This window comes from Prionailurus bengalensis, chromosome E4 (genome assembly GCF_016509475.1).
Source record: "Prionailurus bengalensis isolate Pbe53 chromosome E4, Fcat_Pben_1.1_paternal_pri, whole genome shotgun sequence".
NCBI lineage: Eukaryota > Metazoa > Chordata > Mammalia > Carnivora > Felidae > Prionailurus > Prionailurus bengalensis.
Window position 1 is genome coordinate 1,853,898 of NC_057360.1, and position 67,647 is coordinate 1,921,544.

A 67,647-nucleotide genomic window follows, 5' to 3' on the forward strand; every position below is an offset into this window, starting at 1 on the left:
TTTGTTTTGTTTTGTTTTGTTTTCCACAGGTGGAATTAGGCAGTCAGTGTCAGTCCGGAGAAGCCAGGGGATTTCCCTGAAACAAAGGGAGTTTAAGCAGCTGCTTGGGAATATTCCTTGAAGTCCCCGTTCTGAGGTAGAGTAACCAGAGACAGTTGGCTCTAATCGTCACAGTCATTGACCCAGCAAATGAGGGAGAGACAAGTCCCCGCACAGTCACACGGCGACTCCAACCCACCGCCGAGCACCCAGCGCCTTAGACTTCGTTCCTCATCCCTTGTGGAACAGCTAGGGCAGCTCCGGGAGGTGATCAGGCTCCCCTTCTGCCTCTCAGGGGCAGGTCTGCCGAAACAAACCTGGGTTCTTACCAGTCTGACGGGCGGCAATCCCTGTGCTGGTTCCTGGGCCTCACGGGTTCCGCTGGCACACATGCGCTCCTCGCCCCGGCCAGAGGGCTAGTCTCGCGAAGACCAAGCGATCCCCTGGTGCCAGGTGAGCCTCCTCTCCCTGCGCCCCGGGGTTCTCATCCCTGGTGACAAAGGAGGTGGAAACGCACCGTCTCTGAATCCCGGACGAGCCCCCAAGTCATGCAGCAGGATTCTCACACAGAGTCATGACTCAAGGCTTTTCTTTCCTGGAAGCAACTTTATTCCTGCCAGCACCGCTCAGTTGGGTTCCTACCCAAAGAACTGAGTCCCGAACACCACGTGGTGTAGTTTTTTAAATATATTTTCTACTTCCTTGTCTCCCATATATGGTAACATGCAAACATGCAGTCTGATTCAGTGGTCTTGTGTTACAAGGTCGTGAGGGATGCTGTCACATAGGCGTTTGGCCAGGTTGCCTTGAGGTTTCTTTTGTTTTGTTTTTTTCTTTCCTTAGGGAGGGGACTCTACCACAAAACAGGGTTCCTGTTTTTAAAAAAAAGTGGTGGGTCAGATTTGGCCCGTGGGCTGTAGTTTGCTGATGCCCCACAGGTCTAGAGCAAGAATCTGCTTGCTTCGGGTTGAAGAAAGGTTTTCAGCTTTGTCTTGCTAACTCAGTCACCCTGCTTTCCACCTTACAAAAACTCGTTGACATTTCTCCTCCGCTGCTCTCTTTTCTCCCACTCACTTTATCCCTGTGGAATTTACAGCTGTTTTCCCCTCTGTAGTTATTTTCACGTTGTTTTCAGTAGCGGAGACAAATGCATATGTTTGTTAGGTCCACAAGTTTTTAAGCTTTTTCTTTCAAAATAATTCCAAACTTAAAAGTTGCTGCAAGAATGGTACAAAGAGCTACCATACACCCTTTACCCAGTTACAAATTGTTAATACTTTACAGCATTTCCTTTATAATTTCCCCCTCCCTCCTTCTATAGATAGATAGATAGACAGATAGATACAACCATTTCAGACCTGGTGTTCTATTCACTACTCCTTAAATACTTAAGTGTAGTTTAAAAAAATTTTTTAATGTTTATTTATTTTTGAGAGAGAGACAGGCAGACAGACAGAGTGTGAGCAGGGGAGGGGCTGAGAGAGAGGGAGACACAGAATCCGAAGCAGGCTCCAGGCTCTGAGCTATCAGCACAGAACCCGACGCAGGGCTCGAACCCACAGACCTTGAGATCGTGACCTGAGCTGAAGTCAGATGCTCAACCAACTGAGCCACCCAGGTGCCCCTTCAGTGTATATTTTCTAAGAGCACAGATATTCACTCAGAAAAGAACTCAATTTTCCAAGATTTATAATGCCGTTGTTGAATCTACAGACCTTTCTCAGATGTCCCCTGTAAGTCCTTTCTAGAACTGTTCTCAGCCCAGGGCCGGGTCCAGGTACAACACTGCGGTTGGTTTTCAGGACTCTATAGCCTCCTTTAATGGGGAAAAGCCTGTCAGCCTTGTTTTGTGTTTCATGACGCTGATGTTGTTTTGTTTGACATTGCCATTTTTGGAGATACAGGCTGTTAGTTTGTGGAACGTTACTTAATTTGGGTTTTGGGTGATTTTTCTCATGTGTTCATTTTTGACATAAAGAATGCTGTTTCCTTTGTGGTGAATCCGGAACTGATCTACAATTTTTATTTAAGATTGCCCCCCACCCCCACCCCCCGGAAATCATTTTTCAGTCTACTCGAGGTTCCTGGAAACTTTCCAGATGTTACAAGCACAGAACAGTCTTTGTTCTGATTTTTTTTTTTTAATCTAATGTATTCTAGAGGTCCCATTATGTCCACTCTTTTGCTTCATAAACCTTTTCGGTGGCTTTTGACACATGACAGTGAATACATGACTGTCTAAACTTTGCCCTGTTGTCTGGGACTCTGCCTTATTTATTTATGGACTGCATATACACAGTCTGCGATTGGAAATGCCTTGCACTATCATAGATTTCATATTCCAGTGCTGGGCGGATGATGTAACCAAGGAGGAGGGTGTCAGGACACCCTTGGTTTTATTTTACTTGGTTTTATTTTTTTAATCTTTTATTTTTAGTTTATTTATTTATTTAGAGAGAGAGAGAGAGAGCACAAGCAGGGGAAGGGCAGAGAGAGGGAGAAAGAGAAGCCCAAGTGGGCTCCAGCACCATCAGCCCAGAACCTGATGTGGGGGTTGGAACTCAAGAACCTTGAGATCCTGACCTGAGCTGAGATCAAGAGTCAGATGCTTAACCCACTGAGCCCCCCAGGCATCCCCACTGTAGTTCGTATAAAAACAGTTACTGAAATGTAATTCACACACTATGAAATCCACCCTCCTAAAGTGTACCGTTCAATGGGGCGTGCAGCCATCACCAGGACCTAATTTTAGGGTTAGAAGGCGATTGCCACCGTCACGCCAGTTGCACGATGATTTGTTACAGCAAATTTGAGTCCCTTGGTGAACCGGCCAGAACTTCTACATGAAAGATTGGGGGGAAGATTGGCGTGTGTGTGTGTGCGCGCGCGCGCGCGCGTGTGTGTGTGTGTGTGTGTAAGGGTTAGATTGTAGTGTAGGGCTAATGCTTAGCTTGAAAAATAACAGCTTTGTGTTGACACTGAAGGTTAAGAGATAACAGCCTTGCTTTGCTCTGGTAAACTGCCTCATACGCTTGTAAATTAGGCTTCACCAATGAAGGAAACAAAAGTTCAAAGAAAAGAGCGTCAGAGGCAGGGTCAAGGAGATCCACTGGTTGCAACTTAGAGGCAGAAAGTCTAAAGTAAACACCTCATTAGGCAACTGTTTCTAACTCATCTGGAACCTGTTTCTTCGTTCTGTTCCCAGGTGATGATAAAACGATGTGATCGGTTATAAAAACTGTACCCCGGCTGTTCGGGCCCACTCTTATCAAGAGTGTTGGTCCCTATCGGTGGGCCTTGCCTCTCATTGTAATAAACTTTGTTGTGACTGTCACTGGTGCCCGTAGCATTCTGTTTCAGGAGTCGTGTGGATGCAACATGTGTAACAGACGGCGAATTTCGGAAGAGTACAGAGATGCCAGGGCCCGCAGGGTGACAGAAGGCTCCTGCAGGAGGGCACCACTTCCGGGTGCGGCGCGAGCAAAGGCCTGGAGGCAGCGACGGTCCCGTGTACCCACTGGCCCGAAGCAGCCTCTCTGGATGCAGGGGAGAGTCCGGGGCGGAGGTGAGCGGCCAGGCAGGAGGCCGAGGGTAAGTCAGTCCGCAGCACCCCGCCCCCGCGACAGGCCATCCGCCGGCTGAGGCTTGAGGGTGCCCGGCGTGGGGACAGTCGCCTGCGGAGCCGGGAGCGAGGCGCCGCGGGGGCGCGAGCAGGTTACCGTCCCTGGGCCGTCCCAGGGCCAAGGTCCGGGGATCGGTGCCTGCGGGAGCACTCAGCCCAGCACCCGCCGCTCCCGAGTCGGCGCCGCAGACCCGGGTCCTCACCGGGAGGACCGCGAACGGGCCCCGCTTTGGTGCACACCGCGTGGAAGTGTGCCAGCGCGTGGCCGCGCGCGTGGGCGAGGTGCAGGGGCGGCGCGGTCCGCGGGGAAGAAGCGGGAAGGACACGCGGCGTGCGAGCCCCCCCCCCCCCCCCCCCCCCCCCCCCCCGACAGCCCGCCGAGGGGCCGCACTCGGACGCGCCTCTGCGCGAGCAGGTGCGCGGCGGCGCGCAGGTGACGCGCCCTTCCCGGGTCGCCCGGGTAACCCGGCCGGGTCGTCCCCAGGCCGTGGGCCCCGCCCCCGACCGCCCCTCGGGGCCGAGCCTGGGCGGGATCAGCGCGGGGGCGCCGGGGGCGGCGGAGCCACAGTCCCAGCGAGCGCGCGCCGGAGCCTGGGGCCTGGAGCCGACGACCGTAAGGGGCGCGGGCTGGGGGCGGACGCGTCGGGGGGTGACTGGGGGCGCGCGCTGGGGGGACGGGTGTCGGGGCGCGGTCCCGGGGGGAAGAGTGGGTGTGGGGGCGCGGTTCCGCGGGGGGCGGGCTCGGGGTGGGGGGGGCAGTGTGACTTACTCTCGCTTCGGGGACCCGCGTCTGCACCCGACGGAGGGCCTGGCGCGCCCATGCCTGCCCCCTCCGTGCCCCCGGGGCTGAAGGGGCGCGGCGGCCCTCCCCCCCCCTCACTCACTCCCCGAGAGTTCTGCTAACAGGGTGCGTCGCGCCCCGCGGTGAAAAGCACGTGTTTGTCTCTGGACCCCTAAACCCTGCTTGGATCTTGAGTTTGGAAGGCGCTTTCTTGCCTTCGCTGTCCGCCGCCCCCGCCCCCGGGGGGAAAGGGGTGCCTACAGCCACCTGAGGGGACCCGGGCCTGGGCCCCAGTTCGCCGTGGGGCCCTGAGTTGCACCCGCCCCTTTCTGAAGCCTAGGCGAGGCGGGATCGTGGGGGCAGCGGCTCTAGCAGTGGTCAGGCCCAGTTTGACTTTTTTCTCCACCTGCTCCCTCTCGCCCCCATCCCCCACCCCATAAGCCTCGGGGTCCGCAAAGCCTGGATGTGCCCTGCGCCCGCGTGGGCAGACACCCCTCCCCCTTTCTAGACTTCCCTCTCCCTGCCCGGGCAGCACCCCGGCTGGGGGGCGGGGAGGCCTGTGCATTCGGGGTCCCTGCTGTCCGTTCAGCGCCTTTGCTCGGATTTGTGAGCTCCGGTGGGAAATTGCTGAGGACACTGGCAAACGCTGTTTCTGTGCCCCTCCGCGGCATCGCCGAGAGCAACCGTTCTCAGGAGGCCTCGGGGGCTCCAGAAAGTAACACTGGCCTCTGCCCCGATGGCTGGAGGTTGTTGCCTGAGCGAGTAGGGGCTGGAGGGCAGAGCCCCACTGGGCCTGGCTTAGTAACAAGTTCTGGGATTGTTCAGCATTTTTCCCAAACGTCCGCACTTGGAGGGCCATGTGAGGACACTCTTGTTTCCCTGAGGAAGCGTGGACTGTGCTCAGGGGCGCCTTCTGCCCTGGGCGGGGGGCTCAGCAGGGAATGTGGACTCACTGGGCTCCCAGGTTTGCTGGGGAGAGGTGGACAATAAAATAAACTTGTAAAATGTAGAGTACGTGTGCCGTCGGGTGTAGAGCCCTGGAAGAGGGAAGGAGGGTGTCCGATGAAAGGGATGCCTCGTCTGAGAGATGGTGGTTGAATGACCCCGAGGAGTTGGGAGTGGCCGGTTGCTGTCGGGGGTGACAGTGCACCAGGCTGAGGGAAGAGCAGGAGCAAAGGCCCCGTGGCAGGAGCAGTCCTGGCATGGATGAGCAAACAGACTCTGTTTGCTGCGTGCGGGCGGGCCTGGCTGCCAGCAGTGTCCTTTGGTGTGAATGACCTCTTGCATAAACTGAACCAGCTTGGGAGCGAGAGGACTCAAACTTCTGAACCTATGCTGCCTCTCCCCGACCCCCCAGTTCCAGGAACGGGAGGAGCTCCACGGCCAGTAACTGCTCAGCAGGGCGGCCGAGGTGAACCTCGACACCGTCTGCTCCGACCCGCGTGGTCCCCTGTGCCTTAGGCACTCTGGCCAGACCGGCTTTGGGGAGCGGGGTGCCTGCCGGAAGTGACCGGATGCCCTTGGGCAGGGGGGCCTTTCGAGAAGGAGCACTGGCCATTGCAGGAAGCAGAGCACCTCCCCCAGGAGTCTCCCGCTCACGTCCGGGCATCAGCTGGAGTTCGCAGGGAGCCCCTGCCGTTGATCCGAGAGCCCAGCTTGCACAGGCTTGGTAATCGCTCACCCGACAGCTTTGACTTCCCTCCCGGGCTCCTGGCCCAGGCCCAGGCCCCACTTCTCCACCCTTGAGCCGATGACACAGAGCTGGGCTTAGGGGAGAAGCGAGGGCCGGGGGCGTCCAGCCAGCTCAGTCCGTAGAGCGTGTGAGTGTTGATCTCGGGGCTGTGAGTTTGAGCCCCAAGTTGGGTGTGGAGGTTACTTACAAATAAAATCTTAAAAATAAATGAACAAGGGAGATCTAAGCATGAGCGGGTTGCCACCGCCGAGGGAGGAGCCCAGAAGATACCCACCCGGGGCTGGGTGTGAAGAAAGAGCAGGTGCGTGTTGGTTTCGGGGGGGGGGGGCCCTGGATCTCATGCTCAAAACCCACCTCTGCAAGGGCCCTAGAGCCCATCACTAGTGATTCGAGGGAACGCAGCGATGTGGACAGAGAACTGGTGTGGAGAGAAGAACGGGGTCATGCACTGGCCGGGCTGAGACGTCCCCTGCCCAGGCCTGGTCCGGGGACGCAGGAGGCCGGGCCAATCTATCTGCAAGGCCCCTCGTGGCTCCAGCGGGTGGTGACTGTGTGGTTAAGTCCAAACTGATCTTCAGGGAAGGAAATTTGTAGGCGGGGTGCGGTCGGTTCAGATGGGCCAGGGTGGGCTTGAAGCCCGTGCCAGGCCCGCTGAGGGCAGCTTCAAGGACAGTGAGGGCTCCGGCCCCAGGGTGCAGGGCAAACCCTGGGACAGAGGGCAGGGACTTCGGATCGACGCAGAAGGGTCACTGCCCAGCCCAGCGGGCCTCCTGGGGACAGCGGGGGACTGCCGGTGGGTGTTCTTGGCCTGGGCCTGGCCCTTTAGGAGCAGATGCTCCCGGGTGCCATGGGGACAAGGTGGGGTGCAGCAGGGAGAAGGCCTCCCCCCGCACAGATCCCCCAGAGCACCCAGCCACCCGCTGCCCTGAGGAGGGAGGAGTGGTTGGTGCTCCAGGAAATCCTCCCTGGCGCCCGGGAGAGGACCTCGCAATCCCATCCCTGCTTACATAACGTAACACAGCTGAGCCAGCCAAGTTCAAACTGGTGTTTTTGCTTTCGCTGAGGTGTGTTTACCTTGCCAAGGGAGGTCCTAGTTCATCGTCCCTTGACTCCTGAAGGCCTGGCCGAGGCCCCTCCCCCTAGCGGGGCTCACAGACCTGAAGTGGCCCCCCCATCGTCCGTGTCCGGCGGTTGGGGACATGGTCCTGCTGCAGCTGAGCCTCCCCCTCTGAGGCCTCACTGGAGGTGCTTGCATTTCGGGAACAAAAGGGCTCTTCTGTCTGAGGAGCTCAGAGATGTTCCAGAAGATTCCATAGGAGGAACAGGCGGTCAGGTCAGGAACAGGGGTTTCTGCTGCCTTTGGGGAGGCCGGGTAAACTGTGTTCAGGGGTCTTCTTGGGGCTTCTGAGCCGGTGGGCTCAAGACAACGGCTTCACCCGAGCTTCGTTTTTGTGAGTCTCTTTAAAGCAGAAGGAACCAGCCCTCACTTGTCGCCGTTAGTGGGTGTTCGAAGAGCCTTCCCTCCCAGGGCTTCTCCCCGCCTCCTCGCAGAAGGCCGTGGTGCCCAGATGGACCGTCCCCGCCAGGGGCCCACGGGCGGCCTTCAGCCGGCTGTGTCCTGCCCCCGGAGCCCGGGAGGGCGCAGGAAACCGGGGGACTTGGCTTTTCCCTAGGGGACGGGCACCCTTGGCCTCACCGAGTGGTCATCCTCCCATGTGTTCCCCTTCTTCTCGGGACTGGACAGACGGGGCCTTCTGGAAAGTAAGAGAAGTGCTTTGGTTCCGGGGCCAGGATCAGTCCGGCCTGTGACCAGCACAGCTCGGGGAAGTCTGAGTCTCTTACCAGGTTTTTGGGGGGTCGGGGGGGCAAACGGATGTACTTTCCGGCTTTCCAGGGTTTTTTTGCCTGTGGGAGGACCTGCTTGCTAGGCCGCCTTGTCCCCGCAGGAGCTGACGGGCCCCGCCACCAGGTGCGGGAGGGTGACCTCGTCCCCCTCACCCGGCTCCGGTCCCCGCCCTCCCACGGAGGCAGGGCTGTTCTGTCCACCAGGATCTTCGATGGAGTTCCAGAAGTCGTTTTTGGCTTCTGCGACTTTTATTCCTTTTTGCTGCCCAGACTTTGCCGCAAGCAAACTAACCCCAGGCCCAGAACATTCCCGGACACCGGACCCCAGGCCCCGGGCCCGAGGGGCCGCCCTACGGGAAGCACAGAGGCCCTTTCGCTGCCGTCCAGACGGGAAGGCGGCTTAGGTTCCTCAGCCAGGCCCCAGCCAGCGGCGCTCTCCGGTTACACAGCCCTGAGGAGGCGTCCTGAGCCCGGAGCACATTGGTCGAGGGCTGGCTGAGCTGGGGGGCGAGGGCGGCAGAGCGAGGGACGGAGATCCGGGGTGCTCGGCCGGGCGCCACCTGGCCCGCCACCTTTATCCTCGGGAATCGGAGTCTTTTCTGTGCTCAGAGACGCCAAGTGCCGAAACCCCAGGGAGCACAGCACTCTTTCCTCGAGGCGGCCGGCGAGCTGTGGTCCGCTCGGGCTCCTTCTCTTGTCACTTAAAACCGATGGAAAGCTGAGCCAGGAGACAGAACAGGGTCTCAAGTGACCCTCCCTGGGCGCGAGCCCCCAAGCCCCTCCTCGCATCGTTCAGCTTCGGGCCTGCGTGGAAGGCTGTGTAGACGAGCCTGGGGAGGGCTCGACTCCAGCCGGCCGAGTCCCCCCAGAGGTGCCGGGGGCCTCTAGCCCAGCCGGGTGGCCTCCCTCCTCCCACCGAGGCCCCTGCGGCAGGTGCTGGGCGCCCCTCGCTTTCTGCCTTCCACCACCCTGGGCTTCGGGGCTCATGTTCCCCGGGTCCCGCCTGCTCTTTCCTCTACAGAGACCACCAAGCTACCTGTCGTGGTCCCAGCAGCACATGTCTCCAGGGAAGGTTCCCTCGGCCTCCGCCCCCTCTCGCCCACCTGTCGCGTTCTCGGGATTTAAGTGCAAAAGTGAATGCCCAGGGCGCCCGGGGGGCTCAGTCGGTTGGGCGTCCGACTTCGGCTCAGGTCATGATCTCATGGCTCGTGGGTTCGAGCCCCGCGTCAGGCTCCGTGCTGACAGCTCGGAGCCCGGAGCCTGCTTCGGATGCTGTGTCTCCTTCTCCCTCTGCCCCTCCCCTGCTGGCACTCTCTCTCTCTCAAAAGTAAATATTAAAAAAAAAAAAAACCCTTTTTTAGCGAGTGCCCATGTGGGGGCACCACACCTTGACCGAGGTAACTCCTTGAATCCCCAGCTCAGCAAGGCCTGGACAAGTGGGGCTACCAGCCTGAAGTCACGTGGCTGGCGAGTGGCAGAAGCACAATTGGAGGCCGGAGGTTGGTGGCTAAACACCGGCCGGCTGACCCCTGGCTCCCTGGACGCCCCTGTAACACCAGCAACACAAGTCCTGTCTGTCTGTCTGTCCACGCAGGCGCAATTGGAGAGTCGGGTTGGGGGGCGAGGGGTCCGCCGGAGCGTCCCCTCCAAGGCAGCTGGATGTCCCTTCACTGCGGCCCAGAGCAGGGCCCCCCCCCCACCAGGAAGCCTGCACCACCCCCACCCCCCAACCCCCCCCTGTTTTTACTTCTCTATTATTCTGCTTTGTGGTTGCCTGCAAACTGCATTTTCCCTTCCCTAGGGGCTTGGCTCTGGGCTGTTCTTTCTCCCAGGGCTTGGCTCCCGGCCTGGAGGAGGTAAACAAGGCCCTGGTCGCGGGCAGGGGTGCAGGGCCCATCCCGCCTCGCCCATCTTGAGTCCCCATCCTCGTCTGGCCACTGGGGTTCTGGGGAAAAGGCTGTGGGGGCACAGGGGGCGCAGTCCGGACGTCCTCTCCCCCTCCTCTCTCTCCTCTTCCCCCCATCCCTCCCCCTCCCCCCCTCCCCAGGCTTTCCCGCTCTGTCTGGGCCAGCTGCCACCAGACCCAACAGCGAGCAGGGATGGCGTCGCAGGGATGGCGTCGGGGAGCCCCTGGGAGCCGTGCGTTGGCGGCAGGAGGGCGGGAGGCTCCCTGCTCCGCCGCCTTGGCAGGCCCGCCCCGGCTCCGAAGGGAAACCATCTGCTTTTTCCTTTCCACTGGATGTTCCTTTGCCTTCCTCCAGAGAGGTGTGGGGAGGGCGGCGCGGGGCCCGGGGAGGCATGCACACCCCTGCGCCCCACTTTCTGTCTGGCTCGCCTCCCCCGTTCTCGCTCTGCCCCGCAGTGTGCCGTCCAGACAGACCTCCCCCAGAAGGAGCCGAGGCCCTCGCTCTCATGTGAGTCTGAGTCACTGGCAGGAAACCCTCAGGAAGCGGGGCAGAGGGCGGAGGCCTCCTGTGCACAGAGCTGGGCCCTCCCGGCCTCTTTTCTCGAAGAAGAGCCCGGGATGCCCGGCCCCCACCCCGGCCCGTACAGGTGCGCTCAGAGCTGGGCTTAGCTGGTCTGAGGGTTCTTGCACCTGCCTGGGTGTGAGGCCGGGGGAGGGGGGGGTCTCTGAGGACAGGCTGGCAGGACTCCCCACTAGTGTTCAGCAAGGTCCAGAGTCTGAGCCTCATCTTCTGGATCCCAAATCCTGATATCTGCAGGCCACCGGGCACCCTGGCTCTCCAGTCTTCCTTCAGGGGGAATTTGCCAGAACACCACCTCCCACCTACTCAGCCTTCTCCCTGCATCCCACGGCCCGTGTCTCAGAATAGCCTAAGAAGTAGATGATATATATAACTCCTCAAGGAGAATTCAGCCATCTTTCTGGGCACGAGCTCTGGAAATTTTCAACATTGTCAGTGAAAAATTTTTTATTTTGATTTATTTTTTGATGTTTATTTATTTTGAGAGAGAGCGCGGGCAGGTGCGGATGTGTGGCCAGGGGAGAGGCAGAGAGAGAGGGAGACAGAGAATCCCAAGCGGCCCCCGCGCCGTCAGCACAGAGGACGCGGGGATCGAACTCATGAACCGCAAGATCGTGACCTGAGCTGAGATGAAGAGTTGAGACGCGCAAGCCACTGAGCCACCCCAGGCGCCCCTCGAAGAATTTTTAAATTCATTCATTCAGCAGAGATTTTCTGAGCATCCAATACGTGCCAGGTGCCGGGGACCAGCGGGGAGCCAGAGAAGACATGGCCTCTACTACCCTCGGGGAGCTTACTTCCGGGGTGCGGTGGGAGGGTGGGGGCGATATTGCCGCAGGACCTTGAACAGATGTGACCGTGACTCGAGCTAGGGGTGGGAGGCGCACAGAGCTGAACTAGGTCACGGGAGGCTGCCGGGAGGAGGGACGCTGGATTTGAAATCTGAAGGATGAGCAGGGGTTCAGGAGCTGAGGGGAGAGGGTGCTCCCCCACCGCAGGAGGGCGAGGAGGGGAGGGGTGGGCGGGTCAGAGAGCACAGGCCCTGAAGGGTTAGCCAGCATCTAGCTGTTGCAGGGACAGCTTGCTGTTGCAAGGACAGCAGGAAGCTGTCCCGGGGGTTACACCAGGGATGTGCAAGGTCAGGTTCGTATCTGCAGAAAGTCACTCTGGCCGCAGGGCATGCTGGGGGCGGGGACAGGGAGGCAGAGCACGTGTGAGGGGACCGGACAGGGCCTTTGCTCTGCTCCAGGGGAGGTGGCCGTGCAGGTGGATTGAGATCGACTTTGGAACTTGCCTATTGATTGGATCCACGGGGGTGGGACGAAGGAGGGGGTTTCAAAGACGACGCCTGGGCTCTTGGCTTGCCATTCGGGGGGTGGGTAGTGCCCGCGACAGCGAGGGAACCCCGAAGGAGACAAATTCAGGGGCACAAGGTCACGGTGTGATCGCAGACGCGCGAGGAGGGAATGTTGAGATGCTCACCAGCAGGGGAGGCGGCAGGGGGCTGCTGGGGTCTTGGTGGGAAACACGTACCTGTCTGTCTGTGCAGGGGTGACAGCGGGAGCCACGTTCGCGGGAAGGGTGGCCCCATTCGGACACAGGTTCTCTGGCGCCCCAGCCAGCTTCGTTGTTGACCCACTGGTTTCCGGAGGCCTGTGGGTTTCCAGATCGTCCTTTTTACCCCCCCCCCCCCCCCCCCCCCCGCCACGGGTCCTTGGCCGCTAGAAAGTCACCCAGCAGGATCCCAGCCACAGCTGCTCAATTGGTCTTGTGTGGAGAGGGCGTCTGACGCACTGTGGAAGTGGGACCGCAGGAAGGCCGTCACCCTTCTGGTCTTTCCCCTTTAAAAAATAAAATTTAAAAAAAAACAACCATAAAATAATCACTCTGCCGAAGGGGCACAGATTCGTTCTGTGACTCAGTCACAGTGCATTTCATCCCCAACTGGTGGACCCTCCGGTTGTGGCCAGTCTTACCCTTCTACAGAGAGAACAGGGAGGCCACATTGTATGTAAACAGAGGTCAATGTTCCGCAGAGAGAGGCCCCCCTCCCTGCCCCCAGAAGCAGCCTGAGGGGCGCCTGGGGGGCTCAGTGGGTGGAGCCTGCAACTCTGGATCCCGGGGTTGTGAGGTCGCCCCACGTTGGTTACTTAAAAATAAAATCTGTAAGAACCAAAAGGACAACTTTGAAGGCTGAGCATTTGTTGTTGAGAGTTTGTCCACAGGGAACTGGATATATTATCTCCCTCTCCCCTGACTTTTTTCAGTTAGTGAGGATGATGTTAAGGTTTATATAATAGAAAACTCAAAGCAGCAGTGGCTTAAACAAGGTAGAAATGTGTTTCCCTGTCACACAAAGGAAGTTTAGGAGTAAGTAGTCCCGCCGTTAGCAGGAACCCATTTTCCGTCATTGTCCTGGTGCTGACCTCTTTCCTCAAGAAAACCTCATGGCCCAAAATGGCTACCAGAGTCCAGGCATCACACCTATGCCCCAGGAAGCGTGAAGGGGGAAGGGCAAAAGGTACGGGCTTCCCAGCCGACTCCAGGCTCTTTCCAGTCTTCCACACACGGGCAGGACCCATGCACCGTTGTGCACGTTGTGCACTGCACAAATCTTAGAGGCTGCCACGCACGTCATCCTCTAGATGTATGTAGATCTTACGTACAAGTGCTTTCTGGCAGATGGCAATGAGGCATCCTATGACAAAAGCAGCAGATTAGGTTAATTTTCTGGCAGCGTTTTGAAGAATGGGGTCTTTTCCTAATTCACACGGAGGTACTGTCTGGGCCACAAGCGGGGCGGAGGGGGGGGCTCCGCCCCAAATACACCTACAGCTCTTTGTCAGCACCTAATCGCTCCCTTAAATCCTCAGCTCGCTGCTAAGCTGCAGGGAGCACCAGGAAATGCAGTGTTTAGCTGAGCTTTGCCAACAACAACAACAACAACAACAACGATTCCCTCGATTCGATTCCATCTCGAGGAAGGAAGGGGCGAATTTAGCCGCCAGGCTCAGCCACCCCGTGTCTCAACCCGCGGGCGCGTTTGCGGAGCGGCCGGGGTTAGGGTGCCGAGTTTTGAGGAACTTGCCCAGGCCCCCGTTTTCCCACACAACCATGCCGTGCTCCCCTCCCCAAGTGCCCGTCCTCGCCTCGCTCCGGAGTCTTGGCTTGTAACTTACAGGAGCGCCATCCGAATGGCAAACCCGATTTCTGAGTTAAAACTCCGGGCTTCCTCATGCAAAAGGAACCGCGTACACAGGAGGCGAGGTAGAGACCCGTCTCGGCCGGTGCAGGTAGAAATGGAAAGAGTGCGCCCCGGAGGTCCCAAGTGTCCACACCTGCGCCGAACCCGGATGTAGATCCTAGAGGCTCCTTGCTTACACGGCGCACTGTCTCTCGGCCTCGTAAATTCCTGTTTGTCCTTCAAACCTCTGCTTCGCTCCCCCCTCGTCCGTGCAGCCTTTGTGGCCGACTTAACCACTGCTGCATTTGCACGCTTCTCCTCGTCTGCGTAGACGGCTGTCATCACTTGTTCGTCTGTCTGCCTGTCCTGCCAGAGCATGAGCTCCGGCGGCACAGGGCTGTGACCCACCTCCTGTGCCTGCAAAGGGCCGGGCTCACGGTCACAGCCACGCGGTGACCGCCGAACCCGCCTGTGGTCCCACGAGCCAGCTTGCGTTTCCCCTCCCGGGGCCCCGATCCGAATCTCTTACCTGAAAAGAACGAGAATCTCTTACCTGAAAAGAACGGTCTGGTGCCTTCCAGACCGCATTCAACTTACAACAGTTGACTTCGGCTTTTAGGACCAAGCCTCAAATGACTCGTACGTACGGTTTTGAAGCTTGTATTTTTGCCCCGAGCCTAACAGAAACACGGCCTTCGGTGAAACTCCGAGGCCGACGTTCCGTTTACCGGCGACAGGAAGCACCTGCCTGGCTTGACCTCCTGCGTTTAGAGCCGTTTACCTTGCGGGAGTCAGGCTCCGAATCCTCAGATCTCGCCGAGTAAAGAGTCAGAACTTTACTGCGGGGGGCCGCAGTCGAGGGCCGGCGTGCAGGCTCGGGAGGCCCGTGACCACGGCCACCCCAGGCTCCCCGCGGCGGTGACCCCGTGCACCCCTGAGTTGTGTCCCGCACCTGCCCGAGCTTGGCTCCTCGGGTGTCTCTGGCCCAGGCGACACACGGGCCTGTGCCCCCTGCACACTGTCATCGCGGTGAGTGCCGGGCCAGGCCCCACCACCAGAGGAAACTCCACGCTGCCGTCCCGTGGCCCTGACAGTGGCCTTCCTTTAGGACCAGTCTGCGGGACGTGCAGTTTTGTGTCTGGCCCGTTCGGTGCGGACCGTTGGGGGCCCCCCCCGCGTGGACGGATGGCGTCGGGGACATTTCTAGGTGTGGGGCTCCCCACCTACAGCTGCTCGGTGTGGCTCACCCTCGGGCTGCGTCTGTGCCTCGGGGCGAATCGCAGAGTCCTCGCGTTTGTGAATGTCCAGTTCTAGTAGATTCCGCCAGTGCTCCAGAGAGGTGGTGGGAAAGTCTGCTGCTAGATGTTGACTTCTAGCTTCTCTCTAGGAGTGACCGCCACTATGGTTCCGACGGTGCCCTCCACGTGCCCTCGCCTCCTTAAAGGGAAAGGTCTCACTTGAGTCTCCTGGTGGCAGGTCTGAGGCCTCCCCAGCCTCCCCGCCTCCCCGCGTCAAGCTGGGGTGATGGCCACACTGTCTGTCATACACAAAAAATCACCAGATTGAACACTCTAAGTGGGCGAATTATATGGCCCGCGAATTATGCCTCGATAGAGCTGTTTTAAAAAAAAACCTGAGGGCTCCTGGGGGGCTCAGTGGGTTAAGGGTCCGCTCAGGGCATGATCTCAGGGGCGTGGAGCCTGCTTTAAAAAAATACAGCTGAGCCGCGTGGCCGAGTTCGGGCCCCCAACACTCGCCGGGCCCAAACCGGGTGCGCCCGGCCCCTGATGGGCACCCTGGGGACAGGCCCCTCCCAGAGACAGCCAGGGGCGGAGCCTCAGGAGCCCAGGATTCCTGGGGATGGGGGCACACACACACACACACACACACACACACACACACACACGAGGGTGGAGAGAAGCTTCCAGAAGCATCGAGCAGAAGGCCCCTTAGAGAAACAAGAGGCCTCAGAAGTGCAGCCCCTGCATCCAGGGCCGCGAGAGGCCACCCTGTGTTGGTGTTTTCCCAATTCGGTGGATGAATTTCACAGCTCTTGTCTTTTTCCTGCTGATTTCTGTTTTTTCCACGTGCTCAGACTCTTCTTTCACAAGTTCCCGCGGTCGGGGGCTGGGTGGGAGGGAGGGTGGGGGTCGGGGTCTCGGCCGGGGGTGGGGGGTGGGGTCTCTGCACTGACGGGCCCTCCTCGCTCCTGCAGGAATCATGTGGCTGGAAATTCTCCTCGCCTCAGTGCTGGCCTTTGTCGTCTACTGGTTTGTTTCCCGGGACAAGGAGGAAACACTGCCACTGGAAGATGGGTGGTGGGGCCCCGGGGCGAGGCCCACGGCCCCAGAGGACGAGAGCATCCGCCCTTTCAAGGTGGAGACTTCAGACGAGGAGATCAAGGTGAGGCCCCTTCCCCAGGCGGGGCTGAGCCCAGGGGAGGGCGGGGACGCCTGGCTGTGTTCCCCGGGAGGCTGGGAGTGGGGTGCCCTCCGCTGTTCTCACACCGGCCAGGGGCAGATCCTACGGAGACATGCCCAGCCCGCCCCATGCCCACCCCGTCCCCCTCTGCCCACCCGCCCCTCTGTTCCTCCCTCCCCTGCCCAGAGCCCAGCAGCACCAGGTGATGGGCAGGGGGTGCCAGCTGGCCCTGGGCGCGGGCATCGCGGGTCACAGACAGCAGCTGCTCTCCCCTCCTCCGCGCCCTCCTGCCACCCTGGGGGTGAGTTTAGCCAGAGAAAGCGAGCGGGTTGTCATCAGGGCCTGGGCGGGGGTCCTGAGTGAGACGCAGGGCCGTGGTGACATCAGACGCTGGGGTCCAGAGAGGCCGCCGCAGGGCCGGCACTGGTGACGCACCTGCTCTCTGACAGCTGTTCGAGGCCCCATTCAGTCCCCGTAGGAGGCAGGACCGTCGTTCCCTCTGCATGTGCAGGAATTGAAGCTTTTTACCCAAGGTGACCGAGGGATGAGCAGGATTTGAACCCAGGTCTGTCAGCCCCAGAGCCCAGCCCCCACCCCGCACGCTGGAGTCAGCTGGGACGTGACCAGGGGGGTGTGCTGCCGTGGGAGCTGGGCCAGGAGGGTGACCCGGACGTCCCCTCCCGTTCTGAGCTCGTCGGAGCACGTGTGCGTGCAGGCGCGGGCTGGGTGCTCGGAGAAGAGAGGGGCCGTCCCTCCAATAGCTCCTAGTCCCGTGGCTGAGAAAGGAAGGTGCACAGAGAAAAGGTAGCTGAGAGATGAACAGGGGGTACGTGCTTTCACAAGTGCCCAAGTCGTGAGATTTCCGAGGAGGAAAAGAGTACAGAGCAGAAACTGGGCTGCGCCCAAGAGAAACCAGGCTGAGGATAACGCCTTTCGTGGGTTCCTAGACTTGGAGTCTAAAACGTCCGGAATCTGGGAGCCCGGGGTGCTATGGAGGACACCGAGGGGGCCCAGGCTGGTCCCCTGGCCTCGCCTGCTAGGCTCGCGCCTTCCGTCTCTCCCGGTCTGTCATTTTATCCCAGCCGAGTTACGGCGTACCGTTCAGTGCTGTGTACCCGCGTCCGCAAACCACAGCCCTGGGACAGATCTGTCTGCCCCCCGGGTTATACAGCCCCCGTGTTGAGAATAGCCTTTACATCTTTAAAATGGCTGAGGACATGACAAGAATAATGTCTCGTGACCCGTGAGAATCACCTGGCCTTCAGACGTCAGTGTCTGCGAACAAAGTTTTACGGGAACACGGCCGTGTGCATTGGTCCGCGCCGTGTCTGTGGCTGCGTCTGCGCTGCGAGGACAGAGTGGGCCAGCTGCAGCTGGAAAGGGCCTAGAACGTTCATAGTGCCTGGCCTCTTACAAAAAAGTGTGCCGCTCCCCGCCAGAGGTCAGCCTAGGTCCGTTAAAGATGCGTGCAGCGGTGATGCGCTTAAAAACAAAGAGGAGATATACGGGTGACGTGGAGGGTGAAGGACACAGCTTCGGGAACAGCTGCGGTCATGGGAAACGAGGTGCCTTCTGGGGAAAGCGGACAACCCCGAGGGCACCTGTGCGGACCCGGGGGACCTCACCCTCCCCGAGGGACTTGGCTTCGCCTCCCCGGTCGCAGTATCTGGCCGTTGCGGGTGTGCTCGCCTTCTGGAAACAAACCTTCTGTGCTCTGCCCCACCCACCCCTCTCTCCCTGGGGTCCTGCGTTTCGCTCCAGGACTTACACCGCAGGATCGACGGGACCCGTTTAACCCCACCTTTGGAGGACAGCCGCTTCCATTATGGCTTCAACTCCAACTACCTGAAGAAGATCCTCTCCTACTGGCGGAATGAATTTGACTGGAGGAAGCAGGTGGAGATGCTCAACAGGTACCCTCACTTCAAGACCAGGATCGAAGGTACGTTCCCCAGACGCCAGCGGGAGAGGGGTGTGTGTCTCAGGAGCGGCCTCGTAGCTGCCGGAGGGGACCCGGACCCGACTTAGGATCCAGTTACTGGTCCTTGGGGTCTGTTTACAGGCTGACCTCACTGGGGCAAAAAGAATGCAGAGTCCCCACAAATCCGGTGCGCTTTAGAGCGAGGCAGGAAGACACGTCAGTAATTTGAAAGCCAGAGATACGCAGAATCTGGTCCGCCGCTCTGTGAGGGTTTGGAGTCCGTGACGCCGTGACTGCTCAAGGGCGCTCAGCCCGGCGGTCAAGGTCCTGAGAACGATTGCCCTCCCTGTCTGCGGCTCGAGACCTGGCGTCCTGCCGCTGTGGGACGCCGCTGTCCCTCGGCATCACCTGGGAGGTCCCTTCCCGCCCAAAACTGTCTTGGCAAGTTGACCTCAAGATCATTTGGGGTGAGGGAATAGTTTCCTGGGTGGAAAAGCATTTTCCCCCAGTTCTGCTGAGAAGTAACTGACGCCCGTCAGCGGGTAAGTGTGAGGCGTGGGGCATGATGGTTTGATTGACATCTGCTGTGAAGTGATCGCCTGGGTGGGGGGAGAGGGGATGTGGGGGGGTCTTCAGCTCACATCCAGCTTCTCCTGCAGAGACGATACAAGGAGAGAACAAACTTCTCTCCCCCTGCTGAGCTCTCAGGACTTACTCTGAACCTCCCTACGTACCCACAGCGGCGCCAGCTCCCATCACCAGGCTGGACGGACGCCCCCCCAGGGCTCACCTCGACCTGGGGTGTGCACCTTCTGACCCCTCCCTCCGGCTCCCCCGCCCCCACCCCTCCTCTGGTCTCTGTTTTCTACGATTTCGGCTTTCGTTTCGTTTTAGATCCCACATATAAATGAGATCACGCGGTATTTGTCTTTTTTCTCTCTCTGGCGTGTTTCACTTAGCTCAGTGCCTTCAAGGTCCACCCATGTTGTCATAAATGGTAAGGCTTCCTTGGGGCGCCTGGGTGGCTCAGTCGGTTGGGCGTCCGACTTCAGCTCAGGTCACGATCTCAGAGTCCGTGGGTTTGAGCCCCGCGTCGGGCTCTGTGCTGACAGCTCGGAGCCTGGAGCCTGTTTCGGATTCTGTGTCTCCCTCTTTCTCTGACCCTCCCCTATTCATGCTCATTCTCTGTCTCAAAAATAAATAAATAAATGTTAAAAAAATTAAAAAAAAAATAAATGGTAAGGCTTCCTCATTTTTTTTTAACTTTATTTATTTATTTTATTTGCTTGAGAGGGAGAGAGAAAATGCCAAGCAGGCTCCATGCTGTCAGCGCAGAGCCTGACTCAGGGCTCGAACTCATGAAACTCAAGGTCAGGACCTGAACCTGAAATCAAGAGTCAGACACTAACTCGCTGAGCCACCCAGGCGCCCCCAAGGCTTCTTCGTTTTTAAAGGCTGAATAGTATTCCATTTATATTTATAGAGAAAGACCACATCTTCGTTATCTGTTCATCTACTGATGGATACTTAGGTGGCTTCCTTGTCTCGCCTACTGTAAATAACGCTACAGTGAACAGGGGTGCATTATCATCATCATCATCATTATTTTTAGAGAGAGAGGGAACCTGTGAGTGAGGGAGAGGGGCACTTTAAAAAAAAAGCTTATTTATTTATTTTGAGAGAGAGCAGGGGTGCCCCTTTTTTGATCATGGCCGTTCGACAGGTGTGAAGTGGTATCTCATTGTGGTTTTAATTTGCATTTCCCTGATGATGAGTGATGGTGAGCATCTTTTCATGTGTCTGTTAGTTGTTGCCTGTCTTCTTTGGAGAAATGTCTATTCAGGTCCTTTGCCCATTGTTTTAATTGAGTTATTTGTTTTTCTACTATTGAGTCGTTAGGAGTTCTTTATGTATAGTAGATACTAATCCCTTATCAAATGTATGGTCTGCAATTAGTTTCTCCCGTTCCCCAGATGGTCTTTTCGCTTTGTTGATGGTTTTCTTTGCTGTGCAGAAGCCTTTTAATTGGATGTAGCCTCCAAGAAACTGTCATCAAGACCCACGTCAGAGAGCTCTGTGTCTGTTTCCTTCTGGAAGTTTCATGGTTTCAGGTCTTACATTTAAGTCTTTGATCCATTTTCAATTTCATCTTTGTGAGTGGTGTGAGGTAGGGGTCCAGTCTCATTATTTTCCATGTGACCATCCAATTATCTCAGCGCCATTTACTGAAGAGACCATCTCCTCTCCATCGGGTGTTCTTGGCTCCCTTGTCAAAGCTTAGTTGACTGCATATGCCCAGGTTTCTTGTGATTCTGTTCCATTCATCTGTTGGAAACACTTATTTTAACCCCAGAACGATTGATTGATTAATTGATTGATTGATTTAGAATGCTTATTTACTTATGTTGAGAGAAGGAGAGAGCAAGCAGGGGAGGGCCAGAGAGAGAAGAAGAGAGAGAATCCCAAGCAGGCTCCACACTCAGTGGGGAGCCTGACGTGGAGCTCTAACCCATGAACCGTGAGATCACGACCTGAGCCAAAATCAAGAGTCAGACACTCAGCTGACTGAGCCCCCCAGGCGCTCCTTGGAACAATTTCAAATTTACAGAAAAATAGTGAGGACGGTACGGGAAGTTCCCCTGTACCCACTCCCAGTTTCCCCTTACCGCTAACCTTAGTCTGGTACATTTGCTACAAGGAATGAACCAGTACTGATATGTTAGTACTTCCACTAAAGTCCATACTTTATTCAGATTCCCTTAGTGTTAAAAACATCTTTACTTTTTTTTTTTTTTTTAATTTTTTTTTCAACGTTTATTTATTTTTGGGACAGAGAGAGACAGAGCATGAACGGGGGAGGGGCAGAGAGAGAGGGAGACACAGAATCGGAAACAGGCTCCAGGCTCTGAGCGGTCAGCCCAGAGCCCGACGCGGGGCTCGAACTCGTGGACCGCGAGATCGTGACCTGGCTGAAGTCGGACGCTTAACCGACTGCGCCACCCAGGCGCCCCAAAAACATCTTTACTTTTTAAAAAAATTTTTATGTTAATTTATTTTGGGGGATGGGGGTGGGGCAGAGAGAGAGGGAGACACAGAATCCCAAGCGGGCTCCAGGCTCTGGGCTGTCAGCACAGAGCCCGGCGCGGGGCTCGAACTCACAGACCACGAGATCATAACCTGAGCCGAAGTTGGATGCTCAACCGACTGAGCCACCCAGGTGCCTCAAAAACATCTTTATTTTTAAAATTCTATGGTTGTGGGGCACCTGGGTGGCTCAGTCGGTTGGGCGTCCAGCTTCGGCTCAGGTCATGATCTCACGGTCCGTGGGTTCGAGCCCCGCGCCGGGCTCTGTGCTGACAGCTCGGAGCCTGGAGCCCGCTTGGGATTCTGTGTCTCCCTCTCTCTCTGCCCCTCCCCGCTCATGCTCTGTCCCTCTGTCTCTCAAAAATAAATAAACATTAAAAAATAATAATAATAAAATAAAGACTGAACAATACAGTGTCCACAGACAATGGGATATGGCTCAGATTTCCTCAGTCTTCACCTAATGTTGTATTTCTTTCCTGGAACCCCATCCCGGACACCCCATTATGCTTTGTTTCCATGTCTCCCTAGGCTCCTCTGGGCTGTGACAGTGCAGACTTTTTACAAAAGGCTCACAGATCCTAACTTGCCTTGAGCAAAAATAGAACCCTACGTACATTCTATTTTGGAACGTGGTTTTCCACTTGACAACATATCCCGGGGTCCTTCCGCGTTGCTGAATGCACTCCTATTCGGGGGCGCCTGGGTGGCTCAGTCGGCTAAGCGGCCGACTTCGGCTCAGGTCATGATCTCGCGGTCCGTGAGTTCGAGCCCCGCGTCGCGTCGGGCTCTGTGCTGACAGCTCAGAGCCTGGAGCCTGTTTCAGATTCTGTGTCTCCCTCTCTCTCTGACCCTCCCCGTTCATGCTCTGTCTCTCTCTGTCTCAAAAATAAATAAACGTTAAAAAAAAAATTTTTTTTTTAAAGAAAAAAAAAAAGAATGGACTCCTATTCATAGGAGACCTTACCTCCTTTGGAACACACTGCACGGAGTGCAGTTATTTCGAATTCAGATTGTCACCTTTTCATCTGAGTGTAAAGTTAGGGAACACCCACTCATTCGCGCCCGTGCTGGTGTGCGCACGGCGGTCCTTGGAAGCTGTCCCCCGGGAGGGGACTGGTGGCTGGGGGAAGGGCCGAGGCCAAGGCTGACTGTTCACTGTTCCCCTGTATCCTTTTTGAATTTTAAATATTTGAGTTTTATTTTATTGCTTTTTATGTTTATTTTAGTTTTGAGAGAGACAGAGCACGAGCAGGGGAGGGACAAAGAGAGAGGGAGACCCAGAATCCGAAGCAGGCTCCAGGCTCCGAGCTGTCAGCACAGAGCCGGACGTGGGGCTCAAGCCCACAGACCGCAAGATCATGACCTGAGCCGAAGTCGGACGCTTAACTGACTGAGCGGCCCCAGCGCCCCTAAATGTTTGAATTTTAAAAGCAAAGGGGTGCCTGGGCGGCTCAGTGGGTTGAGTGTTCAACTCTAGGTCACGATCTCACAGTTTGTGGGTTCGAGCCCTGAGTCGGGTTCTGTGCTGACGACACAGAGCCTGCTTGGGATTCTCTCTCTCCCTCTCCCTGTCTCTCCCCTGCTCACACGTGCTATCTCTCAAAAATAAATAAATGAACTTTAAAAAAAAAAATGAAGACAGACGTTAAAAATCAAAGAGGAAGCCCTCCCTGTTTCCCGGCAGGTCTATGGAGCCCCAGGCACCCCAGACCCAGGCTACGGGCTCAGAACCCGGGAGCAGAGCTGGGCCCGGGCCTGGCAGGTGGCGAGGGGCCTGGAGGGGGGTGTCCTGGCCCAGCGCCCGCCGGGACAGAGGCTGGAGGCGAAGGGACAAGGCCCTGAACCTCAGCCTCCCTGTGATCAGCAATGCCGTTGTCTCTGGAGGCCCTGCCTCACCCCCCGAGGGAGGCCCAGGCCTCCTTGCAGAACAGGGAAGCCGGCACAGAGGCTGGAGCCCGGGGGTAGGGGCAGAGAGGACCCCAGAAAGTTCGGGGCGTGAGGGTCGAGGACGGCAGGCAATGGAGAGGAGGGAGGCCCTCTGAGACCACCCGGGCCGGGGAGCCAGGGGAAGACTCTCGAAGGCTCTCTGGGCCCGGGCCAGGCCACCAGCGCGGGGACGAGGCTGACGGCACCTGGGTGCAGCCACCGCAGGCCGCTGTCCGGACGACTCAGGGCCGGGAGTCACCCCACCTTGTGGCGCTTACTGTGTTTCTGTGCTGTGACGTCCTGGGGAACCCCGAGGTGGTCCCGGTGTCAGGCAGTTTCCGGGAAGGGAACAGCCCTTTAATAGCTCTCGCCTCTGGGTTTTTGAACATCCAGGCACCCCTTAACTTTTTTTTTTAAGTTCATTTATTCATCTTAAGAAAGAGTGTGAGCAGGAGAGAGGCAGAGAGAGGGAGACACATAGAGATGACTTACAAAAATAAAATCTTGGGGCGTCTGGGTGGCTCAGTCGGTTAAGCATCCGACTTCAGCTCAGGTCATGATCTCGCAGTCCGTGAGTCCGAGCCCCGCGTCAGGCTCTGTGCTGACAGCTAGGAGCCTGGAACCGGGTTCAGATTCTGTGTCTCCCTCCCTCCCTGCCCCTCCCAGGCTCGCACGCTGTCTCTGCCTCTCGAAAATAAATAAACTTTAAAAAATAAAGACAGACAGTATCTCCGATGCCCGCCGACCTGACTGTGCTCGTCTCCCCAGGGCTGGACATCCACTTCGTCCATGTGAAGCCGCCCCAGCTGCCGCCCGGCCGCACCCCCAAGCCCCTGCTCGTGGTACACGGCTGGCCTGGCTCCTTCTACGAGTTTTATAAGATCATCCCCCTCCTGACTGACCCCGCGAACCACGGCCTGAGCGAGGAGCACGTGTTCGAAGTCATCTGCCCTTCCATTCCTGGCTACGCCTTCTCGGAGGCAGCCTCCAAAAAGGGTACAGGGGCTGCGGGGGGCGGTGTGGACCAGGCCTGCCCGCCAGGCGGGGAGCCAGCACACCCTCTCAGGCTCTGAGGCGGGCGAAGGGCGGTGGTGACCGACGCTGGCCCTGGGGCCCCGACTCCCGTGCCCTCGGGAACTCCCCGCATCTGGGCCCCGGGTTGTCCCGGGCCGGCGAAGCTGACCGAGCCCCACAGGAGCACACTGGTGGCTGGCCTGAGCCCATCGCGCCCTCGCTGCTTGGCTGTCCCCTCGCTGTCCCTCCCTGCCACGCGGACGCCAGGCTCGCTCCCCGCGGGGCACTGGCCGCGGCCTCGCCACCACCGTTGGGGCCCGGGACGCCTCCTCCCCTCCTGTGAGCTGCTGTCACCCCAGCGGGGGGGCGAGAGGGGTGTGAGGAATTTCACAGGAGCCCAAGAGGACCCCACGAGTGACTTCCTGTGACTCTGTTCTCCTTCCCTCCCAACCAGGCTTGAATTCAGTGGCCACCGCCAGGATCTTTTACAAACTGATGCTGCGGCTGGGCTTCCAGGAGTTCTACATTCAGGGCGGGGACTGGGGGGCCCTGATCTGCACCCACATGGCCCAGATGGTGCCCAGGTGAGTGTGCGTGTGCACAGCCCCCGCGAGGTCGCCGTGTGCGCGGGGACGGCGGGATCTGCCTGCGGGGGGCCACCGGGCGGGGTGTCTGTGGGCCCAGGGGGAGAGCACGGAGGGTCCCCTGTCACCCAGCCGCGCCCGGAGCTCTTTGGTGTGGATCCTCTCCGTTCGGTATCACACGGGGTTGGTGACGCTGGGCCCGGTGCCCAGGCAGAGAGGGACAGATAGAGGAGGGGAACGTCAGAGTGGACCCTTCTGGCGGCCTGAGCCCTGGGAGAAGCCAGAACTTTCTGGAAACTCTGGATTTCCCCCCACCCCCACGCCTCCCTCCTCCTGCCGGCCTCCCCCCACCCTTGCCCTGTCCCTGGCCCTGACGCCAGCCTCACCGGGGCCCGCTCTCTGCCCTCACAGCCATGTGAAAGGCCTGCACTTGAACATGGCTTTCATTTTAAATGGCCGCATCCTGACCCTCTTCCTGGCTCGGCATTGCCCGAGGCTCTTCGGTTTCACCCAGAGGGATATGGAGCTGATGTTGCCCTTCAAGGAGAAGATTTTCTACAGACCGCTGCGGGAGAGCGGCTACATGCACATCCAGAGCACCAAGCCCGACACCGTGGGTGAGCCCGCGCTCGGGACACGGCGGCCAGGGCGGGGGTCACGCCCCTTCCATCCAGCCGGGCGCTGTGGGGGGGGCGGGGGGGGGGGGCTCACCCGCCCCAGAAGCCGCGCTCCAGGGATGCACACCTCCTGGGAGGGACCTGAGCTCTTTCTTAGGCTGCGTGTCTCCGCTGAGGTCAGTTGAGGTCAGTTGTCCCAGACGACAGCTTGAGCTGATGCCGCGTGCACTGGCTTTGACCCCTGACCCCCGGACTCTATGAGCCTGAATGGAGCAGGAAGCCTGGGGGCCCGGCAGCCCCAGGACCGTGGGGGGTGGAGGGGGTCGTGTCCATTTGTAACGGATCCCCTATTTTGGACGTTTAGGCTGCTTCTTACTTTTCACTGATCAGAGCGTATAAACCAAAAGCCCCACCTTTTCTTTTTAAATGTTTATTTACCGTGAGAGTGAGCAGGGGAAGGGCAGATAGAGGGGGAGACAGATTCCTAAGCAGGCTCTGCACCATCAGCACACAGCCTGATGTGGGGCTTGAACTCGCAAACCAGGAGATCACGACCTGAGAAGTCAAGTCGGACGCTTAACCGACTGAGCCACCCAGGTGCCCCAACCCCACCTTTTTTTTTTTTTTTTTTTTAGTTAGTTTATTCATTTATTTTAATGTTTATTTTTGAGAGGGGAGGGGCAGAGAGTGAAAGAGGGAGAGAGAGCGAATCCCAAGCCGGCTCCACGGTGCTCGCACAGAGCCTGAGGCGGGGCTCAAACTCATAAACCCTGAGATCATGACCCGGGCTAAGATCAAGAGTCTGACGCTTGACCAGCTGAGCCACCCAGGCGCCCCGGGTCTATTTATGTATGCAACTAATCTCTACACCCAAAAGGGGCTCCAGCTCACGACCCTGAAATCCAGAGTCGCACGCTCCACCAAATGAGCCAACCGGGTGCCCCCGAGACCCCACCTTTTAAAAAACAGCATTCATACAGATCTTGCTTGTGGACCTCCCCGAACACAGGACGCTGCCCGCGTAGTGGGTGGGCTCCCAGGAAGCCGTGAGGGTGTCCCCCTTTGACTCAGATCAGGATTCCAAAGCCAAGGGTTAAGTAGACGGGGTGCAGAGCACCCCAAGAGTTAGGGCAGAGCCGTGCTCCGACCTGGGCGCCGCCCTGTGGGGCCCGCAGCACCCCGTGTCCTGATGGCCAGCTCGCGGGTCCCAGGCCTGTGTTGTCACTCCCCGCCTCTCCCCTTGCCAGGCTGCGCTCTGAACGACTCTCCCGCGGGCCTGGCTGCCTACATCCTGGAGAAGTTTTCGACCTGGACCGATTCTGAGTTCCAAGAGCTGGAGGACGGGGGCCTGGAGAGGTGAGCCCCCCACCCCCGCCCCGCCAGCCATGGGCCCGCGTCCCGGCAGCCAACATCCCTCCGGCCGACGGCCAGCACCTTCCACTCACTACCGGATGCTCCTCAGACCCTCACCTCAGGTCCTCCGGATGAGGAAGCGGACAGAGGTCTGGCGACTGGCTCCGGGCCTCGCCGCGGAGGGGTCAAGACCAGGGTCGAGCCCTTGAGAATGTCTATGCTCCATTTGCTAAATAGCACCCCCGTCCCCCGGCATCAGGGGGTCCAGAGGGCAGCGATCACCCAGGGTCCCCCTGCTCTGAACCCAGGAGAGCCTGGCATCATGGCCACCTGACCGTGTGCCCCGGGGAAGGCAACCCTGGACGCTGCCTCAGAAAGACTGGGGAAGCTTCAGAGGCTGCAGCCTCTGCTACCCGGCCAGCCCTGACCCGGCTTCTGCAGCATCCGTCCCTGTCTTCGTTACTTCGGGGGCACGCAGAGCGCCAGAGTCCGTGCCGGTGGGGGAGCAGCGGGAGAGGGGGCTGGCTCCCTCCTCGGGCGCGGGGACCGTGTCTAGGCCATGCCGGGCACGCAGTCGACAAATCTGTAGTGGACGGATGAGCTCTGAGAGACCGTCCAGAGAAAGGAGGCTTTGCCTTGTCTGAGGGGCGGGGCGGAAATGACTGGGAGAATCTACTGGATTTGGGCTTTGAGGGACAAGTAGGAGTTTGCCGGCGGACAGGGTGGAAGAAGGGAATTTAGGCGAAGAGAAAACACCAGGTGCTCCTGGAAAGGCTGGCTCGGCGGAGGCCTCGGGCAGGGACGCAGGGGCTGGGCCATGAACCCATGCACAGCCCTCACCCTGGGGTCTGTTCCCTACCCCACATTGGAGAGGACCCCAGGGGGATGGGCCTCCACCAGGAGCTCTTAGGCAGGGCTGGCCTGTTCCTTGCCCAACAGTACCTGCAGCCAGGTGAGGGGCCCCACCAGACCGCCACCCCCCCCCCCCCAGGCTGACCACCCACTGTAGCTGCCGCCTGGCCCCCGGGGGCACCAGAGCCTGGAGCAGGGGGCAGGCGCCATCAGCTCTGTGTTCTAGAAAGATCACTGCGGTAGGCCGGAGACGGGTGTGGTGATAGTTTCCAAGCTGGGACCGAGGGAATACGGGAGCCCTTAGCCACCTCGCTGAAAGCCCAGTTCACAGGGTTTGAGAGTTGATTCTAACCATACGGTTCCCATCGACCGCTCTCCATTTGGAGGTTCCCTCGTCTCTGTTCCCGCTCCGGGCCGCTGTTGCTGGAGACTAAGAATGTGGAAATGAAGATGCCTGATGAACGTGTTCATCATTCTGGAGAAGCCTCTTTTCTCCCAAATCCTTCGTATTTTCATATTAATGTTAATGCTCTCCCTTCCCCCGTCACTGTCTCAAGCTGCACCGGTGGGGAGCCGGGCAGGGGTGAATCGAACGTTCCTTAAAACGTGGTGCCGAGGATAAAAACATACTTGGCCGACCGCCTCCAAAGAGCCGACACAAACAAGTAAATTCGGCAGATTGGCTTCGGTTCAACTAAGGTCACTTCCCTGGAGGCAGAGAGCTGGGCAGGCGCAGTGACACTGCGGGGCCTCCCCCTTGGAGGGGGACAGCCAGGGCGTCGTGGGGTTGGTGTGAGGGAGGTGGCAGGGGAGGCAGAGGAGGGGTGCCTCAAAGTGTGCGCGTGCGCGTGTGTCCGAGAGGGGCTGGGCACAGAGCACACTTCTGTCCCGGACGTGCTGGGTGCCGGGTGCCCACTGGGGAACGGGACTGACATCTGAGCCTGGGGAGGGGTCCAATGGGGGGAAATGACCCTCTCTGTGCTTAGGGAAATTAGCGGTTGGCATCAGGGCAGGTGGGGCAGCATCGGGGGGTGCTGGGGGGACCCTTGGCTTACTGGCTGCGGGAGGGGGACAGAGGAAGGTCTGGGAAGACAGAACGTAGCGAAAAGGGGGAGTGTGGATGGAGAGTTGCAGCCTGGGGGGGGGGGGTGCCGAGGCATGGGGGAGGGCGGGGGCGGGGCGGGGCGGGGAGGGGAGGCAGAAGGCAGGCCTGGGTGGCATCGGACGGCAGACCGTGGGCAGGGGAGGGAGACTTGGCGGCAGATGGAGGGATCGGGCCCCCCGACAAGGAGGCTTAGATCTCCTAAGCCCCCAGGACTGGAATGGAGCAGGGAAGGCCCGAGGGGAGCTCTGTGCGGACTTGGGTTCCCTCAGGAAGGCTGGCGGGGTGGGGGCTGTGGGTGGCACGTGGCCATCGGGACGCACCGAGGGTCGGGACCCGTCCCCAGAGCTGGAGTCCCCTGGGGTCTGCGGACCAGCAGGTGGGTCTGGGTGGCCGAGGGCACTGGCAGGGCGTTGTGGGAATGAGAGGGGACAGGGTGGGAAGCTGGCGGGTCTGTGCGCAGTGGATGTGGGGTTTCTAGGGTCAAGAGGACCAAATGGCTCTTTCCTCCCCAAGGGTGGAGCCCCGCAGCCTGGGTGGGGTCCCCCTGCTCAGCAGTCCCAGCCTGAGTATGTGTGTGTTGGGAGGTGGGGGGGGGTCTGCACAGGGCCTCACGACTCCTAGGGTGACTCACTTGGCGGGAAGCTTGTGGGTAATGCCAGGCGCGTCCAGGGGCTCCAAACGCTGCCTGGAAACCCCGTCCTGCCCAGGCCCTGGCAGGGGCGAGCCCACCTGGGGATGGTCCACGAGGGCCAGAGGTGGGCAGCCACCTCCGGGCACCCGGTGGTGACCAGCCCAAAGCCCCTGGTTCGGTTGTCCTCACCTGGTGTTTCCTGCCCAGGTGGGACCGCTCTGGGGGTGGTCAGGGGTGCGGGTGGCCGTGAGGGCCAGCGGAACTTGCCTCATGCACGGTCCGCATGCCGCGTCACCTGCGGTCACGGTGGCTAGTGACCCTGGGCGGAGCCTGCCTGTGCCCCGGTCGCAGTGAGGTCTGAGGGGGGAAAGCAGGCAGGCCCGGAGGCCGCCCTCTGGTGCACCCGGGGCTCAGCGGCCGTCTGGTTCTGCTTCCGCAGAAAGTTCTCCCTGGACGACCTGCTGACCAACGTCATGCTCTACTGGACAACTGGCACCATCACCTCCTCCCAGCGCTTCTACAAGGAGAACAGGGGGCAGCTCTTCAAGCAGGATCGGTAAGCCTGGCCCAGCCCAGAGGCCTCCAGGGCAGGGAGCCACAAGACAAGCCGGCCTTGAACCCAAGGGGAGATGCCCAGCATGAGAACGAATTTGTGGGCAGGCTGGAGGTGCTGGGAGAAATCTCGCACGTCTAGAGTTAGCTCAGGAAGGGAACGCGGGGCCAGCCCGCTGTGCCACCCCTGCTTCCGGGGCCCCTTGGAACCTCACACGGAGACCCTCAGGTGGCAGCGGAGGGACAGGGGACACCCGTCCCACCTGGCCCTGTTTCCCAGCCCGGCCAGCCCTTCCAGAAAGGCCCTGGGTGGGTTGGAGTTGAGGGCGCGGTCACAACCCTGGCGCTGACCTCCTGTCCCCTCCGCCCCGTCCCTGAGCCCCCGCTGTGGGGACAGAAGGGGACCAGGATGCGACGTCGCCTCTCAGGGGATCTCTGTCCCTTCCAGGGTCAAGGTGTCGGTGCCCACCGGCCTGGCCGCCTTCCCGTGTGAGCTGATGCACGTACCGGAGAGGTGGGTGAAGGGCAAGTACCCGAGGCTCGTGTCGTACTCCTACATGCCCCGCGGGGGCCACTTTGCCGCCCTCGAGGAGCCGGAGCTGCTGGCCCGGGACATCCGCAAGTTCGTGGGGCTGCTCGAGCTGCCCTGATGCCGCGGGGGTGGCCCCCGGGGCCGAGTCTCCCTCCCGCCAGCCGCCGCCTCCCAGTGCGGCCCCCCACCCCTTCCCTGCCCCACCCCCCGTCTTCTCCTGGCAAAGGTGTATTCCCCCCTGCCCCCTCCCCTGCCCGTCCTGAGCCCCGCGCGCGCTGCACGCACCCTCCCACATGCAGGTGGATGCCGATAAATGATTTTAGTCCTCAGAGCGGCTGGAACCAGGTGACCTCTGCTTGTCCTGGCCCCACATGGGGTCCCCTCCCAGGAGAGCTGGCAGGCGTACGGTCTGGGCTGGGGAAAGAGCCCCCACTCGACCCCCCCCACCGAGTGTCCTGGGCACCTAGAACACCCAGCAGGGCCTGAGGCTGGGCGGTGCAGGGGTGGCGTCTCAGGAGGCCTGGGCCACGCCCTGCCCCTGCAGGATGGAGCCCCACCCCTCCCCCCTTCCCTGCAGGATGGAGCCACCCCCCGCCCCCACCCACCCACCCTGTGCACAAGGGCCCCCTGGGCCTCTGGTGCCCCCTGATAGCAGTGAGAGGCTGCTTCTCTGACAGGTGCCCAGAGCGGAGTCCCTGTCCCACGGGGAGAAAAAAGGCAAGGGGCCACCTGTCCTCACAGCTTAAGGGTGGTGCCTGGCCCAGCTAGGGGCAGACACCCTCTCCTCCTCCCCCCTGCCCTGCTCAGGTTTCCCGCTGGCTCCAGGGCACTGGGAGCACTGGGAGCCCTAGCCCCAGCCTGCGAGGGAGCAGGTAGATGGGGCCCTGACCTCACCAGTCTGGCCGAATGAGCGCTTTATTCGTGGTCCTCCTGCCCTTGTGATACAGAAACAAGGAGCCTGGCCCCTTCCTGCTCCCGCGGTGCAGCCCCGATGGGTGGGAGACGGCTGGATGCGGGGATGGGGGGGTCTGGAAGGAACCCGCCCGGAGCTGCGCGCAGGCTCTTTGGTTATCAGCTGGGTGTGTGCCCAGAAGTGGTGGGCAGTCCGTCCTCACAGAGGAGCAGTCCTCCGCTGTGTCCTCCCGGGTACCTGGGACAGCCGCAGGGGCTGCTGGGGCACCGTTCCCACATGTGGTCCTGCGGAGTCACCAGGGATGTGTCCCAGCTACAGAGCCGGGACATTTATGCAGAAGGGGGACCCGGAGACGCACAGAGTCCCCCGCACGCACCGGCCCCCCTCCCCGCTGCTGTGACCAGAAAGGCCGCCGTTCCCTGCGTGGCGGCCCCGCCCTGTCTTCCTCGGCCAAGGGCCCGGGGAACCTTTCTGGGTCCGTCTTCCCAGAGCAGGTGTGCTTCACACAGGCCAAAGTAGTCCTGGGCCTGGTTGGGGCCCGAGTCAAGCCACTTTTCCACCTGGGTCTCCTCCTCTACGTCCTCGGAGCCTGGCCCGGCCGCCCTCAGGCCTCCTGGTAGGCAGCCGGCCTGCTGTCACTGTTGCTGTCCGCAGGGCCCTGGGCGGGACACTGCCCCAGGACGGTCCCACTGATGTCACAGACGGCGCCATAAGTCTGCTGATGCTGTGGGGACAGGGCCGTTCTCTCCGAGGACAAGCCGCTCAGAATCCGGGGCACGTAGGGCTGCCGACATACGGGGGCATGAGCCCCTGGAGCGGGGGCTGGGCACGAGATTCTTCCCCCCCACCCCCCCGCCGGCCCCTCCCCCAGAGCCTGGCTGAGAAAGGCATTTCCGCCACCCGCCTGCCCGTCTCCTCGTCCGCGGAGGCAGGTGCACCCCCTGGGCTGAGAACCATCTCCCTGGGGCTGGTCCAAGGACTGACACCCATCAGAGCGCCTGAAGCGGCTGGAGAGAAGGCCGCTGCTGACAGGGTCTCTGTCCCAGCCCTGGCTCTTGTCAGGGACCCGGAGCAGGACCCCAGGGGCTTCACGCAGCAGGCCGCAGCGGGCATTAGCCACGCCGGGAAGGGAGGAGGGCGCCCGGTGAAACATCCAGCCCGCGGGACCGGGATGCCCTCTCCCGTGACCTCAACGTAGGAACGTGGCTGCCACGCGGTCGGGGCCCTTCTGTCTGGACAGGAGATGCTCGGCACGTCGCCCGGGGACACTCACCGTGAACGGCGGTGGCCTGTGGGCCTCGGCCTCGCTCCCTTTGTCGCTGGCCGATTCTTCCGTCTGCAGACACAGCAGAAACTCGCGATGAGAGACCAAACGGCCCTGCCCGGACGATCACCCTCCCAGCACACAGACCGGCACCGCTCGGGATAAGAGCACCAGCTGGTGCCAGGCTCCCGGCAGCAGGGGCCGGGGCGGGGAGCGCAGGGCGCACCCCAGCCCCAGGCCTGCCCCACGGAGAAGCCGCACGCGCTGGGACGAGGTGCCCCTTACCCTGTAGTTCAGAGGGCTGAGGTGCTTGAAGCATCCGAAGCAGGTGTAGGCCAGGCAGACCAGGATGGTGAGCAGGACGGCCAGGAAGGTGAACAGGGTGAGGGGGGCCTTCAGACCTGGGGGCACAGGGACGCCAGCCTCGGTGGGGGGAGAGGGGCCACGTCTGCGGCAGGAGCCGTGCGTGACCTCTCCCTCGGGCAGAAAGGAAAGAAAAGAGCCTCCCCCCTTGCCCCCCTGCCCTCCAGCAGCTGGGGTGGTGTCTTCATAGCTGGACAGACAGAGGGACCTGTTGGCCTCGCCCCCGGTTGGACTGCAGGAACTGGGACACCGAGTCAATGGCCTGTGCCAACGGTCAGCCCCCTCCAGGCTCCAGCGTCCTGGGCCAGGCGGGACGGAGGCTCCCCCAACTGGCCGGGGCTACGTCACGTCCTGTCTGCCTTTTTCTTTTCCCGAAGAGTGTCCATTTTCCCTCCTCCACACCCACCCCCCAAAGAGCAACCTGGGCCCGCTTGCCCGACCCCTCTGGTTCAGCCCCTGCGGAGCTCACAGAGGGACTGCCTTCTAAGGCTTCTCGAGCGACGCGGCCTCCTCCAGGGTTCCCCGGGCTCAGGCCAGCTCGGGAACCGGGGCGTCGGCGCTGTCCCCAGCCAGCCCTCAGCCCGGGTACCGCGTTCCGGCTGGACACCGGGTCGGATGCTGTTGGGCTGGCGTGGATGCGGAGAGAGGAGGCCGAGGGCCGCCACCCGCCCCCACCCCGCCCTGGTCAGAGGGCCCCTCACCCAGGCGCAGGAAGGAGAAGAAATAGAGCCAGAAGAGGCACAAGATGGGGGCGGCCAAGGCCTGGTTGACGGCCGCTAAGTGGATCCTTTTCTCCAGCTTGGCCGGGAGGTAGGCGAAGTACAGGTTTGTGACGGTCCACCAGGTGCTTGAGCAGGATGTAGGTGAGGCCTGCGGACACGGGGCCGTGAGCAGCAAGCCTGGCGGGGCCCCAGGGGCCCCCGTGCCCCCTCCCTCCCGGGGCATCGATCTGTCCGCGGGGCCGGGCTGGTCCGCCATCTGACTACACGAAGGCAAAGTGGGGCTCAAAGCAGATCCCGGCAGCTCGGGCGTGCTCTCACGCTCGCTCGCTCGCTCGCTCTCTCCCCCGCCCTCTCCCAGCTTCTCCCTGACCCCAAGGAGCAAAAGGCAGCTGTCATTCTGTCCCTAGGGAAAACAGACATCCTAGGATCATTTTGCAGAAAGAAGTTACTTTGTACCGGATGTCTGGCCTGACCTCTGCCCGGGCCCTCCCCCGCGAGCCCCCCACCGTCCTGCCGGGCTCCCTCTCTCCCTCCCTTCCCGGCTCCAGCTGACCCTCCGCACTCCTCAGTCAGCAGATGCCGGAGGGTCCTGCCCCAGGGGCGGCACACAAGGTGGATGTGCTTCTGTTATGTCAGGATCTTTAAAATTTGGTTTTGTTTATTTTTTTTTTAAAGGTTTTATTGTTAAGTAATCGCTACACCCAACGCAGGGCTTGAACTCACAACCTGAGATCCAAGAGTCACACATTCCACCGACAGAGCCAGCCGGGTGTCCCTGTTTTGTTTTCAAAGAATAGTACTTTTGGGGCACCTGGGGGTTCAGTCGGTTGAGCGTCCGACTTCAGCTCAGGTCATGATCTCACGGTTCGTGAGTTCGAGACCCGCGTCAGGCTCTGTGCTGACAGCTCAGAGCCTGGAGCTGCTTCAGATTCTGTGTCTCCCTCTCTCTCCCCCCCTCCCCCACCTGCGCTCTGTCTCTCTCAAAAACAGACACTAAAAAAAAAAAAGTAAACCTGTGGATTTTTTAAATTGTTCAAGAGTAAACGGAAAACTAAAACCTCCTCCCGCCCCTAAACCTCAGCTGCAGTGCCAACAGTGTGCTGGGTGTTCTACTTCCTTCTAGAATCTTCCACCCGTCTGCAGTTCCTCACGTTTATTTTAGCTGCAAGACCTCGGTCTTTAAAGTCAAACAGTCCTCAGCTCAGATCCTGGCTCTACTCCTCACTCGTGTCACGCTGAGTGTGAAAGGGGCCACAAACGAGATGCGTCGAGCGGTACGAGTGACAACCCGCGGAGCGCACACATTCAGAGCGCGTCTGCCCTGCGGCGCAGTCACGCGCGAGCCAGACGGTAGCTCCCGGACGCTGGGATCAGGGCGCCACCAGGGATGGCCAGCAGGACCAGGGATGTCCCTGTGGCTCCCGGGCGCTGCAGAAGTCCTCAGTGTGCGGGGGGCACCCCTAGGGTGCCCCGAGGGGTCAGCCACCGCCCCCGGGGGCCACACTCACCGAAGGGCGCGATGATGGGGCAGGTGATGCTGTAGGCCATGATGACGGTGAAGACGCACAGCATCCACGCGTACATGGCTCCGAACTCGTACTGGAAGGCCTGGTTCTGTGCCGAGAGGGCAGAGCGCAGGGTTTGCTCCAGACGCCACCCGCCCACGCCACGGGGGCCGTAAGGGGAGGACTTTGGAGACGGGAGGCTCACGGCTGCCCCCTGCCCCACGGACCTCTCCGGCCCGCCCCGGGTGCCGTCTGCACGGACCTCTCCGGCCCCGCTCGCCTCACACCCAGGCCGCCCGGGGTAAAGGAGTCTCGTGCTCTCAGTGTTTCCCTTGCTCCAATCGGGTCTACGCAGCAGGCCCGAGAGTCCCGCGTCTACGCAGAGGACAGGTGCAGAGTGCATCCCCCCCAGGACGCGCCTCCTGGGTGATCATCGGCCCCGTGGAGGGGGGCGGGGTGTACCTGCTTGACGTTCCTGCGGTCGGCGGCCGTCTTGGCCACGACCATGCGGCAGGTGTAGAGGACCAGGCCCGGCAGCCGCAGGAGCTCCATGCCGTTGCCAATGAAGGCCGAGGCGATGACGTAGTTCACAAAGAAGGCGCCCTGGTCGGGCAGGAAGACGCACCTGGGGGGCGGCCGGGCTGTGAGCCTCTTTCCCGCCCCGGGAGGGGCGCTCGGCGGGGCGGGAGCGGAGCCCCTGCATTTGGTGCGGACGCTCGCTCCCGTGTTCCGGGCCCAGAGATGAAAGGGGGGCCCTGCCCCTGCCCTGCGGGAGCCTGCATCCCAGTGAAGGGGACACACAGCGTGCCAGATGTGACGTGTGCTCGGAGGAACCGGAGCAGAGGAGGGGCGACGTTCCCCCCGTTACCCGGGCCGCCAGAGAGGCCTAAGGAGGTGAGACCCGTGCTCGCGGGGCTGGAGGGCAAGGACAAGCGTCCAGGAACCGGGCAGAGCGTGGCTCTCGGCAGGTGCGGGGCGTGCGCACCGACAGGGCGGGGGGGCCGCGGGCCAGAGAGACGCAGGGCACGCGTGCAGGGAGGGCCGGGGCTGCACAGGGGTGGCCGGAGAGGTGCTGGCGGACCAGGTGCGGCGGGGGAGGGCACGGAGGGGACAGGCGCCCCAGGGCCCCTCGGCTGGAGCAGCCAGACACTCGTGGGCAGCCCTGGGCGCGGGGCCGCGGGCGCACGGGGCCCGCAGGCTCCAACTCGGGAGCGCGGGGGCACGAAGGCCGGGGTCCAGCTGAGGTCACTGAGAGCAGGGCCACTGGCGTCGGGGGGACGCAGGAGAACCCGCGAGGGGGAGAGAACCGGGACAGGGCCTTCGCGGACGAAGGCGTGACGATGTGTCAGACGTGGCTGATGGTTCATGAAGGTGAGGGCCGAGCCCCAAGCGCCGGATCTGGCCATCTGGAAGCCACGGTCCACCCAGACAGGAGCTGGCCGGGTGTGTGGGTGCCCGCCTGTGGCCGCCAGTCCCCGAGCCCTCAGCCTGACCAGCAAGAACCCACGTGGAATAATTCGGTCTAATCTTTCCAGGAAACGCGGCCAGCCTTCCTACCAACCCTGGGTTGGACGAGTCAATGCCAAGGCTGGGGGCCGGTATTAGGGCCCAAAGGGTAGGGCAGTCGGGGCTCAGGCCGAGTTAACGGGCTGGGTAGCCCAGGGCAAGCTAATTCCAACATCTCTGAGCCTCAGTCTCCCCATCCATAAGATGGAGAAACAATGGCGCCTACCCCCACAGCTTGTCGTAAAGGTTCAACGAGAAAAAGAATAAAGCATTAGCCCGCAACGCCCTCTCAGGGGGACACACCCCAGAGACAGGTTTAATTCTGTTCTCTGGGGGTAAACGGGGCCCGGGCCCAACCACACGGCCGCGCGGCCGTCCCCACCCCCGCCTCCCCGGCACCACTGGGACCCACGGGTTCCCTCTCCCCGAGCGGCTCCGTTCTCAGTAAGTAAGTGAGTTTCCAAGAATGAACAAGACTGCCCCTGATGGAGTTTCAGCCTAAAAGATTAACCACACTTCTGCACACATGGCACAAAGCGGGTCAGCTCCCACAGGGCGGCCTCAGCCCTGCCAGGCGCCGGGGGCTTCCCCGGCCCCGATGGCCTCAGGAGGAGACGTCTGTGCCGGGCACGGGCCGCCGCGCCCCCAGCCCCAGCGCAGCCACGGCCGAGCCCCCGTGGGACCTCTCCCCGGGACCGCGGCTCCAAAACGCAACGCGGCCGATACTTACTCCAACCTGATAGAGGCTTCGGAGGAAGTTTTGTCAAAGAGCCAGCGGAAGAAAAAATCCAGACTGGAAGAAACATGAATCCCGTAAGAATTTATGTCCAGCCCTCCAGGTGATCGCGACCCGTTTTCATTCTTCCCTGCTCTCACCAGCAGGCGGGACATCGGGACCCCCATCTGTCGTCTAAGGTGCCCCCCACTCCAGAGCAGCCTATGAGGGGCTGCTCCAACGGCGGCCCCCTCCCTTAAAATCAACACAGCCGTGACTCGACCCTCCCCCTGGGCGGAAATGTCGTCTTCAAGCTTCTTTTTAAGGAAGAGAGATCGGATCTCCAGAACAATCCGTGAGCCTGCCGCCCAACGGCACCCCAAGTGGGAGGGACCAGCTTAAGTGTCGTCAGGGATCCGCATCCTCTAAAACCACTTGGGGACGGAGCCGTCCAGACCCTGACTGTGAACTCGGGGCAGGAGGTGACGACGCGTACCTGGTGAGGCCGAGGGACGGCAGGATCAGCACCATGAAGATCAAGAATATATAGACCTTGGACATCATGATCTCGTTTTCTCCTGACCTGCAGGAAGTCAGAGGTGAGCCCTGCCCGGTGCCCCCCCAAGACCCCCGCTGGGCGCCCACGGACGCCGTCGGGCGAGCGTCCTCACTCACTTGGTCCAGTGAGACTCCAGCAGCGTGGAGTAGTAGACGATGGTGGGGAGCAGGGCCGAGAAGGACCACAGGAGGAGGGTCGGGAAAAACTGACTGATGACCGGGTCCTGCAAAACACGGCCCACAGAAGACACAGGTGGAGGGGCTGTGGCCACGGGGGCTTGGAGGCCACGACCTGCTGTCACGGCCACTCCGGGAACTCCCGGTCGCCCTTGCCTTGCCCCCCAGGGCCGACGCTGTGCCCCATACAGAGCAGGTGTCCCGTGCCGTTGGCCGAACAGACCAGAACGGCGCTCGGTGTTAGTAGGGCTGGGTGAGCAGAGAAAGTAACTTCACCTACAACCGATCTCCACCTGTCTGACTGCCCAGAGCGACCGCGCCCCCCCACCCCCACCGCCGGCTCCCCTCTGCGCAACCAAGGGCGAGTGGGAACACAGAAGCCAGGGCCTCCCCAGGAGGCCTGCCCGCTCAGCTCCCTCCCGCCCAGCAGTGACCTTACTCCGCCTGTGCCTGATATGCTCACTAGTGCAATCACACGAGCTGCCTACTTTCCCTGATAAAACGGGCATTTTTTTTTTCAACGTTTATTTATTTTTGGAACAGAGAGAGACAGAGCATGAACGGGAGAGGGGCAGAGAGAGAGGGAGACACAGAATTGGAAACAGGCTCCAGGCTCTGAGCCATCAGCCCAGAGCCTGACGCGGGGCTCGAACTCACGGACCGCGAGATCATGACCTGGCTGAAGTCGGACGCTTAACCGACTGCGCCACCCAGGCACCCCAAAACGGGCATTTTTAAAAAGCTGCGTACTGGGGCGCCTGGGCAGCTCAGTCGGTTGGGCGTCTGACTTCGGCTCAGGTCATGATCCCAGGGTCGTGGGATCGAGCTCCACGCCAGGCTCTGCACTAAGCCTGGAGTCTCCTTGAGATTCTCTCTCTCTCTCTCTCTCTCTCTCTCTCTCTGCCCCTCCCACCCATGCACGCTCTCAAACAAAAAATTTAAAAAATGCTATTGAGGGGCGCCTGGGTTGTTCAATTGGTTAAACATCCGACTTTGTCACGATCTCGCGGTTTGTGGGTTTGAGCCCCGCGTCGGGCTCTGTGCAGACAGCTCAGGGCCTGGAGCCTGCTTCGGACTCTGTGTCTCCCTCTCTCTCTGCCCCTCCCCTGCTCGCACTCTGTCTCTCTTTCTCTCTCAAAAATAAAATAAATATTAAAAAAAATGTTTTTAATGCCATTGAATGAGATGAGAGTAAATGAACTGTAGAAAACGGACAGAATGAGATCCAGGAGGGTCCTGTTCTTAGAACAGTGTTGCAGATATCTGTAGATTCTTGGTTTACCATAAGAAACCGAAACTGGTTTAGGGAGAATCAACAAAGAGGGTTCCACTTGGCCGATTCCACCCTCAAAAGAACAGACCTGGCCATACATGCAAAGATGCGCAAAGGCGTGAACACTGACACGCTTTTAAAGATAAACAAAATTCTTAATGTGCGCAAGGGGTTATTACTGTTATACACCGAGTCGGGTAAGAAGGCCTGGGCCACACAGCAGCTTATGTGGGCACCATCACCAGAACCCTGCAAGGATCATCCGGCAGGTGCCTCTGCCCCAGCTTTGGGATGAAAACCCAGGGTTCGGAATTCGTCAGCTGGGGAACGGCATAGCGAGGCCCTCACGCCTTCTAGCCCCGCATGCTTGCCCTGAGCGTGACTGACTGAATGCCAAGTGGAACTGGAGAAAAAAAAAAAAGATTTAGGGGGATATTTCAACAGAGCCAATTATGGGAAATCAGTATCTTTTTTAATTTTTTTACGTTTATTTATTTTGAAAGAGTGAGCAGGGGAGGGACAGAGAGAGAGCAGGAGAGAGAGAATCCCAAGCAGGCTGCACGCTATCAGCTCAGAGCCCGACACAGGGGCTCGATCTCACGAACTGTGAGGTCATGACCTGAGCCAAAACCAAGAGTCGGAGGCTTAACCGCCTGAGCCCCCAGGTGCCCTGGGGAAACCAATATTGTTTTCAAGCAGAGCCCAGTTCAGGAAGCGTTTCGTTGTCTCGATTCGTCTAAGATTTTAAATAATCATTTGTTGCCTGTCTAGAATCAACGAGTCGACAATTATGTAACAGATAGTTAACTTTCCATCAGTATGTGCCGTTCAGCTCACACGACCCTACCGTTGAACGTTCAGATTGATTTCGCAAACACGCACGGGCGCGCGCATGTCGTAAACCAGTGTCGTAAATGTGGCCACACCTGCTCAAGGCCTAAAGGCACGGACGTGAGCTGAAAGGCACAGCTCCTGGTTCAGCCCCCATGTCCCTGGGCTCCAGCCACCGCCCCCCCCACGCCTTCTCGTCCCCAGCCCTGCAGGACGGGCTTGTAGTGTGGTCACTCACGTTGAGCTCACGGATGGGTTTGGTGACATTGAACTTGTCAATGGTGGACAGGATGATGGCAGGGGTGGTCAGGAAGAAGAGCCCCACGAATAGAGTGAAGTTGATGCCCAGCCACTGGAGCCACCAGCGGAAGCCCTGGACGGAGAGGTTCTTCCTGCGGGGGGGGGGAAACACAGGCTTGGAGGCTGAGACCCCCTCAGGCGGGGCTGCCGACCACGCCCCCGGTGCCCCCAGGTGGGTCAGCAGGTCACATCGAGGCCTGGCGAGAGACCAGACTGAGGCACTTCGACCCCAGGAGTACAGGTGAGCCCTCTGTACCGACCTTCAGCTCCAGCAAGGTCAAATGCGGGGTCCCCTTGAGTTCAGAGGGAAAACAGGTTATCCACCGCTCACACGGCTCCCCGGCCACAGCCCCGGGGCCAGAACCCACCAAAGGGACTCCACGGTCACCCAGACAGACAGAACGAGGCTACGACACAGCCATGTCCGCAAGGACTGGTGACCAGCGACACGGGGCCGGGGGCTGGGTGCACGCAGGGGGAGGGAGGGAGGGGACAGCAGTGCCCAGGCCCCACGGCGGCCATGCTGGCCTCTCACCCCACCGAGAACACAGCAGCACGCTGCCCCCACGTTTGGGAAGCCCTGTGAACCATCAGAGGCCAGCTCGGAGCCATGGAGATGCTCCCAAAGCTCACTCTGGGTGGGGAGCTGAGGCCAGCCACACTGGGGGCTCTGCTGGGGCTGCCCTCACCCCCAGCACTGTGCTCAAGGCTCACCAACGGCCCCCGTGGACGTGGCCGAGCTCAGCAGCATGTCCCCGGGCTAGACCTAACGCCACACGATACGGCAGCCAGGGGCTACCGAGCCCTGAACCGGGGCTGGTCCGACTCAAGAGAACATACACGCCGGACTTCAGAGCTACTAAGTATGAAAAAGAGACGCATCTCCACTACAAGGTAACTGATCACGTTAGCGTGATAATATTTCGGATATATAGGGAGAGAGAGATCATGAAATTAAGTTGAACAGTTTCCTTTTACTTTTTCAACGCGGCCGAAAGGAAACTGGAAATTACAGACGTGGCTCCCGGACACCCCGGATGCCGGGGGGCATCACTGGAGCGCAGTGCCGGGTGTGGACACCCCCCCCCCCCCGCCACCTGACGCATCCCCCCACGCCCACCCCAGGCCCAGAGGGGAGCCAGGAGCTATGGTGGGGGGCCCTGAAGGCCGGCTCGCACCTGTGATGCCCGGCCTGGGGCCCCTCCCCGCTCCCCGGTCCAGGGCCGGGGCCTCACCAGCAGATGTCCTCGGGGTACGTGGCAAAGGAGACCGTCCACTTGGAGATACGGAGCTCCGCGCTGCAGGAGGACGGCTGGGGCTCGCCTTTGCACCGGAGGCTCTGACACTTGCAGGCGTTGAAGTCTTTGAGGATGCTGCCAGGAAGGAAGAGCAGACGTGGCCGTGGCCCAGACACCAGGGGCACCGCGCACACGCGCAGAGAGGACCCAGTGAGGGTGGGCGCCGCGGGGCCCCGGGCCGTTGCTCTATCAGCAGGTTACTAGGTTAGCCGTTGCTACGGCTCACGGGGAGGACTTGGCCTCATCCTCAGGACCACGCGGCGAGCCGGGGGTCACTCCTGCCCCCGCATCAGGATCCCGAGGCTCTCCGGCTCAGGTGCGCACCCCGTCTGGCCGCTGCACCGCTGGACCACGGCTGCTCCCTGCGCCATCATCACCCCCGGCCGCCCAGGAAGCCGGGGCCACGGACGCACCACGTGGCCGGGCCAGGGCCTCGCTGTCCTCACTTCTTCCCACCCTGACGCCCAGGGCCCCCCCGGACTGCCACCTGGACGCCTGCCGTCTCCACGCCCCTCACTCCTGCCTCAGCACGCCCCCCTTTCCACGAGCCCCTCCTGGCTCTGGCCTGGCTGCAGGGGACTTTTCCTGCGTGTGCGGTGCCCGCAGAGAGGGCAGGGAAGGGGCACTTGTGTGGCCGCCTGCATCCCCCACCCCAGGCGTGACGCCACTCCAGGAGCCAGAGCCCCGTGCTGGGGCCCACGTGCGCTCCGCAGCCTGGCCCCGGGGCCCCCAGCCCTGCAGTAGGGAGACCCCCAGTGCCTGGGGTCTGTGCATCTGTGCGACGGAAAGCCCAGCACAGAAGATCGTCTGCGGTCCAGAGTGGATATCTGAAGGGGGGCGGCAGAATGCTGGACACCTTCCCTGGCACGGCTGGTGGGAGCTCGGCCCGGGGGTGAGGCCACGTCAACCCACGAGGGACTCGCCTCGCGCGAGCATCACCCCGCGCGTGTCACACGCACCCGGGCTGGGATGATGGGGGGGGAGTGTGGCCTGCCCCAGCCCCAGCCCGTCCCAGGGGCGGGTCGTAAGTCACCTGGAGGGGACAAAGGGCCCCGGACGTGCCCCACTCACTAGGTGGCCATGGACTTCTCCCGGAAGGTGACGAAGGCCATGCCCAGGGGCCGCTCCTGCACCCGGCGCTCCTCGTCCGCGATGCTCTCCAGCAGCCTGTCCCTCATGCGCGCGTAGTAGGAGACGGCATCCTCCTGAGGACACGCACCCCCTCGTGACCACGGGCCCTGTGCGGGCGGCGGGGACCCCGTGGCACTCCCGCGGGGGGCCGGGCCCTCACCCACTCGCACCCCGGCACTTTGCAACAGCAGAACTGGCCGCAGGGCCTGGGGTTGATGAGGGTCCACTGGCCTGTCTTCGCCCGCAGGTTCGTGTAATAGGTCAGGCTCTTTTCTGTCTTCTTCCTGCAGGGGTGGGGGTAGGGGGGCACACGTCAGAGTCACCATAACCCTGCGGCACAGACCCCACGCCCACTGTCCAACCGCCAGGCCCAGGAGCTCAGCTTTCTTTTTTTAAGTTTATTTTGAGAGAGAGAGAGAGAGAGTGCAAGCCGGGGAGGGGCGGAGAGCAGGGGAGAGAGAATCCCAAGCAGGATCCGCGCTGCCCAAGCGGAGCCCGACGCGGGTCTCGAACTCACGAACCGAGCCGAAACCAAGGGTCGGACGCTTAACCGACTGAGCCCCCCACCCCCCGCGCTCCAGGGGGTCAGCTTTCCAAACAAGAAAGGGGCAGAGCCCCCCTCCTGCCTTCCCCCCGGGGGCTCCGCCCAGGCCCCCCGCCAGCAGCGAGGCAGCAGGGTGGGCGGCCCAGGAGGGAGGGCCAGGCTTCCGGCCGCCTACCAGCCCCGCTCACCTCTCCCTGCACAGGTGAATCAGCCTGGCCACATCGTAGCACAACTGTACGTCCACCACTTCACACGTGGGATACGCGTCCCTGTGCGCAAGGCAGGCCATTGGAGAAGAGAACCCCCCCGCCCCCGGCAGGAGAGATCCCTCCCCAAGTCCCCGAGGGTATTTTTCGGTGCCCACAGAAACCTCTTTCCTTTCGTCTTTTTACAAAGGGCGAAATTTTGGGGCGCCTGGGTGGCGCAGTCGGTTAAGCGGCCGACTTCAGCCAGGTCGCGATCTCGCGGTCCGCGAGTTCGAGCCCTGCGTCAGGCTCTGGGCTGATGGCTCAGAGCCTGGAGCCTGTTTCCGATTCTGTGTCTCCCTCTCTCTCTGCCCCTCCCCCGTTCATGCTCTATCTCTCTCTGTCCCAAAAATAAATAAACGTTGAAAAAAAAAAACAAAGGGCGAAATTTTGAAATTCAACACAAAGAGGCCTTGTTTTTTTAACAGCAGGAAAGCAATCGCCTGAAACTGACAGGCTCGTGCCCGCTCGGCTGTACGTCAGCGGGCGCGTGTGGGGCCAGATGAATCCGGTTCGTGACCTCCTTCACCCACCCGGAGGAAGAGCGCTATCGTCTGCTCTGGCTCACGCCTACCTTGGACCGTGCGGAAATCCTACCCAGCGTGTGGCCCCTTTTTGAAGATCACAGACCTTTCAGGTTCAATGAACGCAGGGGGCTCGCAGCCTAGCAAACGTCTACACCCGCGTTAACAACCGTAGTACGACCCTCACAAGTGTGCCGTGTGTGGACTCACACCAGCCGGGTGCTCCCACGGTATTCACTATGCCGTCCTCACCATAGCCTGGGAGGTTCTGCCCCCATGTCACAGATGAAGAAAATAAGGGCCGGAGATGTTAAGCGACTTGTGCCCAAGGTCACACCGCGAGTGGCTGTCGGAGCCCAGATGTGAATCCAGGCAGCCGGGCACCAGTGGCCGCTGAACGATGCTCCCTGCCCACCAGACACGCAAAATCAGGCACTCGCTCTCTGTTTCTATGAATCGCCGTCGTCCGTAAATAGTGCTGAGTTACACCGTGGTCACCCCGAGTCCCCGCTGCAAGTTAGTGGCTGCGGGACTGGGAGGGGCGCGTTCGGACTGAAGCCTCGGCTCGCCGCCCGGGGCAAGCCCTCCAGCCGGGGTCCCGGGGCCTCTGCACCTGCCCTCCCCTCTCCTGCTCCACACCCCCCTCCCCTGCATCCCTGGTACCCCCCCACATACACACAGACACACGGCCTCCCCTAGAGGAGCCCTGCCTCTGCCTCCACCGCAGGACTCCTTGGTGCAGGTGCTCCCTCCAGAGACACCCGTGGGCTTACGCCTGTGCCAGCACAGGCCCCCCCCTCGGAGACCCGCTCGTGCCCTCGAGCTGTTTCTCTGCACCTACACCCTGGCCTGTGCTCCAGCTGCTGTGGTCCCCCGGGGCGGCCTGCAGCGGACAGGCCTTCTAGACCCCAGCCTTCTAGAAGCCTTCCACAGCAGGGCTGGCACACGGCGGCCATGGGATGCTCGCATGGCAGGGCCGGGCCCTTCGCCAAGTCTCTGGGCGCCCAAAGAGAAGACAGAGCGCCCGCCTGAGGCACCTGCCCCGCCTGGAGGGGCCACAGCCCTGCTCACCGGAAGTGGGACTCCACCGTCTCCTTCTTGCTGTCTCGGGGGAGTCCCGTGATGAACAAGGTCCGCCTCACCTGCCAGAGACACACATGGGGGCGGGGGATGTCACCCCAGGGTACTCCAGTCCCCAGGTGGGCCCAGGGTTTCCGCCCTGTTCAAGCCCACCCAGCCCCGCCCCTCCCCACGAACACAGTGAGAGCTCGGAGGGGCCGGTGCTCCCCTGGCAGAGCCCGGAGGGGGTCCATCACATGCTTAACCGACTGACCCCCCCCAGATGCCCCTAATCAGAAAAATTTTAGAAGCTAATGTCAGGCACCTGGGTGACTCAGTCAGTTAAGCGTCCGACCACTGATTTCGGCTCAGGTCACGATCTCAAGGTTCATGGGATCGAGCCCCGTATCGGGCTCTGTGCTGACAGGGCAAGGCCTGCTTGGGGTCCTCTCTCCCTGTCTCTTTGCTCCTCCCCTGCTGGTGCTATCTCTCCCTCTCTCTCTCTCAAAAAATAAACACATAAAAACCTTAAAAATAACAAGTGAATTGGGGCGCCTGGGTGGCTCAGCCGGTTGAGCGTCCGACTTCAGCTCGGGTCACGATCTCACCGTTCGTGGGTTCGAGCCCCACGTCGGGCTCTGTGCCGACGGCTCGGAGCCCGGAGCCTGCCTCGGATTCCGTGTCTCCCCCTCTCTCTGCCCCTAACCCACTCGCATTCTGTCTCTGTCTCTCTCAAAAACAAATAAACATTAAACAAAAAGAAATTTATGAAATAAAAAAAAATTAACAAACGAATGAACGAAAAGCTGAAGTCAACCGTGAGCACAAACAGGCCAGCCAGGTCCCACAGAGGCCCCTTTAAGCGCACGGCTCCCGTGTCCTGGCAACGGGCCGGGTCAAGGCTCCGCTCTGGCCCCACCCGTGACCCTCCCCGCCTCGCTCACCGAGTTCTCCTCCTGGTACTGGATGGACCGGGTGTGGTGTCTCATGAAGCCCACGGTGAGGAGGAGATAGACGACGGCAAAGACGGTGTGCAGCCAAAGGAGGTCATCGCTGAGCGGGGACACCTGCCATCAGGGCCCGGCTCCCGCACAGGGTGGGGTTTGGGGGGGGGGGCGGGCCCTCCACGTCTCCTAACCACCCCCACCCCCACCCCGCACAGCAGAACTGCCCGGGGCGGGCAGTGCCCGCGAAGCCCTGGCCCCCCGCCCCGTACTCACTCCGTCTGCAGGTTTGCGATGGTTGTCCTCCCAAAGCTGTAAGGGTCTTTGTCTGCAGACAAGCAAGACACTTAGTCCTAGGGTCACACTAGGGAAGGGGGACGGGGGCGGCCCGCCCCGGTCCGTGGGTCTCTGAGGAAGCACGAGACGGCCAGGCCCGTCAGAGGACAGGGACCGGCCGTCTGGTCTTTTCAGAGCTGCACCAACCCAAGGCCCCGCGTTACCCGACAACCTCTTCCCGACCCGCCGCGTGGGTAAGTCACAATCGGAATTTCTCTCGCTTTGAGATTCTTGTGACATTCCTTGAGAATCTGAAATCCTCCTGAACGGGTCCCAAAACCGAGCTGGGGATCCCTGGGCATGAGAAGTGGATTCGTGGGGGCCCCTGGCTGGCTCCGTCAGCACAGTGTGTGACTCTGGATCTCGGGGTCGTGAGCTCCAGCCCCGTGTTGGGTGGAGAGAAAGAGAGAAAGGAGAAAGGGAGGGGAAGGAAGGAGGAAGGGAGGAGAGGGAGGGAGGGAGGAGGGAGGGAGGAAGGCGGGGAGGGAGGGAGGAGGGAAGGGAGGAGGGAGAGAAGAAGGAAGGGAGGGAGGGAGGAGGAAGCGGATTCTTTGGCATTTTGGAAGCCGGCCTCCCGCACTGGCAGGACACACGGTTCCAGGCTGTGACTTTGAGTGTCACGAACATCTTCCACACCCACTCACCGAGGCCTCCCGATTGTGATCGCGTGGGGGAAGGAAAGTATGAAACGCTCTCCGAAGGCCCCCGATCCTACAAGCCTTGGGGTTTTATTCCCCTTACTTAGAACCGAAGCTCACACCGGGGGCCCAGCTCCTGGCCCAGGCTCAGGTCCGGTGGGGGGGGGGGTGCCTCTTGAGAGGCACGGCCAGGCAGAGGGGAACGTTCTGGAGTCACCCCGAGGCCTCCTGACACCTGGGCCCGCCCCAGCCCCACGAGCCCCCCCCCCCCCCAACCCCACCCCGGGCTGTGAGTCACACAAGGCGAGGGGACATTACCCAGCAAATCACCCGAGAGGTTGACGGGCAGGATGACGCACAGGGACAAGCAGCTGACGACCACCAGCAGGAAGATGACGTGTCTCTGGAAGGACAGGTAGTGGATGGCGTCCTCCCCACAGCGCTCCAGAATCTGGTCATCGCTGCCCAAGACACGCACAGGGGACCCGGGTGAGCGGCAGGGCCGGGCCGGGCCGTCCCGTCTCCTCGCATCCAGGACACCAAGCTCTCGGTCGCACAGCTCGGGAGGGCAGAGGCAGGGCAAGCCCGGAGCCTCCTTCCCAGCGCCCCGCACCACACCCCCGGGCACCTGCTGCCCGCATCCCTGCAGACACGCGTGCAGGGGGAGGTCCCGCAGCCCCTCCTGCTCCTGTCAACACGTCAATCGTTCCGGGCTCCCCACCCTGCCGCCCGGCCCCCTCCCTGTGTCCTGCTGGCCTCACGGGGGCTCCGCCCTTTCCTCCTTGCCCTATCTGGACGCTCCGGCCCCCTTGGGGACCTGGAAAATTCCAGGCGCTGACAGCCAGAATGTCACAGAGGGAAAAGGGGGGGGGGTCTCCCTGAGGGTCCGGCTTCCAGAAAAGCAGGAAAATTCTGCACGGGCAGTGCTAAGAGAAGCAGGTGTCACGGCACCAAAGCAGATCCGAGAGGTGGGAGGCCGGCGGGAGCCACGGGCCACACGGCGGGCGGCGAGGGGGGCACGCCAGGCCGGGCGGGCACCGGGCGGGTGCTCAGAAGCCAGCCTGCTGACGGACGTTACCCTGCGTGCTGTTTACCCGGAGGACAGAGCTTTGCACCTGCCCACACCGGCTGCACTTCCCAATCACCTGCCAGAAAGCACCTGCCCTGCCCCCAACCGTGCGCACTAAACAAACAGGATGGGGGCCCAAACCTAACCCGGGCGACTTCCGACTTTCTTTGGTCAACAGGTTTTCTGGAGACACACCTCTGACCGACTCCCTGTCTTGCCAGGAAGGCAAAGCCAAGGAAACTGAGGGGATGCTGGCCGCGAGCAGCTGTTAGAACGCAACTGTGGCCTTAAAACAGTCAAAGTATCCTTTCTGCAACAGGAAGGAGTGGACACTGAAAACATATCTAATACAGTGTTACAGGGACACAGGGAGTCCCAGTGTCTGATACAGTGTTACAGGGACAAAGTGGGGACACTCAGAGTACCAGTGACAGCCCCCCCTCCAGAGAAATGCCTGTGCCAGCAGAGGGAACTGGGGGGGTGGGGCACGGAACAGGGTGGGGTATGGAGGGGAGAAGGGGGGTATGGGGAGAAAGGAGGGTATGGGGAGGGGAAGGGGGGTTGGGGGGAGGGGAAGGAGGTACAGGGAGGGGAAGGGGGGCATGGGGGGGAGAAGGGGGTTGGGGGAGGGGAAGGGGGTATGGGGGAGAAGGGGGGTATGGGGAGGGGAAGGGGGGTATGGGGAGGGGAAGGGGGTTGGGGGGAGGGGAAGGAGGTACAGGGAGGGGAAGGGGGGCATGGGGGAGAGAAGGGGGTTGGGGGGAGGGGAAGGGGGTGAGGGGAGGGTGGTATGGAGAGGGGAAGGGGGTATGGGGAGGAGAGGGGGGTATGGGGAGAGGAAGGAGGTATGGGGAGGGGAAGGGGGTTGGGGGGAGGGGAAGGGGGTGAGGGGAGGGTGGTATGGGGAGAGAAGGGGGGTATGGGGAGAGGGAGGGGGTATGGGGGGAGAAGGGGGGTATGGGGAGAGGGAGGGGGTATGGGGGGAGAAGGGGGTATGGGGAGAGGGAGGGGGAGGGGGTATGGGGGAGAAGGGGGGTATGGGGAGCGGGAAGGGGTAAGGGGGGTTGGGAGGAGGGGAAGGGGTATGGGGAGGAGGGTCTGTGGGGAGGAGGGGGGTGTGGGGAGGAGCAGGTGTGGGGGGAGGAGGGGGAATGGGGAGGAGGGGTGGAGGGAGGAGGGGTACAGAGCAGATCTGCCAACAGCCTTTGCGGGTTACCATGAAATGACGACGCAGCGTGCCTCACGCCGCCCCGCCCAACCGAGGTTGAGTGGGGTCCCCACCGCCGGGACAGGGGAGCGGCCTGAGCCCCACCCCGCAGTGGCCACAGGCCGCAACCCCCCAAGGGGCACCCGCCGTGGGCACGTGTCGGGGGATGCCCTAGGAGACCTAAAAGCCTCTCTGTGTGCGACGGACCCGCGCTCGGAGTGACCTGCCGCGTCAGGAGGAAACGCGTCCCGGTGACGTGATTTCGCGGCGGTGGGCAGGCAGGGGCCGGCCGACCCACCTCTCCCGCTGCGTCGCCTGGGCCCCTCTTACAGTCGTGGAAACTGAGGCCCGGGGAGGGGGACGTACCCGACGTCCTGCAACCACCGCATCTCATCAATTCTAAGAGGCCCTCCTCTTTCACCCCCCCCGAAACCGCGCCTCCTCCGCTCCCAGCCGCTCCCAGCCTCACAGGATTTCTCCCCACGGGCCCCAAACGTTAGCAACAAGGAAACTTGGAACCGGAGGAGTGGAAGGCGCAAAGCCACCGTCATTCCTCTGCTTTGCGCTCAAAGACCCGGAAGAGCCTCCTTCCAGCTGTGCTAGTGTTAGACACTAAGAGCGGTCGTCCCCGCCCAAAGCGAGGGGGAAGGTGGCTTGTGCAGGCCGCGTGGGCCACCTGCGTGCCCGGCCCCCACACGAGGCTCCGCCTCGAGCCCAGAAGCATCTAGGGACCCATCTCGGCGTCAGGCATTCCGGCTCCTTTCCTCCTCGCTGGCCAAGCGCAGAGGCAAAGCCACCCGAGGAAAGACAGGCAGACACGCGCGCCCACCCGCTAACACACCCACCCACACTCACGCACACACCCGCTGTACTCACTGCAGACGGAAGATGGCAGTCAGCCAGGGACAGCATCCCTGGGAACGGAGAGATCAGGGATTAGCTTTGAGCATCTCTGTCCCCGGGAGGCGGATAGAATCACCTCCTCTGCCGGTCACTAACCATCTAACCTCCCGTTATATAAAAGCAGCGCTTTTGTCCCAAATCCAGCAAAGGCCACGGCTTGTCCCCAAGGCGACAGAGTCCACCGGCCCCCAGTCCTCTGGGACACGCACCCTGTGCCTGGAATGCTCGTAAAAACCTCTCAAGTTTTGACCGTTTGCTCCAGGGCTGAGGCCTGAACTTGAACCGAGAGCCGGTGAGAGCTCAGAGCGGTTCTGGAACCGAGACGCAGGACGGACACAAGGAAACAAGCCTCACGGATGGGACAGCCCCCCCCCACCCCAGGTGGGACTCCGGAGGGAAGAGGGTCTGTCGGCTGACCCCTCCGCCCCCAAAGCTGGGCTGGACCCCGGCCCGCTGGGCACCTCCTCAGGGTCAGGTGCCGGGGAACCCGGCTGGGCTGCCCACCTCTGACTCGCCGCCAGCAGGCACGTCAGCAATGAACCGTCACACAGATCCCCGCGTGTGATCAGAGCCAAGCGCTGGGACCACAGGGGACTCGGGAGCCCCTGCCTCAGAGTTAACCCCGTGTCACCCCCTGGGCCTCCTGACTGCATCTTCCCTGCGGTCCATCCCAAGTCCACGGGGCTCACCACCAGCACCTGCCACTCAGGACGCGGGGGGCCAAGTCGGCCCCCGAACCGGTACCCGGCTGCCCTGCCCCGCCCCCACCATGGGCACAGCCACGCCTGTCCCGTCGATACCAACCAGCTCGCTTTCAAAATCTTGTTGCCCAAAAGAGGACGACGATGACAGTCTCTGGAACCTGGAGTCGCTGGGAACACAAAAGGGAAAAAAATGCCAGGAAATCCTTTTTCGAAGTCTGAAAACCTCCGTCCGGTATTCCGCCATCCCTTAGAGCCCGGGACCAAAGCTGCGGCCTTCCTCCAAGTCTGGGACGAGATCTAACTCAGCCCGTGAAACACACCCACCAGGGCGGCGACCGCACCTGGGCGTGCAAGACGCGAAACCCCCGCGTTACGTGGGCCGGGTGACAAGGGGTCAGGGCACTGGCAGGCCGTCCCCGCGCCCCGCACCCTGGGGCCTCGGCTCCGGGCCCACCCAAGGGGACTTCAGACTGTTGACGTTTGCGATACGTCTCCCGGCACGTCCGATTAACCTCGTGTTATCAAATCGACACCACCGCTGGCTGCAAGGGACATCATAATCTTATGAACCGATGAGAAAGACTGAAGTGTGACCGCCATTGATGACAAGCTGCACCCCACTTTCAGGGACAAGAAAATGGGAGCGCGGGCGTCTGAATGCTGGGGGGGGGGCTCCCCTCTCCTGCCCTGTGTGCGGGGGGTTGGTTGCCGTGTGTGAATTAAGTTCATTTTCACTTCCAGTTTTCTAGAACCGAGTCCAAAACCTCACTCGCAGGGGCAGAAGACAGGAAGAACCTTGACTTTCAAAGCCTTCACAGGCAGCTCTCTCATTTGACCTTCTGGGTGCCCTGCGGGGGACAGGGGACAGGAGGAGAGAAACCCCAGAAGGTGGGGACTTGACCCCGGCCTTGCAGCCAGGGAGGAAGCGGGGCCTCCTGGGGTTCACAGGCTCAGTACCTTTCCAGTGCACGGCCCCTCCTGGGACTCGGGGTGCCACAAACACATCACGTCCCCAGAGTCCCCCCAAAACTGTCTAAGGCTCCCAAGAAGCCCTCGGGGCAAGGTGAACACCCTCGGGCTTTCGCAAACGCCAGGACCCAGGAGGCAGGAGGCGGCCCATGCCTCGCACAGAGACCACAGTCCAACGCCTGTGCAGCGAGGGTGGAGGTCGGCCCGGGGAAGCCGAGCGGCCCGGTGGGGGGAGCCTGGCCACAGGGGTGTCTCCCCCCACTGCTTCCTGTCCTGCATCTGACACCAGGTCCCAGGCCGTGCGACAGCCAGCCGGGGCTGGAGACGCCAGGGTGCGGACCTAGAGTACGGTCCCCCCTTGAGGAGTCGTGAGCAGCCAGCGGAGCCCAGGTGACGTCCAGCCAAGGGGGTCCCTGCTGCACCAGACTCACCCGACGCTGGCTGAGTGAGGGCCACCAGCCCACGCTGACCCTGAGCGGGGACAGGAGCAGCTTCCCGGGGGCTCGCCTCGCCCCCAGCCCCCAGCTAACTCATGTCAGAGAAGGGACACTCTTTCAACATTCAGCGTGAGGAAGAAGAGTGGCATCCCTCTCAGCTGATAACGAAAGCCCCGAGTGTGTAAAGCAACTAGACTTCCTCCAACAAGGTTCACGGCCACGGCCACGGCCAGGCCACGGCCGTGGGAGAGGCACCTGTGGTGAGGAGAGACGGCTTCTGACCCAGGCCTGGCGGACGGATGTGCTCAGTGAACACAACGTAGTGTCAGCATCACGCATGGGCCCCCAGCCCCGTCCCAGTGACTGACACACACACACACACACACACACACACACTCACGCTCTCGAGGTGACATGTCCTGGTTACCTGTCTGCTTCTGACACCAGGGCGATACGGCCATAATCCCAGAATCTCCTTCTTATGATGGAAAACACCAAGATCAAACACTGACAGGAGAAAAGAAACCAAGTAAAGTGACTTCTCATTAGACACACCCGCCTTAGGGGCAAAGCCCACCAGCCTGAACCCAGCGGGGCTACAAGGGCCCAGAGAGGGCACCGAGCCGCTCGAGGCCACACAGCTCAACCATCCGACGCTTTGCCCACCGTCTTCACGAGCGCCTGTCGCCGATGCCAGGGCACAGAGGCCACGAGCCCGGCCCTGAGCTGGCCCCGGCGCCCTCCTCACCACGAGCATCGGCCCCGCTCTTTGCTCTCAGGGCAGCAACAGCCAGGACCCCCACCCCCCCGACCCTGCGCTGATCGGCCCTCAGTGCTCCTGAGCAGGAAGGCGAGACCAGGCCTCACAGCCACCCAGGAACCCGCTTCCTTTCTCTTACACAGAACTGCACTTAATTACAGAGCGAGGAAGCAGAGCTCCCCCAGGCCGAGCCGGGCGCTCCCCCAGGCAAGCCCCGAGGACGCCAGCATGGAGCCTGGAGGGGGGACAGTGCCCACCGAGGAGCCTGGACTCTGGCAGCTCGGTCTCCACAGCCTGGGGCCCTCAGCCGATCGCCCTAAACCCCATCCAGCTGTAAAATATGTAAGCTCCACACCACCTCCTCCGCGTTCACCTTGGCCGTCCTCAGACCCGGTCTTGCCTGGACAGACCCCCGCCCTTCAAGGGTCAGGGAGGGTGACACAGAGCCGTTTTCAATTCGCCTACCCCTGCCGGCCTTGGTCACAAACCAGGCTTTTATTTTATTTTATTTTATTTCATTTCATTTCATTTCATTTTGTTTCATTCTATTTTATTTCATTTTATTTTATTTTATTTTATTTTTATTTTCGTTTTATTTCCATTTTATTTTCATTTTATTTTATTTACTTGTTTTTTTAGGAACTAAGCTTTTTTTTTTTTTAAGGTTTATTTATTTATTTTGAGAGAGAGACAGAGAGAGCAACCAGGGGAGGGGCAGAGAGAGAGAGAGAGAGAGAGAGAGAGAGAGAATCCCAAACAGGTTCCCCAATGTGGGGCCCAAACCCACGAACTCGGAGATCATGACCTGAGCCGAAATCAGGAGTCAGATGCTTAACCGACCGGGCCACTCAGCCGCCCAGAACTGACCTTTTAAATGTGGGTTTGTCTCCCTAAAGGGAATCCAGAGGCCAGAACCTCACAGGGGCCGCGTCCCTTTCGGGACCGTCTCCAGGTGGGCAGGGAAGCTGGTGACTATTCCCGGAGGCAGGTGAGTCACGTCTCAGGACAAAGCTGAAGGCGGTCCGGCAAGCGCCCCCCCCACCCCGCCGCCCCCTCTGCTGCCTTCCTGGGGTGTGTGTCTCCTGCGCCCATGTTCTCCCGGCCGCTCTGGCTCACGTGTGCGCCCATCACGTCCCCTGATAAACGCCCAGCTCCCCTCGCCGGCGCCCCTGCAGCCGTGTCCACCCTCACTCTCCAGCGTCCCTCCTCGTTACTCCCACCAGCCCTCAGCGTCACCGGCGCACCCCCGGGCCCCCCACCCCTGTCACCCGAGGCTGGTGTTCTCAACCTACACGTGGACCTCAAGAAACGGGTTGTCTGGCACCTAAAAGCCCTTCTCATAAATGTTTTTAAAGTTTACTTATTTGAGAGAGAGAGAGAGAGAGAGACAGCGCACGAGCCAGGGAGGAACAGAGAGAAAGGGAGACAGAATCCCGGGCAGGCTCCTCCCCATCACCACGGAGCCCACTGTGGGGCTCGAACCCACGAACCGTGAGATCAGGACCTGAGCCGAGATCAGGCGTCAGACGGTTGACCGACTGAACCCCCTGGGTGCCCCACAGAGCCCTTTCTCGTGAAAGCGACGTGAGCGGCAGGTGGGTTCCCATGCCAGCCTCTAAGGTGCCACTGTGAGGCAAACCCTGGGGCAACAGGGCAGATCTGAGTCCTGGGGACACCCCCTCCCCAGCACGAGCTACTCATTTATACCCTCAGCAGGAGGTATGGCCACCCCACAGGCAGGAACACAAGAAGGGGCCCCGTGGCCCCCGGGAATCCCACCCAACCACCCGCAGGGGAGAACAGCGTACTGCAAACCGGGGACCCTCTGGGAACAGGCAGGTCTGGGCCACTGAAGGCCGCGAAGGTGGGCCTTTCCCTTCCCAGAGCTGTGTCCTCTGCTCCGCGACTGATCCCCTAAAAGGCCCAGGACCCAGCGGGGGACAGGAGGTGACATTTCTAAGCTGGGAGGTGCGGCCACTCTATGCCAGCCCATGCCTCTGGTCCCTGTGGACTGACCCCTTCCACGGGCCTCACCACGCGACAGGCTGACTCTGTGACCAGAGGGACAGCTGCGTGTTCTCCACCCGCAGAGCGCGGCTCCCCGGGGTACAGCAGGTGAGGGGCAGAGGTGATGTGTGAACTCGGGCACGCCTGATCCCATACCTGAGTTTTCCAGAAGGCCCGGGGGGAGAGGGGGGGACACGATTCAGGAGGGGACTCACCAGGAAGCAACTGACGTCTATGAGCAGGACGGTGGGGACGCCCCCGAAGGTGACCCCCTGGAGCACGGTGCTGTTTTTGGCCGTGTTGTAGCAGTACGAGTCATTGGGCTGGTCCCCGATGCCCAGCCGCTCACGCACGGACACCGCCTTGGACCGCCACAGCTCCAGGATCAGGGAGTTGTTCATCGTGCCCCTTCGCCCTGGAGAGCAAACCGGGCAGACGGTCAGGGCCAGGGGTCCCCGGAGGGTCCCCCACCCGCGCTGGCAGGGCCCGAGGTGGGCACAAGGGCCGCTGGGTGCTGGGAGCCAGCAGCAAGCCATCAGGGAGAGGCGGGCACCGGGCCCCGCGTGCCTGGCAGAGCCCAGGAGAATAGCCCCATTGTGGGAACAGTCCCAAGGGTCAGATGGCCCGGTGGACAGCTCATCAGGACACAGCAGGGAAGCGGGGGGGGGGGGGGGGACAGGGGCCTGCCTCCTAAGAGGTGCCTGAGCTCCTGCCAGGAAAGTCCTCCCCGGGGAGCCCCTGGGGGCTCGGGGGGACAGTCAGGGGACAGAAACGAGGGAGATAAAGGTGGGAAAGACGAAAACGCAGGAAGAAACAAATCAGGAGGAAGGGACGTCCATCCAAATACGCACACACATGTCAGCTCCAGGAAGGCCCTGAAGGGGCAGCAAGAAAGGGCAAGGGGGGGTGGTGGAAGCGGGTGGGAAGGAGGGGCACACCCCCGCCCTCCCAGGGAACTCCCCCCCCCCCACCTTCCCAGTCTAACAGGAAGGCCCGGCCTTTTCAAAGCAAATACGACTCCAGGTTACTCCAGGCTGCTCGTAGACCTTTCCTTTCTGAGGCTTCTGGGAGCCCCGGGAAGCTAGGAAACCACCAGTGTTTGTCCCTGTCATCGAAGGCCCCCGAAGGCCCCCGAATTAGCACCCCCTCACACCGTCTGTGGCTGGAGAGCCGGGAGCGATAACTCAGCAACCCTTCCTCAAGCTCCGACTCGTCTGTCAGGGGACTTCTGCGAGGTCTGCTATCTCTAACCTGCCACGGGGACAAAAATCTTGGGGACCAGAAGAAAAGGGACGGAGATATTTGGACTACCTGGCGATGCGGCTGGGGTGGTGACTGCCACTTCGACCCCCGGGACGGGCTGGCTGGGGACAATGTCACACACACACACACACACACACACACACACACACACAGGATGGACTGCAGGAAGCGGGCAGAGGCAGCTCCAAGGGCATGGGAGGATGACCCAGGAGCCTGAGTCACTCTCTCACCCCTTATGAGAGGTTTGGCAATGGCCGGACGATGTGACGCCAGAGCCACGGAGCTGGTGGCCCTCGACAGACTCACAAAGACTACCTCTGGGAGGCAGATCTTGGTTCCCCTGCTTTAAGGGTCGCCCAGCAGCACCACCCCCGACAGAGCGCCCGGCCTGACACTGTGAGGCCAGCGCCTGCCCCCCCCCCCCCAAAACCCCTGTCCTGCCTCACACATACCAGACGCCCAGGGAAGGAAGGACTGTGGGCGAGTCCCTGGGCGAGGTCCTCAGCCAGTGCCGGCAGAGACAGGAACAGTCCCGGCCGCCTCCCAAGCTGCCTCAGGCCTGCCACTCACTTCCTGCTGGGCTCTCCCGACCCCAGGACCGGGCCGCACGGCCTTTCCAGGCCTCCCTGAAGGAACGCAGAGTCACCAGGAGCTGCCTTTTCCGCTTTGGCTCACGCCCGCCCCAAGCCTCTGAACTCAGGGCCTCACATGCAGCCTTTGGTGTTTCCACCCTGCTTCCCCCGCCCAGCTCCCCCCCCCCCGCCCCAATCCCCCACCACCACCCAAACTGGTTCTGGGCGCTCCTCTGTGCTGCCTGCCCCTCTCTCCTCCTCCAGCATCAGCAGCCTGACCTCTGGCTCGAGGCCCCGCTGGGCCCAGGGAGGGTCCACTCCACAGAAGCACGGGTGGCCGTGGGCCCCCGGTAAGGGCCTCCCCAAGGGCAGCTGCTACCCGAGGGCCAGAATCAGGAAAAGGGACACAGCAGAACAGAGAAGGCTTGAAAGGTAAAGTGGAAAGGAAAAATCACGCCCATAAAATGCTCACAGAGGGAGCACTGTCCCTGGAAAGGAGTGGCTACTGGGGGCGGGCGGCCCTGGCCGATGCTGCTGGAGGCTGAGCAGAGCAGAGGTCCCCTGGGAGGAAGCCCCCCGAGGCTCGTCTTCCTTGCACCCCCTTCCACCCCGGGCACCCCTCTGGGTCCCTTCCCTCCTGCCACACTGGCTCCCTGGCTGGTTTTACACAGTCCGATAAGAACTGGCCAGGTCGGCCAGCAAGGACTGCCAGCCTGGTCGGGGGGGGGGGCCTCCGGGCTCCCCAGAGCCAGCCCCCTTCCGGGGGAGGGCACAGCTTTCTCTTAACCCGGGCTGTTGGGAGGCACACGCCTGAGACCGTGTGCATGAAGCACTCAGCCCAGCGCCTGGTCCGTGAGCACCCAAAGGCTCCTGGCTCTTATTTTAAGTCACTCCTCCAGCCAATGGGAAACACAAGGTCAGCACCCGGTCCAGGTTTTTCCCCTGTTAGAGCCCAGGGAACAGCCAGGGAGACCTTTGCCCCAACACTGAACAAAGAGGTGGTGTGAAGAGAGGTTTCTGCTTCTGCTCACGTCCACGTGGAGGCAGAAGCGACTCAGGGCTGTGACAGGTGTCCCGGGAGGGGAGGAGGGAGGAAAACAGTGATGCCGGCCGGAGGGGAAGGGAGAAACAAGACGGGTTGTTTCTCGGGTTCGGGATGATCTGGAGTGTCCCCATCCCCCACGGCCTCAGCCCTGTCGGAGCAGGAGCCAGGGCCTCAGAAAGGCGGGTCTCCCTCCCCTGCCCCCTTGTGCCCCGGGCTGCACTGGTGGGCACAGCCCCCTGGCTTAACCGCGAAGCCTGGACACCGCGGGGGTGGCGCGCAGGCACTCCTGGGCCTGGAAGGAAGCTCGAGGTCGTCTGGTCAACCACCCCGGGCAAGTCCTGCGCCAGCGGCCGCCCCACCCGGGGCTGGGACGTGCAGGCCGCCCCGGAGTCTCAGGTAGCCCGTCGTCTTATCAGGTCCCCGAACCCGGCGGTTTGGGTTTCCAGGTGGAGATCTCCTCCTCCTCCCCTCCCTGCAAGGCCCCCTCCCCCCACACCCCGGCCTCCCTGGACTCCAGCAGGGCCGCAGGCAGGGGTCACCGAGGGACGGGCCCAGTGGCTCCCACCTGCACCCCGCGGGGGGGGGGGGGGGGAGGCGTCCGAGAAGGAAGAGCCCCCCCCCCTCCCCGGCTGCGCTCCTGCTCCCCGTCCGGCCGGGTCAGCCCCCCAGCGAAGGCCCGGGGCGGGGGGCGGGGCGGTCCAAGACGGCTGCGGGGAAGCTAGAGAAGCACGTCCCCCCCTGGCCGGAGACGGGGTCCGCGCGGGCCGGGACCCTGGACTCGGCCCCGGGAGGAATGCGGGCGACCCCGACCCGGCGCCCCTGCCCACCGTACCTGCGGCGCCCGCGCGGCGGCTGCACCTGACCGGCGGGCCCCGCCCCCGAAAAGTTTCAAAGTGAAACTCCGGACGCCTCCCGCACATGCGCACCGCGGGCCCAGTTTTCGGATCCCGCCCCCGCCCCCGCCCGACCGCGCGCCGCCCCGGGACTTACGCCCGGAACCTGACCCCGCCCCTGCGCCCCCGGGGCCACCCCGCGGGGGGAGGGGGTGCAGGTCCAGGGGTCCCGGGGCGCGGGGGTGGCTGCTCCTGGGGCCCTTCTAGGGGTCCCGCTGGGGAGGGAGACCTGGATGGCGTGTGCCCTTGCAGCCCCGGCCTCCTCCGCCTCCGGGCCTCTGTGGTTGCATCGATAAAGGCTGTATCTTATCTCCCTACCCATCACTGTGACCCTGACCTGAGCCCCGGCCTGTGACTCCCTACGCTGGGCTGGGGTCCGGGTGTCTCCTGCTGCTTTCCTGACGGGTCTTTTCCGCCCCATCTGGCCTCCTCCTTCTCCCCACCCCTCTCCCGCCCCCACTAGTTATTTCCTGGAGTTTGCAGAGGGCCCCTGAGCTCAGCCGGTCCGCTCAACCCCGGTCGACTTAGCCCCTGCGCTCTGGCCCTGCTCTCGGCCCTGGCCCGCTCGGCCCTGGTCCGCTCGGCCCAGTCCACTCACCCCTGCGCTTGGCCCCGGTCCGCTGGGCCCTGGTCCCCTCCGCCCGTCCACTCGCTCCTGCGCTCAGCCCTGGCCCGCTCAGCCTCTGCGCTCAGCCCTGGTCCACTCAGCCCTGATCCGCTTGGCCCCGGTCTGCTCAGGACCTGTGCTCCGCCCTGCAAGTGCGTGGACATCTATCCTTTCCTGCTCTTACCTCCGCTGCCCAGAGCCTCACACTTGATCCCCCCCAAGGTGATGGGGGTGGGGGGTGTTGGCTGGATGTCTGCCCCCCCCCACCTCCCCAGACTTTTCAGACCTCCTCTCACACCCCTCTCCTACACGTCCCCACTGCCTCCCTGCCTCAGTTAATGCCACCAGCACCTGCCTGGTCTGTGCTGAAGGGTCCAGGGAAATGCCTGGTTCTAAGTTTATCTATTTTGAGAGAGAGAGAGAGAGGGCACACGTGCACAAGACAGGGAGGGGCAGAGAAAGACCAAGAGAGAATCCCAAGCAGGCCCTGCACTGTCAGCGCAGAGCCCCAGGCCGGGCTCAAACCCAAGAACTGTGAGGTCATGACCTGAGCTGAGATCAAGAACCCGATGCTTAACCCACTGAGCTCCCCAGGCGCCCCAGCAAGTGCCTGGTTCTAACTAATCTCTGTAATTAGAATGGTGAAGCCACCCACTGACCAAAAAAAGAAAAGAAGAAACGTCAGGGTCTTTGACTTCACAGCGAAGGGATTTCTAAATTTTATTTTCAGTAGGTTAAGTTTATTTCAAAATCAAGAGAAGGCCAAATGGGTGAGACGGTGTGTTGAGGTAACTAACCACAGCCCCTGTTATGGATCAGTGTAGGGGGTGCTTAAATCTCCAGTAAGTATATGGGAGTCAGGAATCTTTCTGTTTGATGGGGAAGGAAATAGGGGTTTGCAGAGTGTGGAATTCAGAGCTAATTAGTGCTGTGCAGACCGGCTAGGAATTAAGGTGTCCTGGCTGGGATCCTGCGACAAAGTCACAGCTTAACAGCCCCTATAATCTGGGCATTCTAAATTGTCTGGGGCCCCCAGGTGGCTCAGTCGGTGAAGCATCCGACTTTGGCTCAGGTCACGATCTCACAGTCCTTGAGTTCCAGCCCTGCTTAGGGCTCTGTGCGGACAGCTCAGAGCCCGGAGCCTGCTTCGGATTCTGGGTCTCCCTCTCTCTCGGCCCCTCCCCTGCTCACGCTCTGTCTCTGTCTCTCTTTGTGAAAAATAAACATTAAAAAATAATAAAAAATAAATTGTCACAGCCAACGTTTTCCACAGTTGCTCCCCTCATGTGCCCCTAAATCTAAAGGAGTGACCTACAGGCTTGTGCCACTGATGATTTTCATCAGACTTTTTTATTTTGTAGCAAGTAGAATTGAAACAAAGCCGACTTGCTGTGCCCAGAACCGTAGGGCGTCCACCACGACAAAAAGATGTCTGTTTCGATTGTAAGAGGACAGACACACAGGGCTCAATGTGTTTCAATCCTAGCTTCCTGTGTTGCTCGGCTCCTTCCTTGATTTTCTAAGCAGGTTGACCTAATCTCTATAGAACTTTCTGTTCCCTTGGGGTTCCGGGGAAAATAGAGGAATACAGAATAAAACGTGTTTCATTTGTTTATTAGATAATGCCCTTACAATCCGGGTTGGAAATGCATAACCCGTACTTGACCGGACCACGTAGGCCCTTTCCACAGAGCTGAGCCCAGACCCAGTGAGGGGACGAGGAGACAGTGACAGTTTGGGAACTGACAGAGGTAAGTGCTTGGGATGTGCAGTGAATGACCAGAGCAAAGCACGGGAGTTGTGACCCTGGGCAGAAAAATTAGGAGATGAGCTGAATGGACACAGGAAGCAAATTCTGAGCTCAGTAGACAGCCCAGCGTTAGCTATCAATAGTCCTTAGTACCCAGCTGTCCCGATGCCTGGATGCACACAGAGGCAAGTCCATCGGAGGCCACGGCCAGCCCTAAGGCCCCAGCCTCCTGGGCACGGGCGCCCCGTCCCACGCGCAGCTGCACTTCTCCACCCTCATGTTGGGCAGGCTGACCACCTGGGGCCTGGGCCTGCCGCCCTCCTTGACGCCCACGATCAGGGGCAGCGAGGTCGTCTCCGAGGCGACGCACTGTCGCGGCCCCGGGAACGGCCGCCTGAAGGTCGGGGGCTCCGGGGGCTGCTGGCACGCGCCCACACACTCGTAGGCCAGGAAGCCGGGGGGCTCCAGGACCCAGTTCTCGGCCCACCGCATGCCCCGCAGGTCAACGTAGGTCTCCTGGCGGCAGCAGCGGGCGCCCTCCGCCGCCGGCGCCTCGGGGTCACAGTCGCCCTGAGCTCTGCGGGGACAGGAGGGGCGCAGGTCAGCTGAGCTCACGGGGTGGGGGGGGGGCACCCGGGAGGGAGATTTACCGCCAGCTCTCGTCACATTGCACAGGCTGGGGTTTGCGCCGGGGACGGGGAACCACCAATAACCAGACCCTGCGCAGTACCTAAACCTTAGTCCTGGGAGGTGGGGGGGAAACCCCGCGTCCGTTGATTCCCACGGCGCCCCTGGGAGACCCCACGCCAACCCGCCCGCTCGTGGGGGGCCCCGAGGGCCCAGGCGCCTACCCGTAGGCCCCGAGGTCCAGGGTGTGCAGCTCCAGCTGGGGCTCGCCCTGCCCCGTGCCCTCCTGGCCCTGGGACGCGAAGCGGAGCAGCGTGTGGGCGCCCGAGGCCCGCGGGCCCAGGTGCGCCCTCTGCACCGACACCTGCAGCAGCAGCGGCTGCCCAGACCGGCCCAGCTGGCGCCAGAAGTTCACGGCCTCGGTCACGTCGAAGGCCTTCCAGCCACTCCCCTGGAGGGACACCAGCCTGCGAAACCGTGGAGACGGGGACCTGAGCTGGGGCTGGGGACACCCCCTGGGGGCAGCCTGCCCCCCCCCCACTGGGCCCACCTGCCCCCTCCCCTTCCCCTCCCTCTCTTCTCTCCCCCCCTCTCCCACACTAGGCCCACATGCCACCCACCCCTTCTCCCCCTCCAGCCCCCTCCCCCCTCCCCTCCCCCTCTTCTCTCCCCCCACCACTAGCCCACCTGCCACCCTCCCCTTCTGCCCCTCCAGCCCCCTCCACCTCCCCCTTCCCCCCTCAGGGCCCCATCCACCCTGTCCCCCCCTCCAACAGCCCCCCTCCCCCCCCACTCCCCACCAACCCCACCCACCCTGCCGTCCTGGGCCCACCTGCGCCCCCCTCCCCTCCCCTCCCCACTGCCAGCCCGGCCACGGCCTCCCCACCTGGAGTCCACCAGGTAGGTGCGGTTCGAGCTGTCCTCGTGGATGCGCAGCCACTCGACGGTGACGCGGGCGCGGGCGCCGTGCGGGGACAGCCGCTCGAGCCTGCGCAGCGCGGCCTTGGGGACCGGCTCCTGGAAGAGGCGCAGCACGGCCTGCACCAGCTCGCTGTTCGGCGGCAGGCGCCCCTCCATGCCGAACACCAGCAGGTGCGTGGAGGCCTCGGCCGCCAGCAACCTGCCCGCCACCTCTGGGGACGGGAGCAGGGTCAGGAGGCAGGTCAGGCCAGCTGGGAGGGCGCGGGGCCCAGAGCCAGTGAGCAGGATCCCCCAGGAAGGCAGGGAGAGGTGGGGGCGGGGCCTCACCTGCACAGCCTTCTTTTTTTTTTTTTTTAAGTTTATTTATTTTCCTAGAGAGACAGAGCAAGTGCAAGAGGGAGAGGGGCAGAGAGCGAGGGAGACAGGGAATCCCAAGCAGGCTCCGTGCTGACAGCACAGAGCCTGACGTGGGACTCGATCCCACGAACCCCGAGATCACGACCTGAGCCAAAACCGAGAGTCAGACGCTTCACCGACTGAGCCCCCCAGGCGCCCTGACACGCAGCCTTCTTTAGGCGAAGGGCTCAGCTGAAGTGGGAGGGCCAGCGGAGAGAGGGAGGCAGAGAGCCACCGTGGAAATCTGTGGTCACCAGCCGAGAGTGGCCTTTCCGGGAGGGAGGGCAAGAGCCCCGACTTCCTCTCCTCTCCCTGCCTGAGGGGCTCCTGCCCAGTGAAATGTCCCCAACCGGAGGAAGAGGCGCCTGGGGCCTGTCGCCAGCTCCTGTTCCCCAGAGGCACCAGGCCCCGTGTCCCCAACGCCTGAGGCTCCGGGCCGACGGTGGGACCACCTGACCACGGGCCACGTGGCCGCCAGCGGTCAGCTCTGCAGAGCGTTCAGGACCAGCCTCCTCGTCCCCAGGCCTCCAGGCACCTGACCGGCCAAGGCCATCCTCCCTGTCACTAGCCCCAAGTCCCCTTTCTCTGTCTCCCCTCCTCCCACGGGGCTTCTGCACCCACAAGGGTGTTGGTCCTGCCTCGCCTCTGCCAGGGGGCCCTGGTGCAGACGGAGACCAGGACCCCGGACGCAGCCACGCTCACGGTCCCGTGGAGCTCCCCCGCCCCACGACAGCCGTCCCGGGACAGGCCCGCTGGCCTCAGCCTCCCCGCTCCCAAGAGCACCGGGCTGTGGCGGGAGGGGGACCTCACCTCGGACTCTCTGGCTGAACCTCTTCCCGCGGGAGTGGGCGCCGTGGCTGCGCTGCAGCAGGGCCACGTACTGGGCCCTCACGTGGGCCGGGGTGACCAGCCCCTCCACGTCGTGCTGGTCCAGGACGGGCGCCTCGTGCAGGCCCAGCTGCCGCAGCAGGCTGGCCCGCACCTGCTCCCCGGTCAGGGCGGCCCCGGGGCCCGTCAGGGGCAGTGCCCAGAGCGCCCAGCACAGCCACAGGGGCCTCATGGTGCCTCCTGGGGATGGGGGGGGCGGGGGTCAGAGCGCACGCGTCCCCCGAGGAGGCTCAGCGAGGGTCCCAGCCCGGTGTGCGGAGGGCCGGGCCCGGGCCAGCTTTATAGGCAGCCCTGAGCTGGGCCCGGGCGGAGGGGGGAGGTCACACCCCTCGGACCTCCTGGGAGCTCAGCAGCCAGACGGTCCTTGGGCCTCGAGGAGGGGGCCGTCTGGAAAGGGCACAGAGGCCCGTCTGGACTGTGGACAGCTGGCTGTTGCTATCTACACGGTGGCCGGGAGCCCCTGCCTTGCTTCGTGTCGCCTGCCCTGTTAACCTCACAGATGTGTCTCCCGGAGAAGAAGCAGGCGTCTCCTCTGTGCCACGTTCCCAGTCTCCCCAGTCACAGAACCGACCGGAGTGTGGCCCTGGCGTCCAGTTGCGGGCTGCAGGTAGAGTGCCTGCCCGCCACCAAGGCTCTTGGATTAAGGACCAGTTCTGGTGCAGGGATGAGCCTCCGGCCTGGTGTTTGCAGGGCAGTGGGGGCTGCTGAGATCCTGGGCTGTCCCCGGTGGGAAACCCCTGCTCCGGGGACCCTTCCCAGGCCAGGGAACCTATGATAATTTAGCACCAATGGGTGGGTGTCCAATAAGGACCCTCCCTCCCCCTCTTCTTGGCTGTTCATGGATTCATACATTAGAGGGGGGAAACCAATCCATGGCCCCTTCCGACTTCTGAGCCAGAAACCGAGGGGGGACATGCTCAGACTCACTAACTAGTTGCCGTTTATCTGAAGTCCGCATTTCGGTGGGAGTCCTATACTTTGATTTGCTAAATCTCGCAGCCAGAAAGCCAGTGTGGATTGGGACGTTTGTTACAATGCGCCGCGGCAGCCCCATCCGTGGTGATGCGGAGGCGGGAGTCTGGCTTCCACCTGCACAGGGTCCCTTGGGCCAGAGATGCTCAACAGCCCTGGGGCCAGATCCTGTGTCCTGAGGGAGGAGAGGGGGGTGAGGGAATGAGGGATCAGTGCCACTGCCTGAGGGCCTGTTTGGACCCAGCCAAGGGCACCGTGGGGGACACCGGACCGGCCTGAGGTGTGGGCAGCGAACCTGGCACCCAGCTCGTCCCGGAGAGATGGGTGGTGGGGGCCGGGCTGGGCAGGCGGTGGGAGCCACCACCTCCCTCTGCCCCTTTGGGCCAGGATTTGACCCCAGCCAGAGTCCAGGCTGCCACGTGAGGGCCACGGGAAAACGTGGGCTCGGAGGTCACTCTCGGCCTCCATGCTGGGAGACGAGCCCGACCGGACCTGGGCTCAGAAGCAGAGGGGACTCGGGGCGGTGAGGGCTGGAGCCCAGGAGCGGCTTCACGTCGGCATCACCCTGTCCCCTCCTGTTCAGGGCCGGCTCCGCTGTGGGTGCCCCAGAGATGGCCCGAGGCCCGGCCCCAGGTGCCCTGGGCTGTCCCAACCCTGCCGCCCTCAGCCTCCCAGACCCCGGGCCTGGGGCCCACGTGGCCCCTTGGGGTCCTCCCAGGACGGCCGGGGTCCACGGGGCCGCCCTTGCCCGGGGCTCCCTCCGCAGGAATGGGGACCCACGTTTCAGTTCGTCCAGCCCCTTCCCGGCAGGAGTGAGTCCTGGGCTCTCCTCGCCACGCCGCCCACGAGCTGTGTGGCCTCTTGAGTCACTGAACCTCCCTCTGACAGCTATCTGCTAGTCAGCTGGGTGAGGCCAGGAGAGCCTTTCTGGAAGGACGCCTTTGCATTCAGACAAGGAGAGCTGATGTGGATCCCGGCTCCTAAGCCCCTCCCCATGAGCTCACAGGATACACATCGTTAATGCCCCCATCTGACAGATAAGGAGAGCACACGCAGGCAGGTGATGAACTTGTCCAAGGTCAGGGGCCAGGCCGGGCACCCCTCAGTGCTCTCATTAACAGTCTACGACCTTGGGCAAGGGCCTCAACTGCTCTGAGCCTCTGTGAAATGTCCACGTTGTTTTCCACCCAGGGTGTGGGGAGGGCAAAGGAGAACCGTGAGGTCCCCAAAGGGAAGGGAGGCACCGGGCTGTGCCGGGGTGAGAGTGCCCACTGCGCATCCCCCAAATTGGGCAGTGGGGCACCCTTTGGCTCCTAAACACAGCTTTGCAGGGAGTGCCTCCCGTCCCCTGGGCCCCCACGCTGTACTTGGGCTTCCTTTCCTGTCAGCTGCCTCTTTGTCCCCACAGGTGTCCCCAGGACATGGAGAAGGAGCCAAGTCATCAATAAATATTTGCTGAATTAACTGAAGAGAAAGGGAGGGAGGAAGAGGGGGTTATGGAGACGCATGGCTTCCAGAAGATCCTTCTTCAGGGCAAGATTTGGGGAAAGAGACTGGCTTCTGTGGGCATTTTTGGTTTTGAACGTTTTTTACTGGGTAGTAAAAAAAGAGAGTATTATTGCTGACAACTCTCCCCAAGAGAGAAAGAAAGAGAAAAGGGAGGAAGGAAGGAAGGAAGGAAGGAAGCCGTCTGCGCTGGCCTACCGCCTAACAGTGATCGTTCTGTTTGGAGCTTCTGAGCCCTGGGCCTCTGGGTCATTAGAAGGGAGAGGGAGGGCGGCATCTGGACTGGGGAGGGGTGGATGGGGAGGAGGGCGGGCCAGAGCGCTGTGGACAGAGACCGGCAGGCGGCAGGCGACAGCCGCCATCGGGAGCACAGCCTGGAGATGGGCCGGAACCGATGCTCGTCCTCCAGACGAACATCTGGGTGTTTTCTCGACCCGGGGCTGTGGTTCACCGACGGGGAGGGAGCCCATCCACCCGCCGGGATCGCTGCCTGTCCCGGGGCTCCTTCGCTGGTGACCGTACTGTCCTACCTGTGTCACCGATCCCAGGTCCTACCAGAGCTTCTGTGCTTTTGTTCTGGGCGGAGTGAGACCCGCAACACAGAGAGCAAAAGACAGATATGTCTTGGAAATTGCGGGGTAGAGGGCCCCGCAGACCAGGCGGGGATCCAGCTCCAAGCCCTCTGGGGCCCAGCCGCCCTGCCCCCTCCAGCGGCTCCCCCTGCCCCAGCGCCAGAGGAAGATGCAGGGGTGGGGAGGGAGGTCCCCGTGCAACCACGCATGCGCCCACCGTGCACCGCTGCCCGGAGGCTGGTGCGGGTCTCCATGCGGCCCTCCGGGGAGGCACAGAGGACAAGCACTGGGGGGGGGGGGGGGGGGGGTCCTCCCCACACACCAGCAGTCCCAGTCCAGGGCGCCGGGAGCCCTGCAGGCCCCGTGTCACCTGCCAGAGGTCAGCCGCCAGACGCATTGGTGGCGTGGGAGCCCCGAGCCTGCCTGGGTCACACGGGCAGGAGGACGGTGTGGGTGGGACAGCTCAGGGACAGGAGAGCCAGCCTCCC

The 67,647-nt window shown here is 61.5% G+C and overlaps 3 protein-coding genes across 5 annotated transcripts; 1 reads left to right on the forward strand and 2 right to left on the reverse strand.

The window, feature by feature from the left end:
* Positions 1-4,142: 4,142 nt before the first annotated feature.
* On the forward strand, positions 4,143-30,574 carry EPHX1 (epoxide hydrolase 1). 3 transcript variants are annotated; one of them, XM_043568640.1, is made up of 9 exons: positions 4,143-4,274; positions 15,866-16,053; positions 17,833-18,013; positions 23,774-24,001; positions 24,474-24,603; positions 25,015-25,220; positions 26,468-26,576; positions 29,601-29,717; positions 30,162-30,574. In XM_043568640.1, the coding sequence occupies exons 2-9, from the start codon at positions 15,871-15,873 to the stop codon at positions 30,361-30,363; spliced, it is 1,356 nt and encodes a 451-aa protein (XP_043424575.1). In that variant the 5' UTR covers positions 4,143-4,274; positions 15,866-15,870; the 3' UTR covers positions 30,364-30,574. The 3 variants fall into 3 exon arrangements, with proteins under 3 accessions (XP_043424575.1, XP_043424577.1, XP_043424576.1); XM_043568642.1 differs by lacking the exon at positions 4,143-4,274 and adding an exon at positions 5,852-6,111; XM_043568641.1 differs by lacking the exon at positions 4,143-4,274 and adding an exon at positions 10,226-10,394.
* Positions 30,575-30,916: 342 nt separating this feature from the next.
* Positions 30,917-58,958, reverse strand: TMEM63A (transmembrane protein 63A). The gene is given in 24 exon segments (XM_043568638.1): positions 30,917-31,942; positions 32,432-32,494; positions 32,708-32,823; positions 33,487-33,613; positions 33,615-33,655; positions 35,016-35,121; positions 35,475-35,637; positions 37,249-37,311; positions 37,730-37,816; positions 37,909-38,015; positions 40,311-40,464; positions 41,608-41,745; positions 42,742-42,875; positions 42,962-43,085; positions 43,534-43,614; positions 45,186-45,256; positions 46,118-46,226; positions 46,394-46,445; positions 47,410-47,552; positions 50,244-50,281; positions 51,075-51,141; positions 52,808-52,887; positions 55,363-55,562; positions 58,860-58,958. Coding segments are annotated over 24 exon segments (2,532 nt in total). The 5' UTR covers positions 58,948-58,958; the 3' UTR covers positions 30,917-31,762.
* A 2,166-nt stretch (positions 58,959-61,124) lies between these two features.
* LEFTY1 (left-right determination factor 1) lies at positions 61,125-64,482 on the reverse strand. The gene is made up of 4 exons (XM_043567926.1): positions 64,032-64,482; positions 62,791-63,037; positions 62,129-62,371; positions 61,125-61,854 (listed from the first exon to the last, which is right to left on the reverse strand). Exons 1-4 carry the CDS (start codon positions 64,279-64,281, stop codon positions 61,491-61,493), a joined length of 1,104 nt encoding a protein of 367 aa, XP_043423861.1. The 5' UTR covers positions 64,282-64,482; the 3' UTR covers positions 61,125-61,490.
* Positions 64,483-67,647: the final 3,165 nt, after the last annotated feature.

Bases quoted from the DNA above. Each gene is read 5' to 3' on its own strand.
- EPHX1 (XM_043568640.1), top strand. From the start codon at position 15,871: ATGTGGCTGGAAATTCTCCTCGCCTCAGTGCTGGCCTTTGTCGTCTAC. The intron at 26,577-29,600 runs GTGAGCCCCCCA...CTGCTTCCGCAG, and splicing joins GAGGACGGGGGCCTGGAGAG to AAAGTTCTCCCTGGACGACC. The intron at 29,718-30,161 runs GTAAGCCTGGCC...TGTCCCTTCCAG, and splicing joins CAGCTCTTCAAGCAGGATCG to GGTCAAGGTGTCGGTGCCCA.
- LEFTY1 (XM_043567926.1), bottom strand. From the start codon at position 64,281: ATGAGGCCCCTGTGGCTGTGCTGGGCGCTCTGGGCACTGCCCCTGACG. The intron at 62,372-62,790 runs GTGGGGAGGCCG...ACGGTTTCGCAG, and splicing joins ACCTACCTGGTGGACTCCAG to GCTGGTGTCCCTCCAGGGGA. The intron at 61,855-62,128 runs GTAGGCGCCTGG...CTGTCCCCGCAG, and splicing joins CTGGACCTCGGGGCCTACGG to AGCTCAGGGCGACTGTGACC.